Here is a 72089-nt window from a genome sequence, read left to right as displayed (position 1 = left end):
CTGAAGCCATTACTAGATTTTTATTTGCTTCTACACTGTTAATCTGTAGTGTATTGCTCCCATAGCACAGCTTGGTCTAGGCTAGCCTGGACTCATATGCACAAGAACCAAAGAGGGAAGCTGGGTGGCTCAAATTACCAATCGCTACCTGAGCCTACAGGCTGTAATAACAGATATTCTCTCTCCGGCCGGCGGACCAAACACGAGCGAGACTAAATACTGCCGGCAACCATTATTGGAAATGTCTCACTTTACACTCTTATAGTTTCTTCTTTCTGTTTAAACGCTAGGCTCTCGACATCGTAAATAGCTCCTTAAATTGTGATTTTGCATAATCCCGAGTATCAAATGAGAGCAAATTACGGTAAATTACGAACACCAGCGCCCAACGGGCTGCTGCCAAAATACACATGGGTCGGCCATGAAAACATAGAGCTGTTGTCACCGTTCTAGCAAAACAGTACAAACGGGATTTCACAAATCTCCTTAATTGTATTGCTTGCACAATACACAATAGGATTTGACCCTTTAGTGCTTTTGTGTATAGCGCTTGCTGCCGTGTGGTTTGGTCACTTGAACCATGGTGATGAAGCTCGTTTACGAGCGGTAATGCAGCCCTGTAACAGCAGTGAAATTGTAACTGAGTTTTAGCAAAGGAATAAACATCTGATTAAACGAGGTCGTGAGAGAGATAATACTGACATAAGGTTGGGAAACTGATGCTGAAAGTCACGTGTAACTTGAAGTGATAAGTATTGACGTTATGTGTAAGAAGTGAATACTGAAACAATATTGTAGAAGTTCATACTGACGTTATGTAGGAAGTAAATACTGAAACAATATTGTAGAAGTTCATACTGACGTTATGTAGGAAGTAAATACTGAAACAATATTGTAGAAGTTCATACTGACGTTATGTAGGAAGTAAATACTGAAACAATATTGTAGAAGTTCATACTGACGTTATGTAGGAAGTAAATACTGAAACAATATTGTAGAAGTTCATACTGACGTTATGTAGGAAGTAAATACTGAAACAATATTGTAGAAGTTCATACTGACGTTATGTAGGAAGTAAATACTGAAACTACATTGTAGAAGTTCATACTGACGTTATGTAGGAAGTAAATACTGAAACAATATTGTAGAAGTTCATACAATATTGTAGAAGTTCATACTGACGTTATGTAGGAAGTAAATACTGAAACAATATTGTAGAAGTTCATACTGACGTTATGTAGGAAGTAAATACTGAAACAATATTGTAGAAGTTCATACTGACGTTATGTAGGAAGTAAATACTGAAACAATATTGTAGAAGTTCATACTGACGTTATGTAGGAAGTCGACGTTATGTAAGGAAGTAATAATACTGAAACAATATTGTAGAAGTTCATACTGACGTTATGTAGGAAGTAAATACTGAAACAATATTGTAGAAGTTCATACTGACGTTATGTAGGAAGTAAATACTGAAACAATATTGTAGAAGTTCATACTGCCGTTATGTAGGAAGTAAATACTGAAACAATATTGTAGAAGTTCATACTGACGTTATGTAGGAAGTAAATACTGAAACAATATTGTAGAAGTTCAGACTGACGTTATGTAGGAAGTAAATACTGAAACAACATTGTAGAAGTTCATACTGACGTTATGTAGGAAGTATATACTGAAACAATATTGTAGAAGTTCATACTGACGTTATGTAGGAAGTAAATACTGAAACAACATTGTAGAAGTTCATACATAGGTTAATTTATAGTACCCGTGAATACTTGTATTTAGTGTTGCAAGTTAAAAGTGGTAGACTTGTACTGAATTATGTATTCTACTTTAGTGGTGAATGATCTCATTGTATTGTTATAATGGTGAATACTGATATTCCATGTATTTTGTAGGAAATGCTCCCACATAAAGTTAGGAGTAAATGTTCCCATTAGATATTAGAAGTAAATGACATTAAACACGGGTTATAAATCAAAACAGTGGCAGGTTCCAGTATCCACATGAACGTTCAACAGGAAAATACAAGCCAAACGAATTACAAAATATGACGTTTTTATATAACATAAACGTCATGATATGAGGATGAATAAAAATTTATGTTACGTTAGTAATGTTGAACAACATAATTTCCTTTAATTTCGAATAAATGGATATGTTATACATCCGCGGGATAAATGTTTGTTTTAGGGCTTTGTGATACAATCAATGTAATAACTTTATGAACGTTTTCCTCCATGTCCCCTCCCAGGTAGTTCTAGACTTGCACAAGTCTCTAAGGTAATAATTCATAGTTTAAATGATAATTTCTAAAAAGAATATAAATAATAGACTTTGGTCTATAGATGTACAGTCCGCTTATCTGGACTTGCCCCTTTAAAGGATAGAATTACTATACATGCATGGGCTTAGCACTTAGTACAGCCTTGGAGCAAGGCTAAGGTAGTATATAATTACTCAGGTGTGATAGTCTCTTGATGGTTATGGTGTTGGTTATTATTCTGAAGAACAAATAATCCATTTGTTAGATCTAAGTCAGCCTAGGGGTAGAAGAGCTCTCTTTCCACTATTGAAACCTCACCCTTAACGTAAGAAAAGCAACGAGTTTAATGTCAACACGGACCTTCGTGTACAGCGATAGCTATTGATAGATGAGAAATGCTCGTGAAAGCCAATCACATCTAATCTGCAAAAGGTCGCTAATTCATTCTACTGATGTTCACCATTTAACATAGTCTCATGATCTCAAGTCAGCAAGTACATGATAAAATTATGATTAACTTTGTTAATACTCATTAAATGAAGACAGGTTATGTCCCGTTCTTGCAAACGTCTAGACGGTAGACTATACACCAAATATTTTCAAAGTTTAATTCACCCGAAAGACTGAGATTAGAGGGAACTTAACGAATGAAATAATTAGTAGCTCGCCCTCTGAAGCGAGGGACAAGATGGACGTCCTGCTTTATTAGTGTCGCGATGGAAACCCGGGCATAGTAGGACATTAATCAAACGCATTGACTATTGTGAGGAACTTGAAGAGAGCGTTAATCTATACATAGTTTTGATGAATGATGTATCCCCTTTCGGTTTGTTTATGATTTAGATAGAAATTGCTTTTTTATTTCATATTACTCCCAGTTTTAGAATTTAATGAACTGATTTATTTCCTTCTCCAATAAATTGCATCATTTCTGATGATTAGTTTCGAAGAGTTGAAGTACGGTAGTGAATGGTTAACATATGGGAACGTGTCAGCAATGATCTTCTTCCAAAGGTCAAAGAAACTCTCTGGAATTAAAGAATGATAAATGTACACATACAAATACAGTTTGTGGAACATATAAATCCTTCCCCCTGACAAGACCTCGTATAACATAACTATTACATGTAGAAAATCTATATCCTGTGTTAACGAACTTGGGTAGCGACGTGCAAAATAATGCAATATATAATTAAAACGATAAAACCCTTTCTATATTAATAAGAAAGCTCGATAAAAATCTGCACAAAGAGAGATACACTGCTGGATCCAGCAAATAAACTATGTACCTGTGTTAAAACCGAAAACCTTAAAACAATCAATAAAACATTATGATCTTATTCGCAGTTTTTGACACAAGTGGAATTACTACCATATGCATTGTGAAAACTGAAAGGATATGCTGAATTTTAAGAAACTTTAAGAAGAGAAAATGAATTAGTTCTGTCAATATATTTCATATTTCCGTTTTATACATTGTTTTTCCCACCGGTAGCAACGCAACAAATCTATGCACTGACAATTCAGTTGTTGGGAACGGCATTGGACAGATTTGTCATTGATGCGTCAATAATACCGAAAACATATTTTGAAAGATTTTCTGGAACTTTTTATCTTATTTTATAACTCTGATCGGACAGCTCTTCAGCAAGAGTCGTATGGCGCTCTTTGTAATACACCTTGGTCAGGATGCATAACAATTGGAATGTGAGAACGTCTTTCTTTCCTCAATGAAACGTTGCTAGGATGTAGATGCTAAGCATCCCCAGGCTACAATGTAATTGTATGTATAAGTGAGAATTGCAAGAACTGCTTAATACCTTACCTGTGGCACTGGAATGGCATCGGATGCATTTCCAATGGCAGTACAATCACACGATCATTTATTTATATAACACTATTAAGTATGAAGTATATTTACCTCGTGAACCTAATTGTTGTTTGTACGAGAGTATGTGGAGCTATAAATGTTCTTAAAACTATTTTTTCGCTATGAGCGATCATACACATTTTTTTAACGAATATATTCATGTAACAACGATAAAATCAATATTAGTAAGTAAAATCTGCCGGAAACCAGAAGAGTAACACAAACTCTCAATAAAAGACAACTATTGATTTCACCAAACAACATTAGATTCTCCATCACAAACCACCAACAACGTCTCAGCTTAACATTCCATGAATGTCGCGAGAAACCTCATTGTAATTTAAGAGGAGAGCTTCAAATTCTCTGATGTTTAAAGAAAACGACATGTCATTTCAATTGATATATTATTCAACCTAACTATGTGAATCTGACCCAACAAAAATAATGGCATGTAAAAACAACAGTACCTGAAACGCCGACATCGTTAGGCAAGAATTACAGATCAAACGGCACTTTTTCTGCAGTGGCAGGCTCATGTTATTATGTGTGTTTTGGTTCTAAGTGTACTGTATGACATGATAGGAATGGTTTAACGTAATCCCACTATAAAACATACCTACTTAACAATTATAGGCAAACGGGAGAAACTCTAGCTGCTGCAGCGCTAATGATCACAGTGAAGCTAGAAAGGTATCGCATGTGTACTGTTAAAACTGTCAATAGGTCAAGCATCGAGTGTCACTGTTGGCAATTCAAAGCCAGAGTCGTTGCTTGAGCCAAAGTTTCACGTTGTAATGCATCGAGCAAGGGAATCAGACAATAAAGAAAAGACTCCCCCATAGACCCAGGCTATATGGCATTAGATGTATTAATGACAAGAGTGTAACCTATCCCCTTGTTGTACTTAGAGGCCATGTAATTTTACTACCGGTAATTATTCACTTAATCCATGATAGGTTAAATCTAGACTCTCAGTTTCTGAATATGAAGTAATCACATTGCAACATGCAACATGCAACATACTTCCTGTAGGCGTCGACACAGGCAGGGTTAGTTTGTCTCACAGTGCCTGAACCACATTAATTTCCCTACTGCCAAGCCCTCTCTGCAGTGCTAAAGCCCTAAATAAAGCAAGTCTAGATTTCCTCAGGTTGCTGAATCTCTGGTCTCCCTAGGGCTCCTTTTCAATATAAATGGGCTTGTTTGTTACTATCAAAATTATATATATTCAGAGACTAAGCCTTAGTCTAAGGCAGGGTCACAAGAAGGGACGAAGGCCAAATGATACCATTCACTTGGAAGGGTTGTTGCCTCTCCTGCAGGAACCATTGGGACTGCACATAGTGAGAACAAGACCATACTCTCAGTCATTGAAAGAAATTAAACGCCTCCAGCTGATGGATGGGTCTACGGACAGCAACAGCTCACAATATCGACTAGAGAGTACAATTCTTGATATTGCTTCGAAACGTTTGGCGAAGCCAGAAACAGACTCACCTGAGTCAGTCAAAGACCGCATGTTCCTGAATCTGAAATTTGCAAACAAGGGACTTGATGCTTTAACTATAAGCAACAATCTGGGGTAAAAATCAGTTTCCTAAAATGTGCCAAAATATTTCAGAAATACCAACAATATCGTTTTCCTTTAGGAACACAGTTTCATCCAGGTTGTTCAATTATAGGAACGTGTTGTAGAACGTGGACTTGGCAGATCACGATGTAAATTCCACCTCATGTGGCTGCCAAGACTCAAAGTTTTGCTACCAACCTGCAAGACATATAATCACATGTGACTTCTCCATGGTTGACAATAACAACCTTCGCGAACTATTTAAATATAGACCTAAATATCGTGAACAGCCTTATACCAATTGGGATTATAACTTTAAAAACACTATGGAGGCTGTATCATATGTTATGCTGTCGAAACATATCCCAAAAATGGGCCAAAAAAAGAGGAGAAGAACCTGTGGAATGTATTGATGTTGGTGAGAGAAATTAATGCCATGTGCATTCTCAAAAGTTGAAAGGGTTTGCTTACATTTTAACAATCTCAGAAACTTCTTTGAGAGGCATTTTAGAAGTTGTGAAGATTGATAACATCTTTGTGAAATTTGAGGGTAAACATTTCGCCAAGAAGTAGGCACCCCCAATTGTGCTCCCCTCCTTGCGGATCTGTTTCTCCATGTATATGAATCACAATTTCTGTTTGGGTTGGCAATATCAAAACAAGCTTAATTTGGCCAAGAGGTTTAACTTAAGCTTCCGTTACATCGATGATCAAATATTGTTCAATAACCATCGAATAGCCAATTGCCTTCCTCTGATTTACCCACCTGAACTTGAAATTAAGGAGACAAGTGAAACCGCCTGAACTGTTTCATATTTAGATCTATGCATAAAGATATCATTATTCCATAGTGATCCATAAACTTATGCTCTGTCATCGTATCGCATGATGACAATCACTGGATTGTCTGGTCTAGACTCGATTTGTTTACAAACAACATCGTCCATCTGCAATACTGCTGAAACAAATATTTAATAATGATATAGTCACAGTTCTACAATCGACTCTGCTTTTAGTTGAGATTTCTTGTAGATGTGGAAAAGTTTTTGTCGCTTCTATTCCACTGAAAGCGTACCAGAAAAGTAGTAAGGTATTCTCAGGAAGGTTGCCATCGACCAAGCTGGAAGGTTTGGCCGTGAAATCAGGGGATACGAAGAAGCATCATCTTCTTGATCTGTGTGTGCGTAAAGTGGCAGATAGGAGGATTTTTGTGCATTATTGAGTTCTATATTCATAGCAGTGAAAGACGATATGTCATTGGTCATGAGTACATACATTCATGCCATTGAGATTTTCAAATCTCTCGAATGTGTTCATTAATACCGGAAGCAGAAGCAACGGGCTCTGAAGAATATAGTACCGGAATAAACAGTTTGGAGTGGTGGTGGTGGTGAAATTGGGTTTAACGTCGTGCTTGATAATAATTCGTTTATATGACGACGTGCATGCGTGTGTATGTGTATGTGCGGCTGCTTGTACTAGCCTAGACTGAAGCTGGTTTTATAGTGCTAGCCCACTGTGATACCATGCCGCAGTGAAGCATGAATACCCCACTCAGACACATTATACTGACTCCGAGCCGACCAGTCCTTGTTGTACCCATTAATGCCGAGCGCCAGGCAGGGACCAACAAGTACCATATTTTAACGTCTTATGGTATGACGCCGTCGGGGATCGAACCCGCGACCTTCCGCACTCCGGGCGGACGCTCTAACCACTACACTACGGAGGCGGTCAGTTTGGAGTCATTTCTCCGACGTAATATATTATGTTCTGACTATTATTGTTGCGTAATAAGACGCAAAGTACCTACATGCGAAAGAAACTACATTGGATGGAAGGATGGATAAATTGATGGATGGCAGATGGAAACGTAGTTCGTGTCGATTTGCTTGATATTGTCTCGTCATATATACTAGTAATGCTTATCTATCGTTCTGGGGCTCCTTTCACTAAGCAACCTTTACTAAGGTTAACCTTATCTCCCATTCTTTAACATTGTACTAAGGTTACCTTAGTGACTTACGATCATCTTAGTGCTTTGTGAAAGGAGGCCCTGGTTCACTGCACCGTCTATTTCTAGAATAATTTTTTTTCGGATGAAACCAAGTATGGCGATACTTGAAACAAAGTAAGATATTCCGAACAATAGGTGCTAATGAACTTACATCTTGCGGAAAAAAACAAGTTTAGACATTGCGATTGATGTTTTGTAGGGCAAGATAATATGGAGAACAATGGGCCATGACAAAGTTTTAGATGGCGAATAATTGGTTGTAACTAACTTAGATATGGTGGAAAATACTTTTTAACGTAGAGATCTGTAAGCTGTAACTTAATTTAGTATGGCAAACAATCTATTGTCAATTTGATATCTCCATGCTCGCCCAATTCTCTGAAATTATAACCCGTGAAGGTCCTGGTTAGAATATTGGCCTTCAGTAACCCATGCTTGTCGTAAGAGGCGACTAACGGGATCGGGTGGTCAGGCTCGCTGACTTGGTTGACACATGTCATCGGTTCCCAATTGCGCAGATCGATGCTCATGCTGTTGATCACTGGATTGTCTGGTTCAGACTCGATTATTTACAGAGAGCAGCCATATAGCTGGAATATTGCTGAGTGCGGCGTAAAACTAAACTCACTCACTCACTCTAAAATTAGAGGACTTAACGATTCATTGATACGCGAGAGTTCCGTTACAGAATTATTTCATTACACCTAAAAAAATTGTGGAGCTCTATGATGGTGTTTGAAGCTGTTATGTCGACAAAAGAATAGAGTGTACTACTCTACCTATACTCACCTATCCAGCTGCCTATGCTCTATTGTTTTACACAAGCCGACTCTAGCTCTTGCAGTCTATATTCATCTTTTGACCTCTAGCCGTCTCTAATCATCTGTTCAGCTCTAGTAGCCTAAACTCATCTCTTGACCTCCATCCGACTCTGCTGATCTGTTGAGCCCTAGCAGTTTATACTCATCTTTTGATCTCTAGCCATCTCTGATCATCTGTTCAGCTCTAGCAGTTTATACTCATCTTTTGATCTCTAGCCATCTCTGATCATCTGGTTAGCTCTAGCAGTTTATACTCATCTCTTTGACCTCTAGCCATCTCTGATCATCTGGTTAGCTCTAGCAGTTTATACTCATCTTTTGATCTCTAGCCATCTCTGATAATCTGGTTAGCTCTAGCAGTTTATACTCATCTTTTGATCTCTAGCCATCTCTGATTATCTGGTTAGCTCTAGCAGTTTATACTCATCTTTTGATCTCTAGCCATCTCTCATCATCTGGTTAGCTCTAGCAGTTTATACTCATCTCTTTGACCTCTAGCCATCTCTGATCATCTGGTTAGCTCTAGCAGTTTATACTCATCTTTTCATCTCTAGCCATCTCTGATCATCTGGTTAGCTCTAGCAGTTTATACTCATCTCTTTGACCTCTAGCCATCTCTGATCATCTGGTTAGCTCTAGCAGTTTATACTCATCTTTTGACCTCTAGCCATCTCTCATATTCAGGTTAGCTCTAGCAGTTTATACTCATCTTTTGATATCTAGCCATCTCTGATCATCTGGTTAGCTCTAGCAGTTTATACTCATCTTTTGATCTCTAGCCATCTCTGATCATCTGGTTAGCTCTAGCAGTTTATACTCATCTTTTGATCTCTAGCCATCTCTCATCATCTGGTTAGCTCTAGCAGTTTATACTCATCTTTTCATCTCTAGCCATCTCTGCTGATCTGTTCAGTTCTAGCAGTTTATACTCATCTTTTCATCTCTAGCCATCTCTGATCATCTGGTTAGCTCTAGCAGTTTATACTCATCTTTTGATCTATAGCCATCTCTGATTATCTGGTTAGCTCTAGCAGTTTATACTCATCTTTTGATCTCTAGCCATCTCTGATCATCTGGTTAGCTCTAGCAGTTTATACTCATCTTTTGATTTCTAGCCATCTCTGATCATCTGGTTAGCTCTAGCAGTTTATACTCATCTTTTGATCTCTAGCCATCTCTGCTGATCTGTTCAGTTCTAGCAGTTTATACTCATCTTTTGATATCTAGCCATCTCTGATCATCTGGTTAGCTCTAGCAGTTTATACTCATCTTTTGATCTCTAGCCATCTCTGATCATCTGGTTAGCTCTAGCAGTTTATACTTATCTCTTTGACCTCTAGCCATCTCTGATCATCTGGTTAGCTCTAGCAGTTTATACTCATCTTTTGACCTCTAGCCATCTCTCATATTCAGGTTAGCTCTAGCAGTTTATACTCATCTTTTGATATCTAGCCATCTCTGATCATCTGGTTAGCTCTAGCAGTTTATACTCATCTTTTGACCTCTAGCCATCTCTCATATTCAGGTTAGCTCTAGCAGTTTATACTTATCTCTTTGACCTCTAGCCATCTCTGATCATCTGGTTAGCTCTAGCAGTTTATACTCATCTTTTGACCTCTAGCCATCTCTCATATTCAGGTTAGCTCTAGCAGTTTATACTCATCTTTTGATCTCTAGCCATCTCTGATCATCTGGTTAGCTCTAGCAGTTTATACTCATCTTTTGATCTCTAGCCATCTCTGATCATCTGGTTAGCTCTAGCAGTTTATACTCATCTTTTGATCTCTAGCCATCTCTGATCATCTGGTTAGCTCTAGCAGTTTATACTCATCTTTTGATCTCTAGCCATCTCTGATCATCTGGTTAGCTCTAGCAGTTTATACTTATCTCTTTGACCTCTAGCCAACTCTGATCATCTGGTTAGCTCTAGCAGTTTATACTCATCTTTTGACCTCTAGCCATCTCTCATATTCAGGTTAGCTCTAGCAGTTTATACTCATCTTTTGATATCTAGTCATCTCTGATCATCTGGTTAGCTCTAGCAGTTTATACTCATCTTTTGACCTCTAGCCATCTCTCATATTCAGGTTAGCTCTAGTAGTTTATACTTATCTCTTTGACCTCTAGCCATCTCTGATCATCTGGTTAGCTCTAGCAGTTTATACTCATCTTTTGACCTCTAGCCATCTCTCATATTCAGGTTAGCTCTACCAGTTTATACTCATCTTTTGATCTCTAGCCATCTCTGATCATCTGGTTAGCTCTAGCAGTTTATACTCATCTTTTGATCTCTGGCCATCTCTGATCATCTGGTTAGCTCTAGCAGTTTATACTCATCTTTTGATCTCTAGCCATCTCTGATCATCTGGTTAGCTCTAGCAGTTTATACTCATCTTTTGATCTCTAGCCATCTCTGATCATCTGGTTAGCTCTAGCAGTTTATACTTATCTCTTTGACCTCTAGCCATCTCTGATCATCTGGTTAGCTCTAGCAGTTTATACTCATCTTTTGACCTCTAGCCATCTCTCATATTCAGGTTAGCTCTAGCAGTTTATACTCATCTTTTGATCTCTAGCCATCTCTGATCATCTGGTTAGCTCTAGCAGTTTATACTCATCTTTTCACTTCTAGCCATCTCTGATCATCTGATCAGCTATAGCAGTTTATACTCATCTTTTGATCTCTAGCCATCTCTGATAATCTGGTTAGCTTTAGCAGTTTATACTCATCTTTTGATCTCTAGCCATCTCTCATATTCAGGTTAGCTCTAGCAGTTTATACTCATCTTTTGACCTCTAGCCATCTCTCATATTCAGGTTAGCTCTAGCAGTTTATACTCATCTTTTGATATCTAGCCATGTCTGATCATCTGGTTAGCTCTAGCAGTTTATACTCATCTTTTCACCTCTAGCCATCTCTGATCATCTGGTTAGCTCTAGCAGTTTATACTCATCTTTTGACCTCTAGCCATCTCTCATATTCAGGTTAGCTCTAGCTGTTTATACTCATCTTTTGATCTCTAGCCATCTCTGATCATCTGGTTAGTTCTAGCAGTTTATACTCATCTTTTGACCTCTAGCCATCTCTGATCATCTGGTTAGCTCTAGCAGTTTATACTCATCTTTTCATCTCTAGCCATCTCTGATCATCTGGTTAGCTCTACTAGTTTATACTCATCTTTTGATCTCTAGCCATCTCTGATCATCTGGTTAGCTCTAGCAGTTTATACTCATCTTTTGACCTCTAGCCATCTCTCATATTCAGGTTAGCTCTAGCAGTTTATACTCATCTTTTGATCTCTAGCCATCTCTGATCATCTGGTTAGCTCTAGCAGTTTATACTCATCTTTTCACCTCTAGCCATCTCTGATCATCTGGTTAGCTCTAGCAGTTTATACTCATCTTTTGACCTCTAGCCATCTCTCATATTCAGGTTAGCTCTAGCAGTTTATACTCATCTTTTGATCTCTAGCCATCTCTGATCATCTGGTTAGTTCTAGCAGTTTATACTCATCTTTTGACCTCTAGCCATCTCTGATCCTCTTGCTAGCTCTACCAGTTTATACTCATCTTTTCATCTCTAGCCATCTCTGATCATCTGGTTAGCTCTACCAGTTTATACTCATCTTTTGATCTCTAGCCATCTCTGATCATCTGTTCTGCTCTAGCAGTTTATACTCATCTTTTGACCTCTAGCCATCTCTGATCATCTGGTTAGCTCTAGCAGTTTATACTCATCTTTTGATCTCTAGCCATCTCTGATCATCTGGTTAGCTCTAGCAGTTTATACTTATCTCTTTGACCTCTAGCCATCTCTGATCATCTGGTTAGCTCTAGCAGTTTATACTCATCTTTTGACCTCTAGCCATCTCTCATATTCAGGTTAGCTCTAGCAGTTTATACTCATCTTTTGATCTCTAGCCATCTCTGATCATCTGGTTAGCTCTAGCAGTTTATACTCATCTTTTCACTTCTAGCCATCTCTGATCATCTGATCAGCTCTAGCAGTTTATACTCATCTTTTGATCTCTAGCCATCTCTGATAATCTGGTTAGCTTTAGCAGTTTATACTCATCTTTTGATCTCTAGCCATCTCTCATATTCAGGTTAGCTCTAGCAGTTTATACTCATCTTTTGACCTCTAGCCATCTCTCATATTCAGGTTAGCTCTAGCAGTTTATACTCATCTTTTGATATCTAGCCATCTCTGATCATCTGGTTAGCTCTAGCAGTTTATACTCATCTTTTCACCTCTAGCCATCTCTGATCATCTGGCTAGCTCTAGCAGTTTATACTCATCTTTTGACCTCTAGCCATCTCTCATATTCAGGTTAGCTCTAGCTGTTTATACTCATCTTTTGATCTCTAGCCATCTCTGATCATCTGGTTAGTTCTAGCAGTTTATACTCATCTTTTGACCTCTAGCCATCTCTGATCATCTGGTTAGCTCTACCAGTTTATACTCATCTTTTCATCTCTAGCCATCTCTGATCATCTGGTTAGCTCTACTAGTTTATACTCATCTTTTGATCTCTAGCCATCTCTGATCATCTGGTTAGCTCTAGCAGTTTATACTCATCTTTTGACCTCTAGCCATCTCTCATATTCAGGTTAGCTCTAGCAGTTTATACTCATCTTTTGATCTCTAGCCATCTCTGATCATCTGGTTAGCTCTAGCAGTTTATACTCATCTTTTGACCTCTAGCCATCTCTGATCATCTGGTTAGCTCTAGCAGTTTATACTCATCTTTTGACCTCTAGCCATCTCTCATATTCAGGTTAGCTCTAGCAGTTTATACTCATCTTTTGATCTCTAGCCATCTCTGATCATCTGGTTAGTTCTAGCAGTTTATACTCATCTTTTGACCTCTAGCCATCTTTGATCATCTGGCTAGCTCTACCAGTTTATACTCATCTTTTCATCTCTAGCCATCTCTGATCATCTGGTTAGCTCTACCAGTTTATACTCATCTTTTCACCTCTAGCCATCTCTGATCATCTGGTTAGCTCTAGCAGTTTATACTCATCTTTTGATCTCTAGCCATCTCTGATAATCTGGTTAGCTTTAGCAGTTTATACTCATCTTTTGATCTCTAGCCATCTCTCATATTCAGGTTAGCTCTAGCAGTTTATACTCATCTTTTGATCTCTAGCCATCTCTGATCATCTGGTTAGCTCTAGCAGTTTATACTCATCTTTTCACCTCTAACCATCTCTGATCATCTGGTTAGCTCTACCAGTTTATACTCATCTTTTGACCTCTAGCCATCTCTCATATTCAGGTTAGCTCTAGCAGTTTATACTCATCTTTTGATATCTAGCCATCTCTGATCATCTGGTTAGCTCTAGCAGTTTATACTCATCTTTTGATCTCTAGCCATCTCTGATCATCTGGTTAGCTCTAGCAGTTCATACTCATCTTTTGATCTCTAGCCATCTCTGATCATCTGGTTAGCTCTAGCAGTTTATACTCATCTTTTGATCTCTAGCCATCTCTGATCATCTGGTTAGCTCTAGCAGTTTATACTTATCTCTTTGACCTCTAGCCATCTCTGATCATCTGGTTAGCTCTAGCAGTTTATACTCATCTTTTGACCTCTAGCCATCTCTCATATTCAGGTTAGCTCTAGCAGTTTATACTCATCTTTTGATCTCTAGCCAACTCTGATCATCTGGTTAGCTCTAGCAGTTTATACTCATCTTTTCACCTCTAGCCATCTCTGATCATCTGGTTAGCTCTAGCAGTTTATACTCATCTTTTCATCTCTAGCCATCTCTGATCATCTGGTTAGCTCTACCAGTTTATACTCATCTTTTCACCTCTAGCCATCTCTGATCATCTGGTTAGCTCTAGCAGTTTATACTCATCTTTTGATCTCTAGCCATCTCTGATAATCTGGTTAGCTTTAGCAGTTTATACTCATCTTTTGATCTCTAGCCATCTCTCATATTCAGGTTAGCTCTAGCAGTTTATACTCATCTTTTGATCTCTAGCCATCTCTGATCATCTGGTTAGCTCTAGCAGTTTATACTCATCTTTTCACCTCTAACCATCTCTGATCATCTGGTTAGCTCTACCAGTTTATACTCATCTTTTGACCTCTAGCCATCTCTCATATTCAGGTTAGCTCTAGCAGTTTATACTCATCTTTTGATATCTAGCCATCTCTGATCATCTGGTTAGCTCTAGCAGTTTATACTCATCTTTTGATCTCTAGCCATCTCTGATCATCTGGTTAGCTCTAGCAGTTTATACTCATCTTTTGATCTCTAGCCATCTCTGATCATCTGGTTAGCTCTAGCAGTTTATACTCATCTTTTGATCTCTAGCCATCTCTGATCATCTGGTTAGCTCTAGCAGTTTATACTTATCTCTTTGACCTCTAGCCATCTCTGATCATCTGGTTAGCTCTAGGAGTTTATACTCATCTTTTGACCTCTAGCCATCTCTCATATTCAGGTTAGCTCTAGCAGTTTATACTCATCTTTTGATCTCTAGCCAACTCTGATCATCTGGTTAGCTCTAGCAGTTTATACTCATCTTTTCACCTCTAGCCATCTCTGATCATCTGGTTAGCTCTAGCAGTTTATACTCATCTTTTGATCTCTAGCCATCTCTGATAATCTGGTTAGCTTTAGCAGTTTATACTCATCTTTTGATCTCTAGCCATCTCTCATATTCAGGTTAGCTCTAGCAGTTTATACTCATCTTTTGATCTCTAGCCATCTCTGATCATCTGGTTAGCTCTAGCAGTTTATACTCATCTTTTCACCTCTAACCATCTCTGATCATCTGGTTAGCTCTACCAGTTTATACTCATCTTTTGACCTCTAGCCATCTCTCATATTCAGGTTAGCTCTAGCAGTTTATACTCATCTTTTGATCTCTAGCCATCTCTGATCATCTGGTTAGTTCTAGCAGTTTATACTCATCTTTTGACCTCTAGCCATCTCTGATCATCTGGTTAGCTCTACCAGTTTATACTCATCTTTTGATCTCTAGCCATCTCTGATCATCTGGTTAGCTCTAGCAGTTTATACTCATCTTTTGATCTCTAGCCATCTCTGATCATCTGGTTAGCTCTAGCAGTTTATACTCGTCTCTTTGACCTCTAGCCATCTCTGATCATCTGGTTAGCTCTAGCAGTTTATACTCATCTTTTGATCTCTAGCCATCTCTGCTGATCTGTTCAGCTCTAGCAGTTTATACTCATCTTTTGATCTCTAGAAGTCTCTAATCTTTAATCCCTAACCGTGTATACCCATGTGTTAAACAATAGCCGTCTCTAATCATCTGTTCAGCTCTAGTAGCCTAAACTCATCTCTTGACCTCCATCCGATTCTGCTGATCTGTTCAGTTCTAGCAGTTTATACTCATCTTTTGATCTTTAGCCATCTCTGATCATCTATTCAGCTTTAGCTGTCTATGCTCAGTTGTTTAACACTGGCCGCCTCGACTGATCTGTTCAACTCTAGCGGTCTGTACTCATCTAGGCGGTTGGGTAGCATCGTGGTTAAAGTGTTCGATCATCACGCTCAGCTCTAGTAGTCTGTACTTATCTCTTGACCTCTCGTCTCTAATCATCTGTTCAGCTCTAGCGGTCTATTCTCTTTTGTTGATAAGTCGTCTACACTCGCCTGTGGATTCGTCGTCTATACTCATCTGTTTATTAACCGTCTATACTCACATGTTGATTAACCGTCTATTCTTACCTGTTGATTAGCCGTCTATTCTCACCTGTTGATAAGCTGCCTATACTCACCTCCTAACCTCTACCCGTCAATACTCATATGTTGAGAAGCCGTCTACACCTATCTGTAGATTACCAGGAAACTAAATGAAGACACCTGGGAACCCCTTAACAGGAGCCACAGGTGGGGCAGGATACACTCACCTTTTCGCGAACACCTGGTGTCATCACTAATTGACAGTAAAACACCTGCTCATGACATAGTCGGAATCGTTATGTCCACCAAGCTTTTAGCAGAGATTATGGAAAGGGTTTTGAGGACTCTAGGAATGGGTTTAAGATATCTTAATTTGAAAACGGACTAACGTGACATGCGAAGGCTCTAAACAGAACTCTTGGGCGTCTTTGGTCCACTGGCCACCCGAAAAACATAATGAAAGTTATGTTCTCCTAGACTAGAATGCCTTCATAATTTAGAATACATTTAGTTTAATCTGTTCAATATGGAATACTGTAAGGGACATTCAAGCGATCTCAACCTTTGGAAACAAGCTAAAAATGCCCAAAGTGCGAAATGCGAGAACGCGAGATTTTTGCCAAATCTCGCGTTCTTGCGATCTCGCATCTTCGCACTTTGGGCATTTTTAGTTTGTTTCCAAAGGTCGAGATCGCGAAAAATGCGAGATCGCGAGAATGTCTCTTACAGTATTCCATAGTTTGCTCATCTTTGCTCTTGTGATATTGCCTAACGCATTGGACACCATGCGACGCAGTGCTCCATTCTAATGCTGTTGGTATACATGTAAAACTGTAATGTTAGTTCACATATATGATGTCACATGGGAAACAAATATCTGCCTTGGCTATTTCAAACCGTTCCCATTAAATCCTTGAAACTGCCTCATTCGTATTAGATGTCGAAAACAAAATGCCATCAATGGTAGATAACAGCAACAGATAGTGTAGATCTATTCGTAGGGAACATTACGAGGCACGCAGTCGGGGGGAGATATTTCTTTACTTTAGTTGAATTTATACAGCTGATCAAATCTGTCTTGTAGGGTCCTGATGTGTGTTAGATTTCCGTTTTCTCGGATTTCTCGTGACAGATTGTTTCAAAGCAGTGGGTCTTCATACTGAAACGATCGGTCGCCATATGTTTTGGTACATGACTTTGGTACCACAAGCAGATGTTGATCATTCAACCGGATAGAACGTGCTAGTTTGTATGGTACAGTTCCTGTAAGTATGGAGCCAAGTGATTAGGTGTTATTGTCAGATTTCTTGTATCTGTATTTCGAACACGTCATAGTTTTTCGGCAACCGCCCCGGCAGAGAGACTCATAAAACTTGTCCACTGTCTGTGAAGACATACATTATGTCCAGTCTATGTGAAGACATACATTATGTCCAGTGTATGTGAAGATATACATTATGTCCAGTGTATGTGAAGACATACATTATGTCCACTGTCTGTGAAGACATACATTATGTCCACTGTCTGTGAAGACATACATTATGTCCACTGTCTGTGAAGATATACATTATGTTTAGTGTATGTGAAGACATATAGTGGACATAATGTATGTCTTCACATACACTGGACATAATGTGTGTCTTCAGAGACAGTGGACATAATGTATATCTTCACATACACTGGACATAATGTATATCTTCACAGACACTGGACATAATGTATATCTTCACATACACTGGACATATTGTATATCTTCACAGACATTTGACATAATGTATGTCTTCACAGACAGTGGACATAATGTATATCTTCACAGACAGTGGACATAATCTATATATCTTCACAGACAGTGGACATAATGTATATCTTCACAGACACTGGACATAATGTATGTCTTCACAGATAGTGGACATAATGTATGTCTTCACATACACTGGACATAATGTGTGTCTTCAGAGACAGTGGACATAATGTATGTCTTCACATACACTGGACATAATGTATATCTTCACAGACAGTGGACACAATGTATATCTTCACAGACATTTGACATAATGTATGTCTTCACAGACAGTGGACATAATGCATGTCTTCACAGACACTGGACATAATGTATATCTTCACATACACTGGACATATTGTATATCTTCACAGACATTTGACATAATGTATGTCTTCACAGACAGTGGACATAATGTATATCTTCACAGACATTTGACATAATGTATATCTTCACAGACAGTGGACATAATGTATATCTTCACAGACAGTGGACATAATGTATATCTTCACAGACAGTGGACATAATGTATATCTTCACAGACAGTGGACATAATGTATGTCTTCACAGATAGTGGACATAATGTATGTCTTCACATACACTGGACATAATGTGTGTCTTCAGAGACAGTGGACATAATGTATATCTTCACATACACTGGACATAATGTGTGTCTTCAGAGACAATGGACATAATGTATATCTTCACATACACTGGACATAATGTATATCTTCACAGACAGTGGACATAATGTATATCTTCACAGACATTTGACATAATGTATGTCTTCACAGACAGTGGACATAATGTATATCTTCACATACACTGGACATAATGTATGTCTTCACAGACATTTGACATAATGCAAGTCTTCACATACACTGGACATAATGTGTGTCTTCAGAGACAGTGGACATAATGTATATCTTCACATACACTGGACATAATGTATATCTTCACAGACAGTGGACATAATGTATATCTTCACAGACATTTGACATAATGTATGTCTTCACAGACAGTGGACATAATGTATATCTTCACATACACTGGACATAATGTATATCTTCACAGATAGTGGACATAATGTATGTCTTCACAGACAGTGGACATAATGTGTGTCTTCAGAGACAGTGGACATAATGTATATCTTCACATACACTGGACATAATGTATATCTTCACAGACAGTGGACATAATGTATATCTTCACAGACATTTGACATAATGTATGTCTTCACAGACAGTGGACATAATGTATATCTTCACATACACTGGACATAATGTATATCTTCACAGATAGTGGACATAATGTATGTCTTCACATACACTGAACATAATGTATATCTTCACAGACAGTGGACATAATGTATATCTTCACAGACAGTGGACATAATGTATATCTTCACATACACTGGACATAATGTATATCTTCACAGACAGTGGACAAGTTTTATGAGTCTCTCTGCCGGGGCGGTTGCCGAAAAACTATGACGTGTTCGAAATACAGATACAAGAAATCTGACAATAACACCTAATCACTTGGCTCCATACTTACAGGAACTGTACCATACATACATTATGTCAAATGTCTGTGAAGATATACAATATGTCCAGTGTATGTGAAGATATACATTATGTCCAGTGTATGTGAAGATATACATTATGTCCACTGTCTCTGAAGACACACATTATGTCAAATGTCTGTGAAGACATACATTATGTCCACTGTCTGTGAAGACATACATTATGTCAAATGTCTGTGAAGATATACATTATGTCCAGTGTATGTGAAGATATACATTATGTCCAGTGTATGTGAAGACATGCATTATGTCAAATGTCTGTGAAGATATACATTATGTCCACTGTCTGTGAAGACATACATTATGTCAAATGTCTGTGAAGATATACATTATGTCCAGTGTATGTGAAGATATACATTATGTCCAGTGTATGTGAAGATATACATTATGTCCACTGTCTGTGAAGACATACATTATGTCCAGTGTCTGTGAAGACATACATTATGTCCACTGTCTGTGAAGATATACATTATGTCCACTGTCTGTGAAGATATACATTATGTCCACTGTCTGTGAAGATATACATTATGTCCAGTGTATGTGAAGACATACATTATGTCCACTGTCTCTGAAGACATACATTATGTCCACTGTCTGTGAGGACATACATTATGTCCAGGTATGTGAAGACATACATTATGTCCAGTGTATGTGAAGACATACATTATGTCCAGTGTATCTGAAGACATGCATTATGTCCAGTGTATCTGAAGACATGCATTATGTCCAGTGTATGTGAAGACATGCATTATGTCCAGTGTATGTGAAGACATACATTATGTCCAGTGTATGTGAAGACATACATTATGTCCAGTGTATGTGAAGATATACACCATGCCCACTGTCTCTGACGATATACACCGTGTCTGCTGTCTCTGAAAACATACATCCTGACCAATTTCTGTGAAGAGAGACACCATGACGATTTGGTTCAATAGCATATAGAGATGGTAGGTACTGTTTACAGGTACTATTCATACACATCCTAAATTTGCACTTTTATAGCATCGGAAAGATGCATATTTACTTATATATTTATATCATACTCGCAGTGGCGCATTAATACATAACACAGAGCTCATTGGTGACGTCATCCAGGTTACTGCTTACTACTAAGTAAGCAGTAAGCCGGATGTGAACCTCTACAAAAAGGTTTTGGGATTATTTTCTCTGAAACAACGTAAATATTTGTTGTTTTGGCAAAACATATACAATGTTTCTGTCTTGTACGTCACAATCATACCGCTTATCAAAATATTTAGATTGAATATGTTTCTTTCAAAATGTTCCCAAAGCAATAGATGTATACTTTCTTTTGTACGTCAGTGTATATCAAACATCCTGAAACAATAATGTATTGATATACATGGTTCTCGTTTCTGAAACACATTTAACACCAGGAAGACAGTCAGTTATAGCTTTACCTTTGGTCATCGCCATGAAGTAGCCACTCACGAACACAGCAAGTGATTGACCTGGTTGTTACCAGTTATCTGAAATCGAGTTTCGATCCACATACGTGTAAGAAACACAGCCCTGGAATTACATCAGTGCATGAAATTTCATATTAGTTCCCCCTCAATTATTTTATCATTTTAATCCTTTTCTTTGAGCCATTACGTGATCCACTGGTCACCGTAATCACCTTTCAGTTGTAAAAAACAGTAGGGGTGGGTACTGCAGAGAATTTTGCGATATGTATTGCAATATATTGCAAGGATTATTTTTTTAAACAAAAACTACTTATAATCGAGTTAATGCTTGATTATAAAGCAAAAACACAACAAAATCACTATGATTGATTAACCTTTTATAAAAACTTTTAATCATGACAAAATAAAAATGTAAGTAACATTTGGCACTAACGAAACAGGGAAAAGAACAATTAAAAAACCGGAAATATCCGAAGATTTCCGAGTGTTACGAAGTTTTCCGAATGCATGTCAAAATACCGGTTTTCGATCAGCGTATCGCAATACGTATCGTTTTCATGTCTGAACCGGTAAATACCGGTAAACCGGTTATATTGCGCAGCCCTAAAAAACAGTAACACGGATATGTTGTTGAGAGAACTCCCGACAAACTATCATCACACTTAATGAAATGAGATTAGAAATAGCAAATAAAATGTAATCGTTTGTACCAAATGTTTTCCTCGATGAATAACGCTGAACTTATCTCCAGATCTACATTGAGTAGTGTAACGTTACAAGCAATTACAGCAGTAACTGCACGGCGAGGACACGGCTTAACAGTCTGGACAAGTGAAGAAGCATCATCGTTACGATGGTCTAGAAAAAGACAATAATTAAATCATCTTCCTCATTTTCAGACGTGGTATTTTTTCATTTCAGTTTTACAAAACGTTGATATTAATTCCACAATGTAAATGTCATTTCTATACAAATTAATTGAATCATACCTCCGTAAAGATCAATCGACATACTGACCAGGAAACTTGTACATAAATAAATACGTCTAATATCTGATCATAATTGAAAGGTTAATCTTCGTGTTTTTTTATTGAAATACGTGTTTTTTCAGCGGTTTCTAATTCACCTTAAGATCTTAGAATGTGTTTTTTGTGACTTTAATTCCAATGACTTTAGCAAGAATGAAGGCGAGATCACAAAGCTGATACCGGAAATAGATGTAGCATAATGTGACAATGGCTCTTACTTGTGTTAAGCTTCAAGACACAGAGTCATGAAGAATCATTGAAGAGAACAATTCCTATTTATTTACCGGACTGACATAATGAGCTATACTCATGGGAAAAAAATTGATACAAATGGTTCGTTACACTTGAGCGTAGTATTGGATGTTACCAAGTTGTGTTAAGGGCTTTACTGCCAGTCCATCTGTGCTATTTGATTCTCGTAGTTGCGTGTTACTTTACGTAATGTGTGTGTTTGTATGCTGGGTGCTTCTTGACGATGCTATGGTACATAATTCGTCAAATGCTCCTTTATGTCAACACAAAATTTGAAACCGACGTTTCGTCTGAAAGGCAGGGACTTAACGGATCATATTTCACAGACAGAAATAAATACCTTGACTCGAATCTCATGTGGCAGGACAAACCACAAATACAATTACATCTCTAGTTAAAACAGAATTGTTATAATGAAATATCAGAATCACTTTTATCATTGTTACGTCATTTCGCACTGTGAGATGCTATAGCCACACTAATGGTATTACATTATCATAATAAAAACTTTATTGACAGTTTACGGACTAAATGTGGTTTATCAAATTTGCCATCTGTTTCCCAGCTGTTAAGCGGTTAGTTTTACTCACTTTTTGTCATACGAGAAGTGACCGTGTCTACGGAAAAGGCGAAAACTGCAAGAGTCCGTTTACTGCCGCTTCAGACACTTTCAGGGCTCTTCGTCGTCTCAAGTGATGTCCGTATAGACATTAAATACTCTCGCATCTCTAATATTAATATTTCACATTTTCTTATAAAAATTATAAAATGAAAAATTATTATCAATGATAAGATTAAGGAAGATACACATAGTGTTCTTCACAGTTTCTTGATATCACAATGTCAGCAATGTCAACTGAAAGGTTAAAGAATTCCACTGAAACTTCATATATATGTCGTCAATGTATATTTGCTCTATAGCTTCTACAAGGCATCCCTGCATGTAAATAATATCGTATCCCAAATCTGAAATCTGGTGGAAACTTTATGTTATCACCATTTGAGGATATACTGAGGTGCATAAAAGACTTATCACTATTAAAAATAATTGGTTTGAAACCTGATAAGTTTTTGTGTGTTTTTTTTACATTTTCCAGTACAAAAATATTCGCCCAAACAATCCAACGCTGTTTAGGGCTAACATTACAGCGTAAGCTCGCGAACTCCGTAGAAATCTACAAAATAGTAAAACATGCTACTGTGTCCAACCACATAATGCAAAGGGTAAATATTGTTAAATCAGTAGGGCTAGACAGTTTTTTGATATGCCAAACAGAAATAGCATACAAACGAAATGCCACGTTTAACTTTGGAAGAGCGTGAGAGAGCCATTGGTGTGGCCAAGAAGGAAACATCACAGGCCCATATTGCAAGAACAGAAATCGTGACAGGCCTAGAAAGGAAGATCGCGGGTTACAAGCAGTCAGAGCACCACATACATGCCATAGACCTCCGCAATATTATAATGACGGCGACGGCAACAGCAGCATCGGCACTATGACACCGGATCAGTCAATCCAGTCATACGACATCTACGTGCCATGTGTACCAGGGCCTATAGACCACTGCATGGAATTCCTTTGACTCTCCGACATCGACAAGCCTGGTTGCGAAGGAAAAGAACTGTTCGACGTTGGCAGCAACGTCAATTGGACCGTGATGATGGAAGAATCCATGTTTACAGAAGAAGGAGGAGAATGACTGCGCCAAAGAGTACTACCAGCATGGACGAGGTGCTGTTCTGCTCTGGGGAGGAACTGACTGTGATCAGAAAATAAATGGTAACCTAAATGTGCAAAGGTATCAAAAGAGGTTGTGCAGGGAACAATTCCACTGCAAGACATTGCCAGGCAACATTCTAGTCCAACTGTTCAGTATCACCTTGACAACCCTGTTCATTTACTGCCATGGCCGGTCTAATCTCCGAATATGAACCCTATTGACCTCTTATGAGACCACTTGGACAGACAGAAACCCTAAACACAGCCAGCAAAACTCAGCTGGGACAAAGTATTTAAGACGAGTGGCATAGAATCCCCATGACGTCATCAGCAGACTGACGACATCAGTTCATCGACATGTATTAGCAGGACGCACTAGGAGGACACGGACGTATCAGGCACAAGAAAATAAAAAATTGGAACGCATTTGGAGCCCTACAATAAACCTGTACCATAATTTGTATATCGTTTTGGGCCCCTCGTGTTAAAACCACATTTTATAGAGGGTTATTATATGGTTGGTTTATTGTTTATATAATGTGATATTATGAAATATATATTCTATGTATAGTTTTGTTGACGGTTTATTGTTTATATAATGTGATATTATGGAACATATATCTTCTATGTATAGTTTTGATAACGGTTTATTGTTTATATAATGTGATATTATGAAACATATATATTCTATGTATAGTTTTGATAACGGTTTATTGTTTATATAATGTGATATTATGAAAATATATATTCTATGTATAGTTTTGATAACGGTTTATTGTTTACATAATGTGATATTATGAAATATATATTCTATGTATAGTTTTGATAACTATATATTTGATTTTCTTTTATTGAAATTCAAAACCAATGTGAAGTTTCTTTGCTGGTCGGTGTAGTTCAGAATCGGAAACAGAATGATCTTCTGGACGTGCGTTACTGAGTAACAGTAATACTTTCTGTGATTAAAACATATGGACAAACACAGCGGGGAGCGCAGGCCCTGTCGTACCCCTGGCTGGAGCCGTACCGTCCATGCCATGCCCCGACAACGCTGGTGCTATTTGATTGATGGAATACTTCAACAATTCACATGTTGCTGGAGGAAATAAATGCAGCCGAGGAACAGACTGTCGACCAGATACACTCTGTCATCCTTTCCAGGAACTATGGCGCGTGTGCTATTTTGTGACAATCTTTCTGCACGTGCTCGCCACGCGCGCCTGGCGGAGTAATACCCTACTTAGCGACGAAGTGATAAGGTTTTGTAGCAGGTACTAGTATCGGGTGACAGATCCCAGGGCAATTTTCTTCATTACAGTCAGTGAGCGTGCGCAGCCACGCCCGTCACGTGACCTAGTGTCATATTGCCACAACATTGGCAACTGATCCAGTCCTTATGTCACGTGACTGTTTGCAAACATTTGTTTGACCTGCTATTCAAATTCTGATTATTTCGAGTTATCACTGTATAGCTGCGCAATTTCCTCTTGGAAAACATGGCAGAAACCAATGTGAATTAACAGTCGTAAATCCAGATTGTTGTGTTTCTCGAATTAATTAGCAAACACTAACCTATGTGCCATTAATCTTCTCTGTGAAGGCACAGAGAGGAATTGGTATTTCATTTCAAAGCCTTGGTCCTCGACATCATCCGTGATGAAGCGGTTTCAGTTCCAAATCAGTTAAAATTAATTAATTTCAAAAACGTGTCCTTAAACATTCTTTCGGCAAAGACAGTTAAATTAATTGAACTTCGAGTAATTTTAGAATTATTGTGATGGATTCACAGAAACATTCTGAAGTTTAAGAAATATCAGATAAATATACTCAAATATACAACTAGAAAATATCTGTACTAAAACGGTCCTGTCTGAACATGCCCCAAATATACAAATGATTGGTGCTTGTTGTTTTTCTGTACATGTCTGGAGATTACGAATATACAAATATGAGTGTATTTAAGCGGGTCTCTCTATCAGTGTATATTGTTGAAGAATTTGAACTATTCAGCCGTTAAAATTAAACTCCAGCGTTATGAAACGGTGTAATTCGATATTTGGTTAAAATATTATTTTCAAAGAAGCCTACTAATCCCCGATAGAGCGATGAATAGCTTTCATTCTAAATCTAAATTTCCGATCCCTTGAAGTGATTAGGTTTCTTCATGATCCGTATAATTACGAATGACAATATAGTTGAAATAGAGATGTCCGCATTTGGAAGCGCCAAAATTAACCAGAAAGAGTATTAGCATTGCCATTTATTCAAGAATTGTTTTATGCTCTGCTATGAAACACAGCATATACTTTTGCTGTATTTATGGACGTCCGTTTTGTCATATTTTTATATCTGTATATATGTGAGGTGAGGTGAGGTGAAATTGGGTTTAACGTCGTGTTAGAGAATATTTCGCTCATATGACGACGTGCATGCGTGTGTATGTGTATGTGTGGCTGCTTGTACTAGCCCAGGCTTAAGCTGGTTTTATAGTGCTAGCCCACTGAGATACCATGCCGCAGTGAAGCATGAATACCCCACTCAGACACATTATACTGACTCCGAGCCGACCAGTCCTTGTTGTACCCATTAATGCCGAGCGTCAGACAGGGACCAACAAGTACCATATTTTAACGTCTTTTGGTATGACGCGGTCGGGTCTGTATATATGCCTCATCTATCAGTATATATGTTTATCATGTCCTGTTAGTATGTCTGGAACTATATTCTATCGGTATATCCGTTGGTGCTATTTATCCAGTCCGTATACCTGGAAGTTATACTTACCCTATATTATTATATGAATACCAGAACTTCCTATTTATTTTTTCAGTGTATCAAAGAGACTTACATCTTAAGCTCACACAATATGGAAGGAACGCCAGTTTCGATTCGCGCTGTGAGTATGGGACGAGCATTATCCCAGATCACACTGAGGACAGGCAAGCCATTTCTATCTCACACAGAGAGGAGGGGAACGCCACGTATATCACACACGGGAGGGGGGCGGCGTGTATATCTCACACAGAGAACAAGGGTACAGCGTTTATATCTCACACGGGGAACAAGGGAACGGCGTGTATACCTCACACAGAGAACAGGGGTACAGCGTGTATATCTCTCACGGGGAACAAGGGAACGGCGTGTATACTTCACACAGAGAGGAGGGGAAAGGCGTTTATACCTCACACAGAGAGGAGGGGAACGGTGTTTATATCTCACACAGAGAGGAAGGGAACGGCGTTTATATCTCACAGAGAGGAGCGGAACGGCGTTTATATCTCTCACACACAGAGGAAGGGGACACAGCGTTTATACCTCACACAGAGAGGAAGGACACAGAGTTTATACTCTTATATCTCACACAGAGAGGAAGGAACGGCGTTTATACCTCACACAGAGAGGAGGGGAACGGCGTTTATATCTCACACAGAGAGGAGGGAACGGCGTTTATATCTCACACAGAGAGGAGGGAACGGCGTTTATATCTCACACAGAGAGGAGGGAACGGCGTTTATATCTCTCACACAGAGAGGAGGGAACACAGAGAGAGGAGGGAACGGCGTTTATACCTCACACAGAGGAGGGAACGGCGTTTATATCTCACACAGAGAGGAGGGAACGGCGTTTATATCTCACACAGAGAGGAGAGGGGAACGGCGTTTATACTCACACACAGAGGAGGGAACGGCGTTTATATCTCACACAGAGAGGAGGGGGAACGGCGTTTATATCTCACACAGGAGGGAACGGCGTTTATATCTCACACACAGAGGAGGGAACGGCGTTTATATCTCACACAGAGAGGAGAGGGAACGGCGTTTATACCTCACACAGAGAGGAGGGGAACGGCGAGAGGGGGAACGGCGTTTATACCTCACACAGAGAGGAGGGAACGGCGTTTATACCTCACACAGAGAGAGGAAGGAACGGCGTTTATATCTCACACAGAGAGGAGGGAACGGCGTTTATATCTCACACAGAGAGGAGGGGAACGGCGTTTATACCTCACACAGAGAGGAGGACGGCGTTTATACCTCACACAGAGAGGAGGGAACGGCGTTTATACCTCACACAGAGAGGAGGGAACGGCGTTTATACCTCACACAGAGAGGAGGGGAACGGCGTTTATATCTCACACAGAGAGGAGGGAACGGCGTTTATATCTCACACAGAGAGGAGAGGAGAGGAACGGCGTTTATATCTCACACAGAGAGGAAGGGAACGGCGTTTATACCTCACACAGAGAGGAGGAACAGCGTTTATACCTCACACAGAGAGGAGGGAACGGCGTTTATACCTCACACAGAGAGGAGGGGAACGGCGTTTATACCTCACACAGAGAGGAGGGAACGGCGTTTATATCTCACACAGAGAGGAGGGAACGGCGTTTATATCTCACACAGAGAGAGGGAAGGGAAGGAACGGCGTTTATACCTCACACAGAGAGGAGGAACGGCGTTTATACCTCACACAGACAGAGGGAGGAAGGGAACGGCGTTTATACCTCACACAGAGAGGAGGAACGGCGTTTATACCTCACACAGAGAGGGAGGGAACGGCGTTTATATCTCACACACAGCGAGAGGAGGGAACGGCGTTTATATCTCACACAGAGAGGAAGCGGAACGGCGTTTATAACTCACAGAGAGGAGGAACGGCGTTTATACCTCACACAGAGAGGAGGAAGGCGTTTATACCTCACACAGAGAGGGAGGAACGGCGTTTATATCTCACACAGAGAGGGGGGGAACGGCGTTTATACCTCACACAGAGAGGAGGAACGGCGTTTATACCTCACACAGAGAGGAAGGGAACGGCGTTTATACCTCACACAGAGAGGAGGAATAGCGTTTATATCTCACACAGAGAGGAAGGTAACGGCGTTTATACCTCACACAGAGAGGAGGAACGGCGTTTATACCTCACACAGAGAGGAAGGTAACGGCGTTTATACCTCACACAGAAGGAGGAGGAACGGCGTTTATACCTCACACAGAGAGGAAGGTAACGGCGTTTATACCTCAAACAGAAAGGAGGGAACGGTGTGTATACCTCACATAGAGAGGAGGGAACGTGATAAGTGAATAGAACCCCCTATCATAGAAATGAGAGAACAAAACCACTGATCATTCTGAGAGAACTGCGCCACCTGTTTTTATTTTGAGAGAATTATACTGTCTAACGAGAGAATAACGCCTCTATAGTGGTGAGCGAATAGCACCACTTTTTAAGTTTAGAGAGAAAACAACCACCTTCCTGATAGGGAGGGAATAGTGCCATCTGTCAAAGTTATGAGAGAATAGAACCACTTTTCTTTCTGAGAGAATAGCACCGCCTGTCGTGGTGCTGAGTGAATAGCACCACCTTTCTTAGTGATGAGCGAATAGCACCACCTTTCTTAGTGGAGAGCGAATAGCACCGCCTTTCTTAGTGGTGAGCGAATAGCACCACCTTTCTTAGTGGTGAGCGAATAGCACCGCCTTTCTTAGTGGTGAGCGAATAGCACCGCCTTTCTTGGTGCTGAGCGAATAGCACCGCCTTTCTTAGTGATGAGCGAATAGCACCACCTTTCTTCTTGGTGAGCGAATAGCACCGCCTTTCTTAGTGGTGAGCGAATAGAACCGCCTTTCTTAGTGAGAGAATAGCACACCGCCTTTGACGTAGGATGAGAGAATAGAACCACCTTTCTTTCTGAGAGAATAGCACCGCTTGAGGTAGTGATGAGAGAATAGAACCACCTTTCTTTCTGAGAGAATAGCACCGCTTCATAGTGATGAGAGAATAGAACCACCTTTCTTTCTGAGAGAATAGCACCGCTTGACGTAGTGATGAGAGAAAAGAACCACCTTTCTTATGACCAGAAAATAGTGCCACCCGCCATTGTGATGAGTGAATAGCATCATCGTCCATGTTGAATACCGGCAGACACCGCTGCGAGGCAACCTATAAATATTATCCACTCTGTAGTCTCTTCAGTTGTTTGTTTTCGGGAAAAGAAAAAAATATGTAAAAATTTCAGTTCCACTGATGTATTATTGGTAGCTAATTAGTCTAGACTGGAAAAGTCGCCTTAGCGGCGTAGTAGTCACTGAGATCAGATATCATACACAGTGGTGAAAACCAAGACTTGTTTCTCTCCTTTCACGAAGGAAGGTATCGAATTAGTGACATTTTAATATCACTGACAATACAAACGTCACTATCACATTATATATGGTGGAACTTAACCAGTGTACCCTTGGGTTCTGCTTTCAGTCTTAAAGTACTTCAAGGAAATATGATTCGCACAGCAAATGTCAAAGTTATTTGCGAAGTTTTGCTCGCTGGACTGACGCCCTTTGACATAGTGGGATGTTGACGGACATTACAGGAGTGTAGGTTGACTGACTGACTGAGTGAGTTTAGTTTTACGCCGCTTTTAGCAATATTCCAGCAACATCACGGCGGGGGACACCAGAAATGGGCTTCACACAATGTACCCATGTGGGGTTCGAACCCAGGTCTTCGGCGTGACAAGCCAACGCTTTAACCACTAGGCTACCCCACCGCCCCGGAGTGTAGGTTGAACATTTACACACTGATTAACATCAAAATGCGTCACATTACCATTATACGATAACAGATGCAAACTGATGTTTTGACACCACAATAGCATCAACAACCGTCACATATGTTTAGTGTTGGTGTTTAACGAGTGGATTTAACAATGATTATGTCTTCCTGTTTATGTTGGCTCGCTCGTACGTTTATGCGTGTCCCTACGTGCCTCCGTGAATTCGTGCCTACGTAACTACGTACCTACATGCCTTGTGCCTACGTACGTCACCGTATGTCAGTAATAACTAGAGCTATTTGGGGGTGGGGGACTTCATAACCAGCACATGTATATCATGAGTGTGTTTTTCTCCGTTTCACACATTCACCCAGGAAATATTAGTTAAATGCAATACAAAAAATGGGTGTTCGTGAATTCAGTTTTCAGTTGCCATGATGTTCAGATACAGTTCCTCTTATCCGGATATTTTCGTTATGAATGGAGTTCCCATAGACCTCCAATGAAGCTAGGTCTGACCTCCAATTAAACCGCATTCAAGACTGCTACGACTCCATCATGTAGTCATGGAAACTTCAAATGCAGAACCCTTTTTAATGTGGAAAGCTCTTAATGTATGAAAATCTTAAAGATCTCGATAAGGAACAAAGACGAAATAGTCTTTACAAAACGTGTGATTCCTGAATGCCATTGCCTCAAGGCAATCATAACGTTTTTATTATTAAAAAATTGAATTCAGCACCCCGCTCGCCCAAGCTTGTCAAGCGGTCCCCAGTTTTCTATGAGTTCCCATTCAACGCGTCCTTCTCGTCCCTCTCCTTGCCCCGGTCCGGCGAGCACCACACACTGTCAGACAAGTCCGGGGCTTGAGAACTGCCTTGAGGACCTTCTCAGCCCTATATGACGCTCCTGGGTTTCCGCACATATAATAGCAAATTATAGGCTTTGTATCTTTCTTCTGCTCGTCAAATCTATACATAAACAGTGTGCTGATTTGTTCATTGGCCACGGGTGTGTTGGGATTAGATGGTCCCGGTCTTGACTTCAAGATGATTCGGCATCAGAGGATGGGATAATACTGAATGTGTGTCCTCCAAGCCACAATCGCTACTCACAGTCGCTTATTATTAACAAGTGTTTGCATTGGTAAAAAGAAGTTTAACCAGTGTTGGTGTTAAATGTATATATATTGAGCGGAGTCGTTGGATCATTGCCCTGTCAATATTTAGCTAGTGGGTAACGATGCGTTAACAGGTTGTACATACAATGAACACCGCGTAGCTTCATTGTATCGCTTCCCCCAAAGCTAAAGCGGCCTGGAAATATACGCCAGTCACATCATCTCGGGCTGTAATCCCTAGCATGACACCAATGTAATATTCAGAGGAGAAGTATACTCCAATAACAGCCTACTGTCTGTATGACCTTCAAAGGTCAACCCCGACGTCTACGTACAGTCCATACATATACCACCCCTACCTATAGCGTTAACAGTATACGTGAATGGTATGACAGCGATAGACAATACATCTAACCTTTGATTGATGTGTCTAACATTTCGATTACACGGATTCAATCAGAATACCGAGGCGTTGATATGGCGTTCGTTACAAATTGTAATTTTCTAAGTAATTGTTTTAAAGGATGGGAAAGATAATGACATATCATTTTCTGATGATAATATCTGGAAAACTCGAACTACAGAATGTTAAAGTTTAACCAGATCACGAGCTAACATTAAATACAATCTAATGCAATAAAACACTGTTCTTTCGACCTTTGATATCTCGAACTAATGACTGTCTCGAAACAAACACTTTGTCTATGTGTATATCCTTTCTATTCATCATTAATTAACCTCTCATGTTCCCAATCGGATGTGTCGAAGCCAGGTTCCACTCCCAAGCTGTACTTCCAATACGAAATGTACTCAGATATGTCGATCTAGCCTCGACTCGTCGGTCATCATAGTACAGTTAACATGCCCTAACAAGCTGAAAAGTGTGCATTATCTAAATTACTCGAGCATTTTTAAAAACTGAAAATGATTTTCCTATGTTATTTTACCAAAAGCTTGAAGAATAGAAAGAGTCAAATAAACTACCAGAATATTGCTATAATTTACCATAAGAATAAACCAATACCCCTCAATGACCAGAAAGTCAACAAAGCGGAAATTATGAGAAACATTCAACGTATCTTATATCAATGAGGCAAAATTCGACAAAAAATGACAAAGACAAAACTAAATCCGTAACAGATGAGAAACTGTAAACAATTACGTGTCCTACATTCTCGACGAGATATGTTCCAGCATGTTACCAAGGTTTGTGCTGTCTGTGGTGGGTTCCATGAAAATCTACTATTGATTATAAAGTACAGTATGACCCGCAGAAGAAGAGCGAGTGTATTGATGAGACAGAACTTCGATACGTACGTAGTATTCCGGTCCCTGTTTATGAATTATAAAAGAACGCATGCTGGACACATACACGGATATGTACATTCGCTGTCGCAAATAAGCTTCAGCCTCAAAATAAAAATACTATCATAAAAAAGGGACATGAATGATCCAGTTGTGTTCCTTACTCGTGTCAGGATCCGCATCTTCACTATGACACTTTGCGTTACATTATCCTCTCTCAATGACGCAGGGGCGGTGGGGTAGTCTGGTGGTTAAAGCGTTCGCTCGTCACGCCGTAAACCCGGGTTCGAATCCCCACATGGGCACAATGTGCCCATTTCTGGTGTTCCCCGCCATGATATTGCTGGAATATTGCTAAAAGCGCCGTAAAACCATACTCACTCACTCACTCACTCTCAATGACGCCAGGATCCGCCTATCACGGGTTCGAATCTGAGAGCAGATTGTCTCATGGTATGTCAGTACTACAACCGTGGCGGTTGTACACGTTTACAATCTACATCATTCATGTCTTAATTCCACAGTAATACCTGGTTTAAGTGAAGTATTATTCAAAGCGATGTTAAACAAACTCACGCATCAAGGTATATTCAGCAATATTAGAATGACATAATCTCCAATCTCCAAAACGTGCATTAATAAACACAAGTAAACAGTATATGCGTCAAGACCCCTTAAGTTGCACAATCAATCAGGATATGATATGAAACAATGTTTTACAAAAGTAAATTTTGTACGTTCCGTAGTTTACGCTATATTCTACCATATAATAATCAACACAAGGTGAAAATCACAAACCTATTAGGTAACACATGTACAGTTTATGTGTACAGTAGACCCGTGAAGATCCGGGTTAGAATTGGTCTTCAGTGACCCATTGCTTGACATAAGAGACCACTAACGGGATCGGGTGGTCAGTTGACTTAGTTGAGACATTGTCATCGTATCCCAATTGCGCAGATCGGTGCTCAAGATGTTGGTCACTGGATTGTCTGGTCCAGACTAGACTATTTTCAGACTGCCGCCATACAGCTGGAATATTGCTGAGTGCGGCGTAAAACAACAAACAATACGTATGCTGTATATACAAATCGGTGTTGACGATATGTAAGTAACTAGAAGAATTGATATACCATAATAAAATGGATGCAGAGATAATCTCGTCTTTTGGCGAGATCAATTCCCAAATGACGTTATTCAGAAAGAGTTTGTCACATTCTTGTAGAAATTCTATTACATATATGCTTGCCGAATCGTGCGGAAACCCATCAGAATACCACGTTCTCGGAATAATTTGCCTGTCTTTGTGGTGACGTTATTCCTTATTTATGACACTCGAAGATCAAACCTAATGTTACACTGTTATAGCAGCTGTTGACGGGCTCATTATCATCTTAACATTTCCTGGTGTAAAGTTGGATAGTGTACTCGCAATTATTAAAATGATTTTTAAAGCATTTTCACTGAAATTACAACACAATGCACAATGTATTTGTAGTGATGTAGCATTTTGTGTCATATAAAGTCACGACTGAAATAAGTCTGAAGGAGTTTGCCATATTCTTGTAGAAATCTTAACATACGTTTGTCGCATCGTGCAGAAACCCATCAGAATGCCACGTTCTCTATATAATATGCAGGTCTTTGTCGTGCTGACACTATTCCATATTAGGAACATTGATCATTAAGATGGAAAAGAGACTGCGTTTTTTCCTTGTTCGTAAATAACATAATTCTGTTTCTAATTCTATTTCATTTCTATTTCTTTGCATGCTATTACATATCAGAGGCAGTCTTCACTACTGTTATAAAGAACATTGGAAGCAGGTGGTCAGTATCTGGACAGTAGATATTCTGTCCATAATAAGACGAGAAGGTACAATAATACCTGTAAAAAGATATTCTCTGAATGTGCATGCTTATTAGATATCATATTTTAAATTGGAGGCAGTTTCAATTTAATGATACCTGCATGACAGTCACAATGTGCTTGGCGCGCCGGATTATCATCTGATACAAAATGATGAAACAGAGCATAAACGTTGTGGATCCAATTTATCTCGTCCCTCCATAGTATGGTTTTTTATGAACAATCGTATGTGAAGGCAGCACGGAGTGATACCATGGCTTAAAAGACATCCCTCTCAGAACCATTATTGACTTTTAGGGTTTTCGTCTTTCTGTTTACAAATGCATTTAATATCCAACGGAGTTATCGATATTGAAGTGATATGATTGTTATCTTTGTCAAATGAGGTGGGTTATCAAGAGCATTCGGGATAAATTCATGTTCGCGTCGAGGGGATTTCCAAGGTCTGGAATTTAATATTTTAAAATAATTAAAAATTATAGCGAATTCAATCTTCTTTGGAACTGGTCCGGACCCAAATGCAAATTATCTAAGTGAACATGATACCTGATCTCCCCTGTTGACCTCCCCGTGATCTCGCTTCTGTATAAAGTATTTTTACGGTTTAAAATTTGTCATGTATTTTTATCAATTCAATTGTATAATTTGTTTTCTTCGCTTTCTGTTAATCTACATGTCGGGATAATGATATTTGCAAGTATAATTATACATAATACATATGTACATCAATTGCCTGTCGTCGAAGTAATCATTGCAATGGTACATTACCAGAGATTTGAACACCTGGTGTCACCACTAGCTAAACGGTGGTGTTATTGCATTGAATGGGATGTGGGTTACCTGCTTGTAACACCTGATGTTTTCAAGGATATTGAAGTCTCATGAATATAATGAATGAGTTATGATACCCAAAGGTCAAACACTAGTGTTACACTGTTATTACAGCTGTAGACTGTTGGTGGTTCATTATCATCTTAAGTTGGATAGTGTACTCACTTTTATAAAAGTGATTTTAAAGCCCTTTTACTCAAATTACAATACAATGGACAATGTATTGTAGTGTTGTAGCATTGTGTGTCACATAATGTCGGTTTGTAACATATTTTACTTAGACTCACAATGTTAACAAAGTCAGTTGTGAAGCGGCAAGTGATATTGACCTTTAACTTTTCAAGTACACCGCGTCTGCCTTGTCGGAAGTCAAGTCTACACGCCGCCAATCATCACTAGGCAACCGCCTATATTATCTCCTTGGTTGCTATATATAACAATCGGATATATTTCGGATAATTATCCTGCCCATGAGTATTTCATAATAGGTCAAGTGTTTAGAGGCAAGGATATATATCCGAGGGTCGCACTTTCAGATTATGTCAAATATATTCACAATGAATGAAACTCGTAGCTGACATTTTATTTACTCTGCAGATATGTAATCCCCGAATAATACCACAATTTACAAAATCCGATATCTTATGCATGCTCTATCAATAGTACATTCACATTGCAGATGAACAATGTACACAATACACTCTTATTACTCAAATTAGGGTGTTGTATCAAAGTGAAGTTTGACGTAAAAGTATTACCATTTAATTTGATTTGAAAACGGATACTACCTCAGTTTCAAAGTGTTCAGCTTAAAGGTGTAATTATCGTTATAACCATGATGCTAAAATGTCCTTGTTTCACGACCAGTTCTGTGATACTGGCATGTTTCTGGAACTGAAGAACTGGGTTAATAAGATACTTTAATAGCTAGTACTTCAGAGCTCGTTTGTATTAAAGAGGGAGGAATTAAAGACGTTTATTGAAAGTCACTGTTGAAGTAATTCTTAAAGTTCAGCCCAATAAATTCAGCGATCCCTCAGGCAAGGACAACAAAGTTAAACAAGAAGTGGGCTTCATGAGATATACAGATAATAGGACTGACTGACTGACTTTGGTTTAACGCCGCTTTCAGCAATATTCCAGCAACATCACGGCGGGGGACACCAGAAATGGGCTTCACACATTGTGCCCATGTGGGGATTCGAACCCGGGTCTTCGGCGTGACGAGTCAACGCTTTAACCATTAGGCTACCCCACCGCCCCCAGATGATAGGAAGTTGAAGAACACTCAATTTCATATTATCATAGTTAATATGTCATGCTAAATCAACCATGGTTATATTAAATAATCGGTATTCTATGTGAAAGACTGGATGTAGTAATATGATAGAACATGTTGTCTAAGCTCTTTTGGGTAGTATACATGACTAGAGTGAGTGAGTTTAGTTTTACGCCACATTCATCAATATTCCAGCTATATGGCGGCAATCTGTAAAAAATCGAGTCTCGGCCAGACAATCCAGTGATTAACATCGAGCATCAATCTATTGGGATAAGATTGCTTTGATGAGTATTATTTTTCACATGTTGTATTTTTGTCATTCCGGTTCTTACTTTTGAATATATTTTGTCAACAGTTATCTAGTGTAGTTATTGATCTATATCATAGAAAGTCAATCAGCTTGTCTTAAATTAATTGTTATTAGTTAGTTACTGTGTGTTTCGGTTACCAAGGCAAATAGTAAGTATATCAGGTAGATCGTCAAGTGAGTGAGTGAGTGAGTGAGTGCTTAAGTGAGTAAGACCGTGTTTGCAACATTCAAGCAATATCACGCCCATGAACAACAGAAATGGACTTCACTCAATGTACGTATACCCAAGAGGGAATCGAACCCAGGTCTCCGGCTTGACGCTCTCAAGCTTTAACCACTGGACTACCCCACCACCACTTAGCATTACTGCATAATACGATGACCGGATACGGAAGTGTTACATAGTCTCGTTATTAATCAGGAACTTCATCATTTGGACGTCCACCATGTTCGAAAACGTCGTCCAAAGTGATAGTTTATGTGACACACGTGAGGTCACGTGTCACGTGTGAGATTGATATAATAGCCGGCGCGTGTCACGTACATTAGAGCTACAAAAATGCGACGACAACACGAATCAAATCGCCAACTTTTCTTAATCACGTCAATTTTGCAACGTTGATATTGTGCAACAGCATCTGTCAACACTGTCGGAACAGAGGTTTCAGAATAATCCACACACCGACCTGGTGATTTACAGGTATAATCATGGGTAAAGAAGATAAAATCAAATTTTAATCAATTATTTCAAAGACTTCCTTTGCTATTTTCCAGCTCATTTCACGTAGTGTCCGAGTGTGATGGAGAACTATATATTTCCTACCGGGACCGTCCCCCTTCAATTAAATATCTTCCTGAATCACTGTGTTGGTCGTTCAAAGGCGTGATAGGCTGTGGTGCTGAGAGGCCCCCGCCCATCGCTTTCACAGATGTGTCGAGTGAACGCCCCGTCGGCCAATGAGAATTGTTCGTTCCAGTTAGTTGGTAATTATAAAAGTGTTCGGCATGAGCTCTCCTGCACTGCAGTCACGCGGGTAAACATTGTGTCTGCTGCACGAGGCTAGCTGTCACAGAGAGTATGGATCCAAGTCCATCGCACATGGAACCAAGTCTCAGCCCAGACGTAACGGCACCCACCTGTCTGAATGGGGACTCCGAGGATTCTATCCTCACCCCCGGGGACCCGACAGTAGGGGGTGGGGACGTCCACAACACAGTGACGGCAACTGACAACACCACCACCAACAACAGATCCACAGATGTAAAATCGCCATCTTCAACATCTAACTCGGAATTACTAGCCGGCAAAAATTTGACTTTTTCTCCTGAACAGGTTGCGTGTGTTTGTGAGGCATTACAGCAGAAAGGAGACATAGAAAGACTAGCTCGATTCCTCTGGTCTCTTCCTCCGAGTGAATTATTACGAGGGAGTGAAGCCGTGCTTAAGGCAAGAGCAACGGTCGCCTTTCATAGGGGTAGTTACAGGGAACTCTATGCTATCTTAGAGAGTCACAGTTTTGAAAGCTCTAATCATGCGTTTTTGCAGCAGTTGTGGTATAAAGCGCATTACATGGAGGCTCAGAAGATACGCGGAAGACCTCTCGGGGCTGTCGATAAGTATAGGCTAAGGAGGAAGTTCCCTCTTCCTAAAACAATCTGGGATGGCGAAGAGACAGTATATTGCTTCAAGGAGAAATCTCGACAAGCTCTGAAAGAGTGTTACAAACAGAACAGATACCCAACCCCAGACGAGAAGCGGAATCTGGCCAAAAAAACAGGACTGACTTTGACGCAAGTCAGCAACTGGTTCAAGAATCGCCGGCAGCGTGACCGGACCCCTCACAGTCAGGGACACAGCGGACAGTGAGTAGCGAATACCTACACCTACCTTTTCATTTGCATTTTACTGAAACTGAAAGATTGTTTGTTTTCCAGCCCCCATGTCGCAATAGAAATGTAACAGCACGTACGGCCAGGTATCGTCGGGACCGAGATTCCAATCTGTAACATATGCTGTCGGGTCCGATACGGGGGTCGGCACCGGTGTTTGTACAGTGTCACCGATATATTTACCAACGATGAGCATGGGGACATGAGCAGAACATTGTGAGGCTGTTGATTTTGCCCTTTCATATCCGAGGACAATGAGAAGGAGACACTCTGTATTCAGAATCACGTTAACGGGCGATCGCGTAGATGGCCACAGCGCATAGGCACGTTTTCGCTATGACATCAATTATATTGAATTTTTACAATTCAAACAATCCTTAAGCTTTCCAAAATGTCGTTCATTTGATACAATCACGTAGCACTGGTTAGCAAAAAGAAATTCGTACCCCGTCTGAAATCCGGTAGGTTGTTTTCAAGTGCGAGGTTTATTTTAGAGATTACTAGCTTCACAATAGCAAGCCGCCCAAGACGAGATTGAGAGAGCGATAACGCGAGATGTCGGAAAGGGGCCCTCCTCCTCCCCCTCCCTCCTCCCCGCATCGTCAGACACCTCATCTTAGAGAGGGAGGTACACCTCCCCCCAGACCCCTGATTGACACAAAAAACTTCTTTATAAATCACACGTTTTACCGACACAATTTTACTCTTGTTCAGCGATAGAGGGATCTATCATAAATGTTTCTTGACACGATGTTGATTAAATTACTAAAATATGTGTTTTTGAAGTTTAATGTTTCATGATAAATTGTTTTCGCAGCTAATACATGAAGTTACACGCCCAAAGATGGACTGTTAAAATTTCTTTGAAATAATATTTTCCATTAGAGATATACACTCTTCTGAATAGAACAAGATAAGAATTATCTGGCAGAACTTCAACTTGAGGCAAATAATTTATATCTTCAAATTCAAAGCCTTGAGTTTCATTATAATAGCACAAAAGACAATCACCGTTCTGTTTTTATGAAATGTGTCGACTACAGACATAATCATTATCTTTATATCTGTACTGATATTTGAAATATCATTTTCGTAAATGTTAAGGTTATGTTAGAGATGACAAATGTAATCAATTTTAAAATATACAGGAGTAAAGACGAAGGAATGAAATAACAATAAAAAATATATAAAATCATAATTGAATATAGTTTCTTACTTATTGAAATGTACAGTATGGCATTTAGGCTGTGTGTAATATTAATTTTAGTTAATACAATACTCAAACATATATAATCCTTACTTTAATATATATGACATACCATAGAATGAAATAATGTTTATCTTCAAATCCAAGTTAAACATAATGTTATTTAAAAACTTTAAACGAATTCTAATTGAAGAAATGAATATAAAACATTCATTGAAGGTCTGAATATTGCTTCCGATGCCATGGTTCTACAATGGTAACTATTCAGGATGCATGAAGGCCACAGATTTGCCCTATCTGATGTGAGAGGATTATTGAGAGTCGATTCTTCTCATTTCAGTTGATCAAGACAAGCCAACTTGTCAGCAACAATCTCTGCCTAGAGTATTAAATATTAACAAGACGTTCAACAGGCACATTGAAACACGGGCTTGCTTCACATCCCTACTCACAAAAATCTTTCTTGACCCAAATACGACTTAAAAATCAATCAAAACCCTTGCCAGTGTCGCTCCAGCAAATAAGCAAATGGCGCGTCATATAAGGTTGTTGATGAAGACCATCTTAAATCCGCCTCATTAATAAACAACCTATAAATAAGTTGTGAAAATAGATCCGTTCGAAGATACACTAGCATTTGTTAGAATTAAGTTGCATTACATTTTAACATATTGGTGGTATGTCCTTTTCCTAAAAGACGTCTACTTATTTTGAGGATGGGCATACATTTTGTCTACTGTTTCTATTGACTTTGAACATACAGCCGAAAATATAATCTCGCTTTTTGGATTCCTTGTCATGGCGGTTTTGATTTTCGCATGCGGATCTCATTAACTTCTTTCCGGAATAAACTGACACCTTATATCAGTTTATCAATATCTTCAGACGTCATATTGTATATTTGGCATTCTTAATGTTCTTTATTTGAATAGTAAAAAGAATAACTGGAATATTAATATATCGTTAACCCCGCTATATGAAGAAAGAATATGCTTAATGTGTAGTAATAACACTCTGAATTAGACTCGATAATTACATGGCATAAATGTTATTAAGAAATATGCAAGCGTGACGTAGGGCGATTGCTACTCCATAACACGTATGGTGATGTTTATGGGAAAATGTTTCTTTGATACAACGGTTTATCAGTACCATGAATTCTCAACTCCTATCAGACATCTTTTTTTAAACTACATTGTACTTCCATAACCACAGAGGTAGCGCTTTGCTACAAGGGACATTATTTAACATGTTAGACAAAATGTTAGTAAACATTAGTTACCCATGAATGTCTCAGTGTCTTCGCATTCGTTGTGCTCTAATGATCATACAATCACATGAAGTCATCTTCCCATCTTTGTGAGAGACTACAATAGAATATCTTCAAAGATCAGTGTGCAAGTGTGGATGAAAATGTTTCCTTTAAATGTTGACATTATGTGAAAATGACGAGTTAAAGTGTTACAATGAAGGAAAATAGGTCGGGCATTGTGACACTCGAGTCAGTTACTTGAATTCCCCTGTATGAATATATAACATAGTCAATGACTTCATTTCCCCTTTCAAACATTGAACATACCTCCCTGCCTGTGACACATAGACTATACCCGGGGTAGGTTTATGGTTACCTTGAATGCAGCGCTAAACTCAATGGTGGCGAATGGTTTCCATGACAAAGCTACGACGATGCGGGCAGGGAAATGGTACAATGAAGTCTTGAAGAAAACACATATATCATAAAAACATGAGCTATATCTGATTCGGCTCATTACCCTCTGCTTCACCGCAGTGTTCAGTACTGTTCGGTTGTGTTCAGCTGATTGTGTGCTGGACTGGAGGTGGGAGCAGAACAGTCGGGAGACTTGTCGGGTTGAGTGATTGATGTACAACCTGTAGCGTTGATGGCCAAGTCGCTCAACCATGGCAGGATCAACCATCCAGTGCCACAGCCGAGTCAGAATAATGTGCCCAGTGCTGGAGAAAATACCCCTTAATCCCAGGGCCAGGACTTCATCATCGCTTAGTCTCTATTCATAGTGTTCACAGACCTTAACTATCGGTATAACAGTCTCTGCAAGCAATTTCCTCGCCTGTCCGGATCGTCACTGAGGAAAACTGGTGGCTAGCCCATCCTCATTATCACCCAGCTTTGTACAGACAAGCTCCACCCGACTGGAAGTGTAGGCATGGCGTTCAATTAGGATCTCGCTATAAACAATATATACACATTATTTTAAACCAGCATTTATGTTTAACCGGCTTTTATGGAGAGGATTTATGTTTACGCTTAGTGGCTCAGAAAAATGGATTTATAATCAAAGAGCATATGCTAGTTTTATTGCTGCACGTCGATAATCTATAAGGAGGTTGCTCTTGCAGTCATCACACGATATGTTTTAAGTTCATGATAAGGTCATGTTCGAAAACGTGGGGAGATGTTGTCAATTGTGTTGAAAATGATAAACTTGAAAAAAGTCGACTTATTTATATAACATGCAGAATAAAAATTCATTTTCTCTGTCTTCATAAATGCAGTATCCTGTAAAGGTCAAATTTCTTTCAATGCTTATGTTAGTGTAAGTTCCTATTGTAACCAAGACATACACAGAGACCAGCTTGATGAATGTTTCCTTAAATGGTGTACATCACTAGCTAAGAAATGAATATTGTGTAAAAACAACTTAAAGTCTTGCAGAAGCTGAATTAATATACGTAATTTCATTAACGCCGAAAGGCAATACTCCAAACACAACCAAAATACTGTAACAGACAAAGCAAATGTCTGAGATGAAAAGGGCATTTTATCTTCTTATGCAGAATCCTGATGTAAGCTATTCAGCAGTTAGCAAAAGAAACAAAATTGTGTCTCTGAAAGAGCATTGCTGCAATACAAAAAAGCAAACAATATTTTCGTGTTACAGGAATGATATATATGGGGAATTTAATTAAAGTATGGCTGGCGAGAGTATCACCATAGCAACTATCACAACAGTGCGTGTGGATGCGGAGAGACGATGTACAATGAAATGAGGACAATATGAGGGACAATGCGAGAAAATATATAGGTTTACGATAAATAACATGCACGTGACTTCACTGCCCAAGCGACCTCATCCGTTCAGCGTTGTATTGGTTTGGTAGCGGTCAGTTCCGCTAATCCAAAGTCTGCTGGACTCACAGGAAGTCTAATTAAACGATCGACTCGCATTTTGCGGCGGGATCATTGAGAATGTTCTATTTCTTCCAAGTAGAGTACTTGTACGACGTCACGCCTGGCGCCAAGGGAGTCCCTGGTGATAACTTTTTGACATGCGCCATTTGAAGGTGTTGTCTAGCTATTGTTCTCCGCCAAAACAGGCTGGGGTTTGTCAATTTACGTCACACTAACACAAACAGATACTCGTTAATACGTTACTCGCAATCCCGATGGAGAAATGGCAAACAGATCATTCCCGTGCATCTGATTCTGGTTCTTGTCAAGCAGGCAGTGGACAATGTTTGGGTAAGGGGTGGATCAGGCCGATAAACTGACTGATAACAATGCCTTGAGCCAGATATATCTTATAATTATCGGAAGGATTTTGTTGCATTTTAAAATTATTAAATTATAACATTATGGATCTAATTATGTTTAGAATGAAATACATGGTTAATATATTGTGGTTTTATCTATCACAACTTTCTAAATACTAAAGTGTATATGTATATATATTTATATATTATATTTATATATATATTTGAGAAGATCCGTGTTGTGTAATTATTTCAGAAACTTCTTCTTATATATTTATATATATATATATATATATATATGTATAGATATGTGTCGTGTGATTATTTCAGAAACTTCTTATATATATATATACCTTTTTACTTACATATATGTATGCGTGTGTGTGTGCGTGCGTGCGTGCGTGCGCGTGTGTGTGTGTGTGATAACCAAACACCATTGTTAGCCGGACTAGTACACAATATATGAATCACATCTCAGCTCGCTACATTTGAACCACTTTCAGGAAGTGGTGTACTCATAATTGCGCGAGACCCAGCCCTGGGAGGGTCCGTTTGGACGTGACGCAATGTCTCCTCGCCTAGGAGAACCCTCGTCACTGCCTGACAATGACCCCAGAGTTGACAGATAATAGCTACTATAGGAAATATACTCACGCTCGCCGAAACAGTGACGTGGCATTTTAACTCCAACTAGTTATCGTCTTTTTGACAAATGTTACAAGGTTAGAATCTGGCGAATCGTTTCTTTATGCACTTCTACTCCATTAAATCCGAGCGTTATGAAATGATTCTTTGCAAAATTGTTTACATAAACGTCAGGACTTTACTCGCCAGACAATTAGACGATGTAAAGAGGATATGTGTTATTCAATTCGACCATTATGGGAACTTAACTTGATTTATGGAAGACATTATGGTACGGTAGCTAACACAAAAAGCAAAAGATGCCAGTTCAAAATGAATGAATACAGAGGATTGCTGATATTAGATCGTGAATGGCCTTATACTTTACGCTAAATCATACAGATAGGTTTTCAACAACTCATATTTCTGTGACGTTTGTATACATACGGGCGAAATCGTCATTAAATGATAATCTGTCACACACGTCTACCTGAACAGGTGTCAAAGGACCTTTTTGTAAAGTCAGAATTACTGTCACGTGCTTCACGTGCGTTTTATGGAAATCTGTGTATAGAGTTACTACATTATACACCATAATTTATGCAGGGAAAACATCGTCTTTCTGTCAAGGTAACAACAGCCCTCCCGGATCTCAAGTGAAATGCTCGGTAGCTTACGAAAAACTCTAATCCAACAATTAGGGCGTTATTTTATGATGTATTATGATATATGGACAAATTAAAACCTTATTTCCGTTCCTACACCATCTCGATGGTGATAGACGACTACCCTGAGCTTGGCCGCCACGCGCCAATAGTATTCATATCTGTTTTCAACACGTTGTTTGTGCTGTTACAATACTGCTCTCAGCATAACAACAGTCCTTGCACCAGTGTTTCCTTTCTAACTCTTCATATTTCACTGTAATCCATTCACGATCGTAAATCACCAACTCCAGTGACTGTACCGCCGCTCGGAGGGGCACCTTGGTCCCCCGGTCCGGCCATTGTGCGTTAGGACCCAGCTACAGTGGTTTAATCATTACAAAGTAGACATCGAGGGTGGGAGAAACGACAAGCCGATCCCCAGCAGGGACGGTGGGTAGAGACGTCATCCCTCCTATCACTCTACTTGCCGTGCCTCAATGGCCCGAGCTTATGACAATATCTTGTGTTTGAAGGCCGTGGACATGTTATTAACTAGCTAGAACGATCGGGGGGCTGAAGGCTCGCCCCCTACTGCTCTCCGCTAAAGATGGATTCTCCCAGAATAATAAATCCCACAAAGAACAGTCATGCGAAAAAGCACGAGTTATTAATTATATTCAGGGAGATGTGAAGTTGTCCGCGTTCCGTCAGCGAGGAGTAAGCGGGACGAGAAGCTGAATGCGACGTTACTGAAGACCCCGCTGGGGCCATGGCGTGCCATTAACCGCGGACAGAACGAACCTCTGAAATTATACAAAATTTTCCACTCTAGCGCCTGTGTTGAAAATGGAGGCCACCTACCGGAATATATGGAATTTCGCCAAACAATAGACACTACTTCAGCCCTCGGCTAATACACACATATAATTTCCTTCGACAAAAAATTTTAATGGTAAGAATCAGTTTAGGGGTAGGACAATGAATCGTTTATATAGTGATAGAGGTAGAGACTATTTAGCACTCTGCCCTGAGAAGGGAAATTCTTCATACCTTGACAATCTGTCCAAATTTCAAAATAATTCCAGTCCATTACACCTGTCAGGTAAAGCACGCATATATCTGGATGATTAACTTGATAATAATCTCGACAGTCAAACATTAGGCACGGTTCCGATGGTGTCCGAAGTGTCACAGTCGCCGTCTATAGACACTGAACAATAGATCATGACACTTGATAATATCTTTATGATATTTTTGTTGTTGACATCTTCATAATCAGCATCGTCGTCGTCATCATCATCATCATCATCATCATCATTTACGCATAAATAATCTTAATGCCATTTGATCCGTATAAAGAGAAAATTAAATTACTAAATATAGGTAAGCTTCATTTGATGATGTCTGTCTCCCCTATCGATATTTCAGTATTTCTTAATAACCTGGGTTATATTCTGAAGATCAGATACAGCATCAACAACTGACAGAGAGATACTCTTCTCACCTTGTATCCAACCCCCCACAACGCTACACAGGAACAGGTGACGCCTACATGGAAACAGTAAAATCAAAAACTCCAGTCAAGTTTTGTTTGAACGTCAGATAATTTATGTCTGCCTAGAAGACCATGTCCAAATAACGGCGTTAGGGGTCATTAGCGCACTAAGCATGCTAACACAATCTTCACAACTGATTTATCAGTGTGCCGTGTATTCAACTGAACTTCCTCCCAAAATTCATAATTTACCCCACTGGCGTCCTAAAATTAATGTCGCATTAAAATATTTAACAAAAGTGCCTTCGGCGTTCCTATCTTTCAATCTTAACTTGGTCTTCGTTTTGTTTGAATTTCCCCAATGAGGTATTTTGTCACAAATTGATTTTATTAGAAATTTATAAATATGAAATGTTGTTCTACACTTTATCTACAAGGGTAATTAATTTTAAAATTAAAAAAAAAGAGTTTTTCAAGTATGTTCCCTAGTTCATTTAAACCACATTAAAAGAATGTACATTCGGTTTGATATCTCTGTGAGACGGTGTTTTCTATTTGTGTCCAATGGACGGCAGATTTTAACATACTATCACAGGAACGAAACTTTAGTTTTGTTGTAAATCCTCATTTTAAAATAGGATTTATTCAAACAGAACTTATTTTCTTGAACAAAATAAGTATTGAAATAACAGAAGTTGTTTTAGGGTTGCTTGAGATCACAGATTAATTTATTTCTTTTTGGTAAATTTGGCCTAATATGCCAACCTACAGTATAACTATATAAAAAAATCATCGCATTTGCCCTATATACATTCTCGTGGGAAGGAGTAAATATATGAATTATTTTGTAATAAACGGAGTTTAATGTTCTTTCATTTTCATTTCTTTAAATTACCCCCTTCTTCTAAAACGCCACCAGGCAAAGTCAGAAGTTTTGAATAAAAAGATCTAGGGGTTTACAACAGATAACTCTGTGATCGATTATACATTTCAGTATTTCGTGTATTTCATAATACGTTTGTGAACGTTTCCATAGCAACATTTATTCGATAGACATAATGATATATGTTTTTTGTTTTATCCTTCTGGCGGCCAACTGTAGCTTGTTGGGTGTTATGTGTGCGACGATGTTATTGTCTGAATGGTGTTGTTGTCGTCCATGTTTCTTACTGTGCATTGTAGGAAAACCAACATGTAGTTTGTATGCAAATTGTATGAGTGGGAAATATAGTAGCGTCAAACATGTTTACCCTATTCGTGAACACCCGGTGTCATGGTTCATTTCTGTGACATGTTCTGATGTTTTTTCGCTGCTAATTTGTCTTTTTCTTCAACTTTCGTAGTATAATCTTGACTGGTGATGGCTGGTCAGCTCTGGCGTCGTCTGATATTAACAACCTGTTTGGCGTTTGGTGTTTGATGGAAGTGTGTGTTTGACGCAGTTGGGATTTGTAGCTGATGACATTAACATCAATGTTATTGTTTGACATTGTTAATGTCATTTCAGAGTTTGTTAGACGCTGTCGGTGTTAATTGTGTTTGCTGACGCTTTTGACTTCTGTTTCACACTGTCTCTGTTACGCTGCTTGAAAAGGAAAAATACGAAATTTATTAACTGGTGATGTATTAAACTATAAAGGACGAGATGGATAAGGGGGCGTTTGGCGCCACAGATCTGTATAATATGAGAATACAGCAAAACTTTCAAAAACTGTTAAGGAATTTGACATATTTATCCATATTGTCAAGCAGACTGAATGTGCATGAAGAATTTTTAAATATTTTTACACCAGGAAATCTTGTCTATTCAAAGATTTTATTTGGAGTTCTATGACCTATCTTTTTTGTCTGAGCATATGTGTGCATTTTACAACGCCAGTAGGCCTAAATGCACATGTAGATAAGAAACAAAGCTGTTAGCCATTTGAACATGTCTGATATCAACATTTCAAAGGTTTCCCCAACGTCGCAAAAATGAAGTTTCCAATGTGCCTAAAAGGGTCCTTATCTTACATACTGCTAATTTGGATTAAACTTGATACAAGTAAAGAATCAAATACATGAAATTTATAACGAACTGTATTTCCCTGTTACCCCGTTATGCATTTCGATGTCCAAATCGTATTCTTTTGTACCAATACATTTACAAAAAGAGTGATATATATTCAGAAAAAAAAAAAAATAACCATTTATTGCACTGAAGATAGCACTATATTCTCGAGGTATTGTATTATAGAAATTCTTGTAGGCGCTCTTGTTAACATATCCTTCAATTCTAGTCATGCACTATCAAAACGGGCACATTCAAACATATAAATTGTACAAAAAGGACAAGGCACGTGTCATCTATGTTTATACGAACTCTAAAGCGACAGTCCAATGATGACGTCACATGGAAGAAAAATGTTGGAGTAAAATTTGATATGTCCCATATCAAACAGAGAGAAAAGATGTCATTTTCAAAAAATTACACCACCGAAAAAAAGTACTCTTTGCTTTTCAAGAGCTGATACTTTATCAATTTAAAAAAATATATTTTCGAGAGCTGTAGCTATTTGCTAATCAGAGAAAGCTTATTATTTAACTAATTCAATCGCCTTATGAAAAAACTCTTCAAGTCAGTATGTGATATGTGTTAAAAGTAAAGTGAAGTAAAAGACTTATAAAACCTTATTATTTAATATTTAGTATAAATATTTAGTATTAATAATTAGTGGGTTGACGTCGCATATATTTCTTATTTTTTCGGACAATTCGTATTTTTTCGTCTTAAATTATTATCGCAAAATCAATTAGGGGGCAGAGTTGTGTTTTGTACAGGTACATACAGTATTAACAACATACATACAGTATTAACAACATGCATACAGTTGTATACATAAATGTCTTGCAGATGAGATCGCGATGAGGGTTCTATATGAGATCAAGACGTCATCATTCAATGAACGCCACAAACACATTGCCTGGCGAAAACTGTTAAGTAGTTGTTAGGTGTCTAGTGCAAGCATTTGAAATCGGAATCCTGGGCTTGAATGACGTTTAAGGCTGCCTGGTAGTTAATTATCCTACTTATATTCAGCAATCAGGGTTACCCATTTTTCTAATCTATACGAATCTAGAGGTGTGATTTTACATCAATTTCATTTCTGTACTGAATTCTTTTAACGTTCAAACGAATCATTTGTACCCTCATTCCCATCTTTCACATATATCTTACCATTACCTAAACGACTGTGGTTCTTAAATTATATACTTTTCAAAATAATCTCGTATCAGTGTTCTAACTATACACCTGATAATCAACCAGGAAGGGGGTATCTGACCCCCAAATATCTTTCCTCTCTGTTACAGGAGAGTCAATTGTTATCCATCCATTCAAAAAACCTCATTGGGATTTTGATCACACAAATCTTGACTGCCCCGTGACTCGCTATTTGTATGATAATGTGTCTCGAGTCCTGTTCAATATTATTACCAAATATGCTAGCAATGGTGTAATAGTTTTCAAGAGCTAATACAAATTTAATGTTGAGCCCCAACGTGCTTAAAGCACGGCCAAGCAAGCTAAGTTGTTTGGTTGTGCGTCGTTTCGCCATCCGAAGACAATCCCAAGGGTTAGAGCAGAGCCCTAAGCTTTTTAGCCCTATTCGTCAGTGGAAGGCAAAGCTTGAGTGTAACAGTTTATGAGTCCTGGGAGATTTTGAATATGAATAATTTAGAAAAGCAAAGAGCAGTACACAGAGAGCACGTGCTTCTTTAATCCCCCTTGGTGGTTAGAACGCTGTGTTGAGGATGTCTTTAAGAGGATTATCAAGGTTTCCTGATCATTCCGGTCCTAATCCTGTAAAAGTAGGGTTGCGATAAAACTGTTTGTGTTCAGGCTGGCTTCGATAGCGCGATCAGATTAATTCAGGTTTGTCTATGGCAACATTTGATGAATGGCTTTTCCTTTTTATCAAAATGAACTGGAAATTCGCAGATGATTGACAGAAGTAATCGCGAAGAGCCTTCCATTTCATCATCATGAAAATTTAATTAAGCATCCCAATGATGTTGAGAAGGACGATAATGACAATAATCCAAACATGTTCTTTTAATATACTTTGCCTTAAGGTGAATTATGACTATTAATGGCTGCCTTAATAATGTCACATATATTTCCGAAATACCATTAATAACATCTGGGTGTGTTTTCCGCTCGGTAAAGGATTGAATTGATATAACTGGGCAATAAAACGGCTTCGTTAATGTGAAAATATTAGTTAACTCACAGGATGACAATAATTCTAGTAAGGTTAATATGATACCAGGTTACCAATGATATTTAAATGTTACTTTCATACAGTGGTGATAACGGCATTGTCTACGTGGATTTTTAAACAATCGATGTTGCGAAGTCATCGGAAAACATAACTGGTCATTGAAAACCATTCGTTCAGGCAAACGGTGATCTACTTGGCGGTCTGAATGTCGCCAATTGTTTTAGAGCGTCTGTGCATATATTACCTGGACAATGCAATTGTACCTGTATTGCCGTGTGCAGTGAAGTAAGCCTAATGTTGATCACACATTGGTATTTAGAACCGTTCAGTCAATGCATTGTCATCTCCGCTAACCATCTCTCTGACTGAAATCGCAGCGACGTTTTCATGCTTGCTATTTAACGCTTGTTAACGCCGACTATAAACTACTGTTTATTTTCTGTCTAGTTGGCGTTCATATTGAATTTCACACTTTCTATCAAGTTTATCGCCTAAAGCTTTTACATTGTGAGTATGACGTTTAAATGCATTAGTCACACTTGGACTCTGGAATCTCAATCCGAGAATTGACGCTCACGTCGTGCTGGAGCGTCCGGCGTACAACACACCACGAAAAATCAGGAACCACGAGTTTTCAGACAATCTGTAGCAACGATATTCACCTTCTACCTATATTGTTTAACATTTGTCGCTGTAAACATACACAATTTGTAGTTTTCTACAAGACATTTAAACCAGGAAACTTACATTGAATTAATTACGTTAGAACGATTTTAATTTGTGAGTTGAAAAACCTAGTTTTGGCAACTTCATAAAGACCAGGACCACTTGTTCTTGGACATTTCGTATGAATCTCTTAAAACAATAAATAAGTCAACACATATGACGACTTTGTTAATCTTCATTAAAATTGACGAGATGAATTCGGGACATTACTTGAATGAACCAAAGTTAAAATGAGAAACGGTGTCAGAATACACTGGTTCCTTTTGCATTTCGTTATTAGTTAACTCATGTTGTTTTACAATGTACAAATCAAGGACCTTATTAAACACGTAAATTGCTCTGAGGCTAAAGGCCGTTGCTATTTGTACACTATCTCGCGGAAGTCAAACTGGAAGCAATAACTTTGATTTAAATGTTTGATTAAAGAATTGGAAAGAAAACAAAAGTAATATAATTCGCTGTTATTGCTTAAAACAGATTAGATTAAAAAGGAGATTTGAAAGCTATCATACGTATTTATGCTATGACACCACACCACACTACACTACAAAAGCTAATCAACTTCTTCTACGGGAGTTAATTAGTTCTAGTTCTAATAATAAACAGTATAGCTGCAAATTGAGGATATTTGTTAATAGATATACAACTTCTTTATTCTGTATAGGCGACGTTTCGACATAGAGTCTAATGTCGTTGTCAAGTAAGTGGTACATGAGAAAAAAATTCCTCATTCTTCATCTCCTCAACTTCTAGAATACCAATCAAAGAAGTATAGCTGCAGCACCAGCGTAACCCTGAATAAGTACCGCTAAAAATACAAATAACATAACCCATAACTATATTAACAAGCGTCTTCACAGACAATGGATTTGTGGAGTAAGTACTGATGTCAAATATTTGCATATACAATTTTATGGAATTCGTTTGTTCAATACGATAAAACGAAATATGCTTTTTAGATGAAGTATATCTGTTTAAGTCCAATCAACGAGACGTTTTTTAATTTAGTAATATAATTTCCCGTTTAACATATCGGTTAAAAAAGGAAGAATGGGTAATAACATTAATGATTTTACTGTATTGCATGATGTTCAGTTTTCTTTTGGTTATGGCTTTGCACTAACGGTTGTTAGATGAAAGTGTACCATGGTGATATTCTATGGCTCAGGAATAATTCATACTTTATCATATTGTACGAATCTCTTGAGGATTGAGTTGCCATTTGTACTTCTTTGAAAAAAATGTAATTTGAATAAATACGAGTAATATTAAATAATATAAAGCTTTCATTCTTTTGGTGGTGATAATCTGATGCCTGTGTTTTCAAGTGGAAACTTTGCCGTAGCGTTCCGAGCCTCTGCCTTCAGTCTGTATCAACTTCTTAGCTAAACCTATAGGAGTAATGTTGCAGTGTATAAAACGCGGTAGTCACTTAATATTTCAGCCTGTTCTCATATGACATCAGTGTCATATGCTACAAATTGAGCTTGTACTAACTGGACCAATGTTAATAGATGTGGAGATTTGTCCGTATCATCTGTCTGCCAATTGTCTGATGAATATTACAACACATCGCAGTTTCTGTGCGTCTGCGCTTCATTAACTGCTGCTCGCCCCCATCGTAGGACAATACCGACCCAGGTCGTGTCCCACTTTAGTTATTCAACCGTGTACAAGTTAGGAACTCGCGCCGGATTAAACATTCATGATATCTTAAATTACTATGTGAAGTCTGATCCTTAAAGTTTGACACTGTCTTGTTTTGTGAGCATTTGTTTCGCGCCAGATGTTGTGCGATCTTCGTATGCAGATATACCCTCATCAAGGAGAATTCCCAAGTAGTTGCGTCTGTAGTTATAACTATAGTTATGTACCACACTGTTTGTCAGCGATGTAAATGAGGCCGTAAAATTGCTTTGAAAAGTCAGCATCAGACAATGTATTTCTTTTCGCCAACACGTCAATGATAGAGAGGGAAAGATGAGTGCAGTGCATGCGGAGTTCATATAACTTTACAAACTATATTCCCTTGCATGCATTGGCTTCAGTTTCTGTAGCGCTCGATATGAACCAGTGACATCTGTTTGCTTTCTGACAAGTGTGTGTGGTTCGTTACCATTGTTCGTGATACAGCATCAGATCAGATCGGGTGCATGTGTTTCAATATCGGCATATTCGTGCGTGCGTGTGTGTCTGTGTGATTCAGTGTATGTAGTGAGTGCTCGCACGCGTGTGTGTGTGTGTGTGTGTGTGTTTCCAATATCCTCATAGGTGCGTGCGTGCGTGTGTGTGTGTCTGTGTTTGCAATATCGGCATATGTGTGTGTCCGTGCGTGCGTGTCTGTGTGTGTGTGTGTGTGTGTGATTCAGTACCAGTATGTAGTGAGAGAGTATGTGAGAGAAAAAGAGATAGCGTTCTCGCGCGCGTGTGTGATCCCGTGCCAGTATGTGTGTGTGTGATTCTGTACCACTATGTGTGTGAGTGTGGGGGTGTGATCAGGTGCCAGAATGAGTGTGTGGCTCAGTACCAATGAGTTTTTTTATTCAGTACATGTGTGTAATTCTGTATAATGTGTGTGATTCAGTGTCAGTATATGTGATTCAGTATCAGTGTGTATCATCCAGTACCAGTGTGTGGAACTCAATATCAGTATGTTTGATTTAGTACCAGTGTGTGATTCAGTATCAATCTATATCATTCAGTACTAGTATTCAGTAATATTTCATTAGTGATTCGTCTCATATCTGATTCGGTACCAATATGTTTGATTCAGTCAGTAAGTTTCTTTTGTTCAATACAAGAGCGTGTCATAAAACTCCAGTGTGTTTCATTGAGAACCAGAGTGAACCATTCAGTACATATGTGATTTGTCATGTTTAGGAAATAATTATATATGCAAAGTATGGGCTTACGTGAATCACATTTGATCATGTTTCCAATTTCTCGTTCATTGAAAGCAAATAAACACTTGTGTAAGATAAGGTATTTAAAAACAATCATAACAATCACATATGACTGACAAGAATATCGATATTACGCAATATGTCCAAGTTATGAGAAACAATTGCTTGACGTCGGGTAGGCGTCCAGCAGGTGTGTGGCACCAGTGGTCAGAGGTCCAATTACCTGCTCACCCTCAGGTAACCTCATTACCTGGCCATACAGGTAGATAATCATCTCTGATGATGTATCTCGTAAGATTTAATGGAACAGCGCGTCAGTACGGGATGGCGTCTTTCAAGAGAAAGGGGAACAGTTGAGACTGTTAATAGACCCGCGTTAGCAACCGCCCATCCCCGCCCCTTCCTGTGTTGTTTGAACATAGAGATTTAACAAGCTTATTGATTTTCTGACCGGCATTGATAAGGGGTTGCATAGAAGAGACGCCGTCATTGTTACGTTGAAAATGATAATCCTGTATCTTATTAATCAAAATTGAACTTCCAAATATAACTGTGGAGTGTATAACGATGATGTTATTTAGGTATATTTAATATATATTTTCACATTTAGTTTAAACTTCAGACTTAACTTCTGGATGGTTTTCTGTCTTGTGACATTCCAGTTACATTTCTTCATAGCACTGAAACAGTGGAATGTCATTTGCCCCAAACTCCAAAACTGCATTTGGTCTAAGGTTCTTGGGTTTGTGATCGGATATGTTTGTGAATGCCCCTCTCTATAAGGTTGGCGTTATGCCGCTTTAGGAATATTCCAGCAGTATAAAGATATGGTACTTGTTGGTCCCTGCCTGGCGCTCGGCATTAATGGGTACAACAAGAACTGGTCGGCTCGGAGTCAGTATAATGTGTCTGAGTGGGGTATTCATGCTTCACTGCGGCATGGTATCTCAGTGGGCTAGCGCTATAAAACCAGCTTAAGTCTGGGCTAGTACAAGCAGCCGCACATACACATACACACGCATGCACGTCGTCATATGAGCGAAATATTCTCAAGCACGACGTTAAACCCAATTTCACCTCACCTCACCTCACCTCACCTCACCTCCAGCAGTATAGCGGCGGGGTCCACCAGAAATGGTCTTCACAATTCATTTTCCTCCTGAATCGACCCCCGGCTGACAGAGGCCTTGGTAACAAAGACTTACATACAAAATGTACCACAGTATCTTATGTTGGAGCTGATGGTGTAGAAAATGATCAGCCAACCACGTCACCCATACGCATATACCCGCACGACGATACATGACTATGCATATACATGGATCCGTATACATGTACTTACACACATTTATGTGACGTCGTTCGAGTACATGAACAGGCGTATACCCTAATGCATATACCTATATGGCTATACTTGTGGTTTGAGGTTCTGACAGAGCCATCAAGGAAAGTGTTCCATTCGATCTCCAGACATTCCCCAGAGGCGTCACGTGTCATTGAACACTGTATGGGCAGTGTCGGCCTTCAAGTGTTTCCTATTGTCAGCTTGAAGCGTCTCGCATACACCGGTCGGAAACCATAGCAGTTAAACTGTATAATCTCAAGTGGCTCAATGTACAACCAGGATGATGGCGGGCAGAGAGGAACCACGAGAAGGAAGTCAGGGTACTCGCGTTGCATGCCGGTCGTCCGCGTTGAATGAACAAATTTTCCAAACATTAAAGAATTTGTTCCAAGAATATTACCCCGTAGCATCCTTACACCCTCTGTTATTCCTTCCTCTTCCTCCTCCTTCATCAGGCAACCCATAGCTTAGACTCCATGTCTGTGAGTTGGCGACTGAGGACAGAGAAAGTACGTCATCTGCGCTTCATTTTCATGTTTCCTTCATCCACCTGAAGGGTCTTGTATCGCACTTTTAAATTTTTCAAAAAGCTAGGTACTACTGCATGACGGGAGAACACCGGATCCTGGCAACGTCGACCGGCGTTGACGGGAGGGTTTGAGAGAACCATAACATGGAGACACAACCGATATATACCTGGCATCTACACAAGACAAACTAAATTCTAAAGAATACTTCGGGAATTCGTCTAGCATTTTACCTTTCACACCAAATGGAATCTGTTTGATCAGATACTTGTGATTGGATATACTCTGGCTTTGGCGTTTTAGATTTACCATAATGGACTATCTATAAACTTTAACATATGAATCCGCAGACCCTCTAACCTACAATGATAATGCTCCACTTACAGTGCGCTCTGTTTCCTCTGAACATCCGGGCGAGAACATGCCCTTGCACACAGGAAACCTTGCTCTTACACGAGGCTTGATGTCTATTATGTCATGTTTGAAAGATGACCCTCGTGCAACAATGTACCGCATATCAATAGCTAAAACATAAACTTTTATCTCGTCTTTCACGTGCATTTACACCACACAAAGGGTTTCAATCAGCCCCTATATCGTGTTGCTGTTAGAGCATCTGGTAACACGTTTCTATGCGCATTAACCTTTTTAACATGTTACTACAATGTTATTTCTGAAATAAATCGTTAAAGGTGTTTGCATACATTAATTGCCTCAAAATCAGTTTTTTCTCAGTTTAATTTTGTGTCCAAATATTTAATAGGGGACGATTTACACGTTTCAAACTGAAAACAATCAATACATCTCAAACAACGTGAATAAATGCGGTCAACATTTTGTACCATGTACGGAGGAGTCATCTTTGAATATTTGAGGTAGCTCCCACTAATATCCAACAGTTAACTGAAGAACTGATAGAGTTTCTATAGTTTCTATAATTCCAATGTTTTCTGGAACACGCGAAAATACTTCAATATTCACTGTACTGCATGAGCCAGTGGCCAGGACGTTTCGAAACAGTCATGGCATATCGAGGGGGCGGCCCTTGTCAATATACACAGATCTTAAAAATAATTGTTCATAATTAAATTTTATTTTCAAGGGGGTTGAGTCAAAACCCTAAACAAACACCACCACTACACATACACCCCTTGATCCACCACTGCGACTGTTTACACACACACAGATTTCAAGTTACATAATTTTGCTTTCAATTTCAGTTAGAAATGTTGAATGGGTGAATTTAACCATAAGTCGATTAGATACACATTTGTTGAAAAAACAAACATTGTACAATGTGATATTCTAATAGGTTGAATGAAAAGATATTATATGACACATTTTTATAGTTTTCGATTAGTTATGGCTGAAAGAACATTGAGCCGCGACTGACGGGACAGATCACTTATGGAGAATAACTGTAACCAGATGTTGGATGTACAATATTCTTCCTTCAAAACCTTGATAAAGACACAATCTTACGTTTGTTGATAACCAATGTTCAAGGTGCACATCGTGTTGAACGTTCAGTGTTTTGTTATGATGATGTAGAGTTGCCACTGAACTTGTTTGGGAAAATTTTGTTGATAATCAATGTTCAAGGTGCACATCGTGTTGAACGTTCAGTGTTTTGTTATGATGATGTAGAGTTGCCACTGAACCTGTTTGGGAAAATTTTGTTGATAACCAATGTTCAAGGTGCACATCATGTTGAACGTTCAGTGTTTTGTTAACATGATGCAGAATTACAATGCATTCATCTGCTATCCTTCTATTTCTGTGAACTGGCTGAATGCCAGTGCACGCGTGACTCCACGGTTTTTTTTGTGATTTCTCTTGAAATGTTGCTGTTGATTTTTATGGTTTAGCAACGTAACTTGCTTGGTGATTAATGTGCTTTAAAAAATAGCGCTGATAAAAAATCTAATTCCTGTTTCTTCATTTAAATATTGCCCGATAAAGTAACCCGTTTAAGTGTCATATCCGCGTTTATTAAATTATAAATATTCACATCCAAACACCACGAGAAGTTCTAACTGCTTGGTCCCTCGAACTACGTTCTGACGTCAACACTCATGTCTAGTGTGAGAAAGAAATCCTTTGTATTTTAATTACCTAAGTGTCCCAGAGATGCCTAACTGACGCCCACGTTCGTGAAGACATTCTCAACCGGCGACCACAACACTTGTTCGATATCAAGGCGTTTGTATGAATGAGGGCTGTGCTATATTAAGTTCAGGATATCAAACATACGGAAGTCGGATATAGTTCTAGAAGTGTCGCGCGTCTCGGTGACGACCGTACAATTGTCTTTTCCTCAACCCTCAAGACCACGGCCTGGCCACTACATCATTGACGTCCACGGCTTAAAGGGGCAACTTCTGCATTATGTCTTCTTTCAGTGGCATTTAGAGCTGGTCTGATGAAGAGGAACCATTTTTATGGATAGACAACGTCTTTATGCAATAGATGTATATTTTGGTAAGCATAAAGAACTTGTGTGTCCATAAGAATTGTTCCTCTTCAGCATCGTTTACCGTTTTAACCTTGATACCAATAGGTAACAACGCCCATTGTCCACAAGTTCGATTAAAGTGTTCAATTGGAAAATGTCAGTGTAGGTGAAAATTGGTTTCATTCCGGATTGTCTGAATTTATTTTACTCCAGCCATCGAGCAGATTACTTTCAGGATTTGTCTGTAAATTAACTTCAGCAAATAAAGATTATATTTTTATTGTTTCTGCTTCGGAGTCGAAATAGGATTCATTGTTCATTACCATCAGGTGATATCCGTTTATTTAATGACACACCTTACACCCAAGTAGTTGGAGGTATATTATTTATCACATACTAACAAAGATATTAGGCACTAGAACGTGACACCTAAGTCAAGCTAGCAACGCTGTTCCCATGAATATTGTACAAACAATCAATACCCACTATTAAATAGCGTGCGACCGACAGGTACAACGAGGGGCCAACAGCACTGCCCCTCTGTATAGTTAATGGTGCATTGTGTTTGGTCAAGATGCAGATAAGAGACTGGACATTCATTGACACCTGTAACAAAGAAGCTGTCATTTTGGCTTTGTTATTATAAATATTAATGAAAAAACTCTGAGAACATTGTTTCCATTAATGGCTTTGCACTACCAAGATACTCGACTTAGTCACAAAAATGTGTTTCTTCGAAGAAGTGGTTGAGTTAAAATTACATTTTTAAAAATTGGGTTTTTTGTTGTTGTTTTTTTAGGGATATGAATCATTATTTTCAAAACGATCTACATTGTTATAGTTACTTCGGTTGAATGGTGTTCGATTGATCTATTTTACATGAAGATATAGCTAGGGTTTTCGTTATGTCTCATAAACAGGCTTGTCACAATCAGTAGTCATTTAAAGCCAAACAGCCCCCTGGATCCTTTTGCTCATCAAATATTCACGATGGAGTTCTCTATCCCAATAGCAATCTGTCCAATTAGTCGTGATTAGGGGCGGCTTCGCATCAGACATATGCTAATGCCAGGTGCAATCTTAGAGCACTGTACGCGTGCCACGTCACCCGTGACGTCACTCGGTCATGGAAGATAACAACAATTTGCCTTCTTATGGCAATGGGACATTTCGCAAACACATCTCTGAAAAGTTTAAATTTGAAATTTGAGTTGTTATCAATTATTTAGGAGAGTTGATGAAGTAAGGTAAACAGTAATTAATATTTGATTTCCTGAAATGGAATGGAATAATTTAATTGAATAAACATATGTAGAATATAACAAATAATAATTGTTGTAGTTGGTATTAGTGGCGATGTTGACGATGTCGTGCAGGCAACAGATGGCAGTCGTAGATGATGATGTCATGATGAACATCCTCATCTAATGTCTAATTTAAATGTCTATTTAGTTTTATGTCTTTAATATAAAGTTCTGTATTTTTGTCAAATCCACGATCATATTCGGCTAATGTTAATATTATTTAAGTATGAAACCATTTTATGTTCCTAATATGATAATAACCCTCAGGTAGCGATGATACAGGAAATATTTTATACAGTTAATTATTTCTAATGTCAATAAAAACTAAACTGTATTTTGTGTCCTAGAATGAAGATATTGATACTTAAAACTGCTTAATGACATGTTGAGCGTGAAAAGCAATTTCAGCAGGAATCGGGTGAATTCTTACATTGTGTTTCAAGTCATCGCTTCGTTGCATTCGAAAAAAGGGGACTATATTTCTACGACCTACCCTAATCTCTCAAGTGACAAATTTTAAGTGTTAAATCTTGGAACTATCTGGCAAGCTTTATGATGGTGTAAGTGGAAGTCGACAGCCTCTTTGTACAATGTCGCGACCACAGCCGGGATCATAAGCTAACTTGGCACCATTTCTTTCAAACTATATCCGATTCCAAATACATGGAATTATGATTGATTACATTTCGGCTCCCAAGGGATGTTTTGTTCGGGTTTTAAAGAAAGGTGGATTTGTATGGACAAAGATGTATAGTTTTCGAACAAAAGTTTGTTTAAAAGTTATCGCCAAAGAAGACTGGTAAAGTTCCTGTGGTGAACTGGAATCTGATGTTCTAGTCAAAATTGGAAGTTAATTACCCAATAAAAGAACTTCTTCCAAGCTTATTTAATTTCAATCTCACGACTTACAAAACCCATGTTGATTGATAACATTATGGTTCTCTGGAAAGGGCAGAAAGTACTGACAATGTTTCGTATACAAACATTGTGCATTATAACTGGTTACCTGAGAACTCAGACAGTACACAAAAACATATCATACGCCCACATATAAGAGCAGTTACAGAGCAAATAAAACCACGTTATAGTATTCTTTATATATTTACTGATAATTCAAAAAGTAAAATATGTTTGAAATCAAGTAAGTACTTTGCAACATGAACTGACGAGATGTTATATAAGTCTTCTTTGAAACTACAGAATCTCGTCTACAAAATACAACATAGACTAAGTCGTTTATACCAACTTAAAACATGTTCAGTCGAAAAGTAAGAACGTATATCAGTACAGCTTTGGGTTACAGACAGGAGCATAGCATACACCGCACATCTCACCAGAACAGTCGCGATTGGGGAAAACGCTTCTTCTAGGTCAGTTTGTTTTGCTTGTAACGAAAAACAGAAAAGGCGATTGTAGATAAGTGGGTAAAGGCACCGAGATTTATTGTATGGGTCAGGAGTTGGATTCCGGGAATGGGTGGGGCGGACACTTGTAGGAAATCGGGCTAGGCTACTGTACTCTGTGCATGATAACACCGGGTCTGGCTACAGCTCCGCCGCTAAACCAGTGTCAAATGTTGTATTTATGTGTCCGGCAAGTATATATCATATTAGTTGCATACCAATCGGAAATAAGAAGATTGTTAATATGTTTTCTCACCGTATTTGATTTTAAAACACAAATATTTCCTTCTTTGCGAACGCGGGAATTTGTTGTGATATGAATGTTCATTTCGTCAAGCATGGTTATATGTGCGCGTGGTCGAATTATTATGTACGAGTGAGACGTTAAGCAGCCAGAAACTATAATGTATACCATTGTATCCTTATTCTTACCATCAACATCATAGCATGGACGAATACAGCTCAAAACCTCATCAAAATATTTGAAATTATTCTTCAAATGCGTAATATGTAATCCTTTTTGTGATTTACCCTTATGACATTGTTAAACATATTATATGCAACACGAACTTTCATTCCGGGTGTGAGGTTATATTCAACTGAATAGTTTTAGAAGCTCATATTTAATATCCAAATGTCATCTCCCCGACATGAACTGTAAGATCACAGCCGCAATCTACCCTCTTCACAAGTTTATGAATAGCAAGTATATAAATACCCGCCTATCATAGCAAATGTGTCTATAATAGCCTGTGTCCCCATTTGTAGTACAACAAGGCTGAATTCCCTACCTCAGCACTGATATTGATGGGGATCCGAGCTTTGTATTGCCATGCCGGATCTGTTACTGTCCCATTGTCCCGTCCATTGAAGCTTATTTGCCAACTTCATAATGGCTGCGCTGTAACAGGTTAAGTCATGAATGGAGTATTGTAATGGACGCCAACACTACGAACGCCACACACGCTGGAAATCTGAACTCATTTTAATAATTCCCCTGAATAAATCAAACTCGACAAAATATTAGGCATGCATATTGATGAAGCGTTCAAAATTTAAAGGATGTGATTCTCCTACAAGGAAGGACATGGTTATGTTGCGTCGTACTCACGTAATAATATATCATATTAAGTACATGCATTTTTGCATTTGGCTTTAAACGTTTGTTTTTATTTGACATTTTAAATGTTTATTGTACGCGTCACATGTCGTTTGAGACGAGTAATGCAGAATAAAAGCGTCAAATGTTGCTGTTGAATGCAAAAATGATTTATATTAGTAAAACGGTCATGTCACAATGGGTATTGTTCTAGACCTTCACGTATGGGCCCTAACAAATAACTTTGATCTTTATCATTGAATTCCCGTGTGTGTTATATCGTACAGTCGGCGGTTAATGATGAAAGCGAGGAAACCCAAAAAGGATGAAAATATCAGTACTTCCGTGCGATTTTATTGCCTGTTGATTGGAAATGTTTCAGTCGCTGACAATGCCAATAACCAAATCTAGATGTCCACTTTAGATGAACCCTGCAAAAGCCAGCAAACCATGTCTGTTTAACACATGAAATCCCTTCTTTGAAAGCTTGGCGTTCGCACTAGGGCGAGGAGAGATATGATCTACAGTGATTAGTGCACAGGGAGGAACCGTGCTTATAATGGATATTACTCACACATGCCTCATCGACCTATTGTTCTGTCACGTTGACAAACGCAGTGAGATAATAAGCTTCATACACGCCCTAATCTGTCAGCCGTACTATAAATACCCACGCCTGTAAACCACGACACGCTTATCTTCCGGTAACAATTTGTATTTCCTACATGCAATAGTTATCAAAGCTTAAAGGGTATTTATCCACACGTAAAACAAAACGTGCTGCTCCTGTTAAAACGTTTGTTTGCATCGTTGACCCTAGTCTGCCAAGTCTGTCACTGTCGTATTGCCTTCTGTTGTCATTAATTTATGTTTCGAATATCATTAATGGTTCCAGTTTGGTACAAATGCTAATCCTAGGTCGGCTTTGCGTTCAGTGAGTCTCAATGGCAACTCCTTCGAAAAGGTTAAGTTGTGGAATTAGTAAGGGTTTGAGGTCACCCGAAAATGAGATTCAACAACATCACTGGTTGGAGAATGGGGTGCTTGCAGCTATATAGAAGCGGGGGGTATGTTGTCAGATTTAAACCCAGCAAGTGGGACTATCGATCAAGCAGCCCTGACAAGCAAAGATTAATGTCCACATGGGACAGAAACAAAAACGCAATGCAATTGTCTCCGACCATCCAGTACCATATTTCAGAAAACCATTCCCCGTTCCATCTGAAACAGTCCGTGATCCACGGTGTAGAAAAGATTGATCATAACGGGGACGGTACGAGGGTTTGTACTGCGGTCTGCGGGGGACCCGTGATTGATGTATCGTGTCACGACCAGCCAGCCGAGACGCGGACCTGTTTGTCCAGGAATCAGAGCCACTGATTTGTGATGCTGTGATAGCCAGTTGTCTCATGGACGATGTCGTTCGCGACGGCCATACACTCACGTCAGGTGCTCGTCGCTGGTCTCGCGAGAGTTGTGTGTCAGACTTAGTTAAACCGCCACTCACGGCGTGGCTGGGATTAGTCTCGAAGCAGATTGTGGAGTGATTAATGGCATGTCTCTTTAGTGCCAACGCGACATATTATTTTGATCGACTTTCCTCAGTTCGAGACCTTCTTTCAATTTGGTGCTGTCTGTGTTTGGAGTTATGAATTATTAAGTACTTCACTACCATGAACTGTGATTAGAATTGAAATTTACACAATGTCAACGTGGATAAACATCGACTTCAGATTAAAGTAATTATGACAGCACATACTCAATGTAATCTCCTCGAAATAACAAGAGGATTCACGCATTGTAAGTTTCGCGGGATTGTATTTGTTTTCAGAAACGCAACATTGTTTCGTCTAGGTTACCATGAACTCCTTGCATTCTAGTCGGGATCTCTCTCTCTCTCTCTCTCTCTCTCTCTCTCTCTCTCTCTCTCTCTCTCTCTCTCTCTCTCTCTCCTCTCTCCCCCTCTCTCTCTCTCTCTCTCTCTCTCTCTCTCTCTCTCTCTCTCTCTCTCTCTCTCTCTCTCTCTCTCTCTCTCTCTCTCTCTCTCTCTCTCTCTCTCCCCTCTCTCCTCCCTCTCTCTCTCATATTAACAGGCACGGTGCTGGCTGCTTTCATCAAAATGGTTATATCCAAAGACCAACGTTAGAGTGTTCCTTCTAAAATCTAACTGAAACTATCTATTTCTTAATAACAGGGGCACACAAAATTCGACTTCCATAAATATGTCTGCTAAAAGCAGGGTGAATGTGTGTATGTATTACTGGCAAATAGTGATGATACCGGCTGTTCGTGAATTAGGTGAGCGTATCCTGCCCCATCAGTGAGACAAACCAGGCTAACCACCTGTTCCCCTAAAGTGATACGAGGAAATAGGGAACAAGCTTAAGTTAAAATAGGGAACTGCAACGGATATCATTTTTGTCAGTGATATGTCAAATTGGGAAATGTCACCCACGGCTGCCATTAAAATCTTTGTGAAAGCTTAACTGAAACATTGAATATCATATTCTGGATCTAACAACCTCTTAGCAAGAGTGACATGACATCTTTGTGAAAAGAAGATGTTCAGTTATGATTGAAAGTTTACCTGTAAGGTTTACTTCATGCAAATGATTTTCTTTGTTCTGTTTGTCATGGTTATGCTTGATCTGTTGCAGCAGGGACCTAGTTGAGGAAAACATGAAGCAGGCGATGCATCAGATGTGCAACATGAACCAGCCCATGATGCCTCACGACTACGGCCACCGAGACTTCAATCTGTCCATGCCCTTGGTCAAGTCAGAGCCCATCCCACCCCACTACCTGTGTTCACCACCCATGGACCACCACCATCACCACCTGCACCACTCCGTGCCCCCCGTTTGACAGTGGGCCAATCCAGGAATGGACTCGACCTGTTGGTAGCAGACGACATGCTGACGAGATGTGGTATAACGACAATGTTACCTGTGCTTGAGTCCAGTCCTGGAGAGGGTGTTCTTCATCCGTTTCGGGAAAGGATGTGCTTCGGACCAGTCCTTGAAAGGATGTGAGCCCCATCCTGGTGAAAGGGTACTTTGCGCCATAATGAGCTCGGTCTCCAGTATTTAATTACGTTGGTTCATCAGCTTCAACTTTCTGACCTCTAGTTTGCTCTAGACAAATACTGCCATGTAGGACTGTCCATTGCAAACAGAGGACATCAGATGTACGCCGTTGGTTAAAACTAAGAACTTACCAGCATGGAGTGCGTGAAGTCTCCAAGATGTATCAACGAACATTCCTGTCTTCCTCCAGTGTTGGGGGAGACGTTTGATGGCTTTAAGGACTCATTTCCTAACTTTTGTCCAAGTCACTAATGTTGCTTGGAAGAAAGACGTTGACAATGACACATTCTGCAAGGTGAATCTTCTGTACCGTGCTTTGTTATCTCGTGCTATGTTTTCTCTGAACATTTGTTTATTGTGTATGTTCCCAGTATGCTGTGATGAAGATGATGATGATGATGACGATGGGAGAGTCTTAAAGAACGTGAATGGGAGAGTGAGTGATTTCGACACCTAAAGCCCACTGTTTCTGGTACAGTCATATCAGAAGTTACGATGAGGTTATACTGTAGGTACCAGAATGTAAAGGAGGAATATTAATTTTGAACGAACGCAGTGCCATCAGTAGATTGTTAGCCGTGGACGCTATCACCACTATCGTCCTCACGGGGTATCACATTGTTTATCTGGCTACACATGCCTAGTGCCAGTATTAACCTTTCAAATATTAAAAAACACATTTATTAGACACTAGGTTTCATAATTGGTCTAGGTTTTAGCCTAAAGAAACAAAATAAGTACAAATTGCGACGTTGTGTTCTTTAAAAAGTCTGGAATTAATATAGGTAACGGTGCTACATCAAAGCAGTTGTTCATTAGAACCAAGCCTAAGGCCTTCTGTGAACCTATATATGAATAATAAACTGAAATACAGAACAGTTTTCACTCGAAAGTAGTAACTGGAATTCGGGTAAACATTTCCACTGAATGACAAAAACACTGAGGTAGTTCCTCCTCATCACACTCTTCTTTGGGGTTATTATCAATTTAATTTGCTGATACATTTCAAGACAACTTTATAAGGTTTTAAATTTATTTCGTACTAAGTTTTGTCTGGGATGATCAGTAACCTAAATAATAAGGAAATATTTCCAAATTTTACAATACTATGATATTGTATGACAGTATAATACCAACTTCCAGAGGGTGTGTGTGCATTCTTCTGGACAGAACTAAATGTAGTGCTAGCGTACATTGTACTGTATATAATGTAAGACAATATAAAGAGTTTTCGCTTTGTCATGATGTATACAGTGTGTCAACAATTGTTCAAAGATTATTCGAGTTAATGTTATGGATTTCCCATAACAGAGTAATTTATATTTTACAGCATGCTTTAACTTATGTCACCCTTTTTTCTATGTCAGATGGATAATTTCATATAAACCTTTTTGCATTATGTGTTTTCTTGAATCAGAATAAAAAGTGTTATGTTTACTATAGTTGATAAGTCTCAATTTGTATTTTAAGTTTTGCAAAATTGCTGTTACAACGCTTTTCAATAGTAAATACCACCCGCGGGTACCATTGGTTATTTAAAGAGTCAACATTGATAGGAAGCAGCTGAAACATCGGATCTGGAACTGTCCCACTAAGCAGCGACAGCTCTACGAGTAATACTGTATCTTAAGTCTGGAAGTCAATCCTGGAAGTGGCGCTGAGAATGTTCTGCGGAATGGCCCTGAACACAAACCTTTACAGCCCAACCTGAAATGAAGTGTGAAGTGCTGATAGGACCACCGAGGTGGACACATTCTGTGTGTCCCTGTTATTCTCAACATGTATGATTATTTTCACTTTGTGTTAATCCTCATGGTATTTTTGATACTCCGATGACGTCATTGCCTATTGCTATTAAGTGCACATCTCCAGGATTAAGTCTCTGATAATTATCCTCATGCATTTATTTAAATGGACTAAGTTTATTCATCACGCTATGTAATGTCCTTTGGGGCTTTTGATCTCGGCTGCTGAAGACTCCGTCGAAATTCAAATATATCACTTAGTGCTTAGCCATAGTGCTCTTGTCGCTTTGGTGGAACGGACCCAGATGATAGCGACATGGATACAAAGTTAACATATTTGCATCAATGCAGCAGTAGACATGGTTGCCGTGACCTCCTTTCAAAAAGGATTCGGAGATATCACCGTCGATCTCAAAATGTGCATCTGAAGGCGTTTATATAATGTAAACTAGGTGTCACGTTCAGATAATGGATGTATATCTGACAGAGTTAAGTGCCCTTACCTCCGAGTGTTCAGTTGAAGGGCGCTAACAAAGTTTCATCTATTTTTCAATTTTTTTAATGTTTGTTACATTCTTTATTTTTCGTCTAACATGACTATCGATTCTGTGTGAGTGAGCAAGACGTTCGTGGTCTTCACACGTTACCGTATACTCGTGTTCATTTTATATGTGCAATCATGTCCGAAAATAAACAAATGATAAAACAATACTACTATTTTCTTATTTTGTTATATTTTTTATTTGTACTATATCGTTACACAGTCGTAGTACAAGGCATCACATATTGTCCATACAATACTTATTTGTGTAATCGAACCTGTTTACCCGACAAGCAAGAAAAAACTTGAACCACTGAACTACCCCACCGACATAGGTTTAGCCATGTTTTCAACAGTATATTTATCTAACATCATCAGTATGTATGGTTCACATGGAAACAAGTTCGACATTGACTATGAATTATCGAAAAGGTATCCAGCATGTTTTGTGTGTAGAATACATGTTGCATGGAAACCTGAAAGGGTAAGCAGTGCTGTGACCATGTGTACAGTGTGTTGTTAAAACTAGCCACTTTCCAAACCCGTCAGCGACACATCTACAGCGTGTCGACAAAAACGATATATTTCAGTCTAGACCAATTCCCACGCAAATACGAAGAAGAACCTCCACAGAAGAAATAATGTCGCAGAATTCCTGCTTGTTCATGAAATGGCTGGATGATATGGTTTCGCCATATTATGCTCGAGGGGTCTGTATTTTGCATTTATCCTGGGACAGTGCCATCAGTACATTTCTTCGAAAATGAAGGTGTGGTTAACATATGTCCTCTTGTATTTCTATGTACAATGGGTTTTTTCATGTGCTCTGAATTTCATGTTGCACTTTCTTGTATCATGTATTCTACCGTACCATCTTGTACTCTCATGTACCATGCTGTATTCAGTGGTTCGATATTGTACCCTATAGTATCATCTTTTACTTGTTGTATCATGTTGTGCTCTGATGTATTCTCTATTTTCTTGTACGGTGACGTATTCTGATCTTAGATACCGCATTCTAATGTAACCAACACTGTATCAAAGTACACACACACACACACACACACACTCACTCACACTCACACACAAGGTATACTCTCACTGTCAAATCTTCATACACTCGTATGCTCACTCAAACACACATATATATATATATATATATATATATATATAGAGAGAGAGAGAGAGAGAGAGAGAGAGAGAGAGAGAGAGAGGTCACACACAAAGTATACTCACATTAACTAACTTACAGCCACACACATATACGCCGGCGGCATCATCAATATATTATACCCATCAAAGAGCAATCCAACCGCTAGCAACATCATTGATATATTATACTAGCAACATCATCAATATATTATACTAGCAACATCATCAATATATTATACTAGCAACATCATCAATATATTATACTAGCAACACCATCAATATATTATACTAGCAACATCATCAATATATTATACCCATCAAAGAGCAATCCAACCGCTAGCAACATCATCGATATATTATACTAGCAACATCATCAATATATTATACTAGCAACACCATCAATATATTATACTAGCAACATCATCAATATATTATACTAGCAACATCATCAATATATTATACTAGCAACACCATCAATATATTATACTAGCAACATCATCGATATATTATACTAGCAACATCATTGATATATTATACTAGCAACATCATCAATATATTATACTAGCAACATCATCAATATATTATACTAGCAACATCATCAATATATTATACTAGCAACATCATTGATATATTATACTAGCAACATCATCACTATATTATACTAGCAACATCATCGATATATTATAAACCTCAAGGAACAATCCAACCACTAGCAACATCATCGATATATTATACTAGCAACATCATCGACATATTATAATTACAACATCATCAATATAGCAATAGCAATCGATATATATTACAGCTAGCAACATCATTGATATATTATACTAGCAACATCATCAATATATTATACTAGCAACATCATCAATATATTATACTAGCAACATCATTGATATATTATACTAGCAACATCATTCATATATTATATCATCAGCAACTTCATCAATATATTATACTAGCAACATCATCAATATATTATACTAGCAACATCATCGATATATTATACTAGCAACATCATCGATATATTATACTAGCAACATCAGGACATATTATAAACCTCAAGGAACAATCCAACCACTAGCAACATCATCGATATATTATACTAGCAACATCAACGACATATTATAAACCTCAAGGAACAATCCAACCACTAGCAACATCATTGATATATTATACTAGCAACATCATCGATATATTATACTAGCAACATCATCGATATATTATACTAGCAACATCATCGACATATTATAAACCTCAAGGAACAATCCAACCACTAGCAACATCATCGATATATTATACTAGCAACATCAACGACATATTATAAACCTCAAGGAACAATCCAACCACTAGCAACATCATTGATATATTATACTAGCAACATCATCGATATATTATACTAGCAACATCATCGATATATTATACTAGCAACATCATCGATATATTATACTAGCAACATCATATATTATACTAGCAATTAACTAGCAACATCATCAATATATTATACTAGCAACATCATCAATATATTATACTAGCAACATCATCGATATATATTACCTAAACTAGCAACATCATCAATATATTATACTAGCAACATCAACGACATATTATAAACCTCAAGGAACAATCCAACCACTAGCAACATCATGGATATATTATACTAGCAACATCATCAATATATTAAACTAGCAACATCATCGATATATTATACCCTTCAATAGAACAAAGCCAATCCAACCACTAGCTAGCATCATCGATATATATCGATATATTATACATCAAAGAGGAACAATCCAACCACTAGCATCGATATATTATACTAGCAACATCAACGTCATATTATAAACCTCAAGGAACAATCCAACCACTAGCAACATCATGGATATATTATACTAGCAACATCATGGATATATTAAACTAGCAACATCATCGATATATTATACCCCTCAAGGAACAATCCAACCACTAGCAACATCATCGATATATTATAGCCCCTCAAGGAACAATCCAACCACTAGCAACATCATGGATATATTATACTAGCAACATCATCAATATATTATACCCCTCAAAGAACAATCCAATCACTAGCAACATCATCGATATATTATACCCCTCAAGGAACAATCCAACCACTAGCAACATCATCGACATTTTATGGGAAGAGTGGGTTCCGAAGATAAGGGATAGGGATAATATCGTGGGAATATCAATGTTAAACGTTCTGGAAAATGTACTGAAGGCATGATGTTTCACCAGGACACTGTTGACCTCTATTGTCGTCATTGCTACGACATATAACTCTGAACTCATCAACGTACGCATTGACCAAGATCTCCATCTCTTCCAAACCTTGAAGCAAGAACAATCTGGCAATATGACGTCATTTCTGCTGTGGATGACTTTTGACAGCACCGGAATCCAGGTACTCGTTGGTAAAGTGGCTGGAAGGAAGGCTTCTACATCAGTGGAATACAGCTACTCGTTGGTAAAGTGGGTGGAAGGAAGGCTTCTACGTCAGCGGGATGGAGGTACTCGTTTGTAAAGTGGGTGGAAGGAAACCTTATACATCAATGGGATTTAGGTAACTCGTTTGTAAAGTGGGTGGAAGGAAGCCTTCTACATCAGTGGCATCCAGGAACTCGTTCGTATAATGGGTGGAAGGAACCTCCTACATCAGTACGATCCAGGAACTCGTTGGTAAAGTGGGTGGAAGGAAGCCTTCTACATCAGTGGCATCCAGGAACTCGTTCGTATAATGGGTGGAAGGAAGCCTCCTACATCAGTACGATCCAGGTACTCGTTGGTAAAGTGGGTGGAAGGAAGGCTTCTACATCAAGGGGATCCAGGTACTCGTTGGTAAAGTGGCATCCAGGTACT

At 38.9% G+C, this 72089-nt stretch overlaps 1 protein-coding gene across 3 annotated transcripts; it reads left to right on the top strand.

Annotated features, from left to right (window-relative positions):
- Positions 1-37751: 37751 nt before the first annotated feature.
- On the top strand, positions 37752-68227 carry LOC124270956 (homeobox protein SIX6-like). 3 transcript variants are annotated; one of them, XR_006896910.1, is made up of 3 exons: positions 37754-39148; positions 65343-66715; positions 66819-68227. XR_006896910.1 is itself a non-coding variant. In XM_046706023.1 (2 exons), the coding sequence occupies exons 1-2, from the start codon at positions 38364-38366 to the stop codon at positions 65548-65550; spliced, it is 990 nt and encodes a 329-aa protein (XP_046561979.1). In that variant the 5' UTR covers positions 37752-38363; the 3' UTR covers positions 65551-68227. The 3 variants fall into 3 exon arrangements, 2 of the variants coding, with proteins under 2 accessions (XP_046561979.1, XP_046561978.1); XM_046706023.1 differs by having other exon boundaries at positions 37752-39148; positions 65346-68227; XM_046706022.1 differs by having other exon boundaries at positions 65343-68227.
- The last annotated feature ends 3862 nt before the right edge of the window (positions 68228-72089 follow it).

The sequence above is a fragment of the Haliotis rubra genome, unplaced genomic scaffold (genome assembly GCF_003918875.1).
Source record: "Haliotis rubra isolate DU_JTF1 unplaced genomic scaffold, ASM391887v1 Scf156, whole genome shotgun sequence".
Classification (NCBI taxonomy): domain Eukaryota; kingdom Metazoa; phylum Mollusca; class Gastropoda; order Lepetellida; family Haliotidae; genus Haliotis; species Haliotis rubra.
Note: the sequence above shows the minus strand (reverse complement) of the source record. Positions and strands in the feature narration are given on the sequence as shown.

What these genes read in the sequence shown, in the direction of transcription:
- LOC124270956 (XM_046706022.1), top strand. Translation starts at nt 38,364, where the DNA reads ATGGATCCAAGTCCATCGCACATGGAACCAAGTCTCAGCCCAGACGTA. An exon ending in AGTCAGGGACACAGCGGACA is followed by an intron (nt 39,149 to 65,342) that starts GTGAGTAGCGAA and finishes GATCTGTTGCAG; the next exon opens with CAGGGACCTAGTTGAGGAAA.